The sequence below is a fragment of the Hypanus sabinus genome, chromosome 5 (assembly GCF_030144855.1).
Source record: "Hypanus sabinus isolate sHypSab1 chromosome 5, sHypSab1.hap1, whole genome shotgun sequence".
NCBI classification, from domain to species: Eukaryota; Metazoa; Chordata; class Chondrichthyes; order Myliobatiformes; family Dasyatidae; genus Hypanus; species Hypanus sabinus.
The window spans coordinates 179,298,922-179,370,618 of record NC_082710.1 but is presented as its reverse complement, the minus strand read 5'-3'; the positions used below and the strand labels follow the sequence as shown (position 1 = coordinate 179,370,618).

At 47.7% G+C, this 71,697-nt stretch overlaps 2 protein-coding genes across 2 annotated transcripts in view; both read left to right on the top strand.

The window, feature by feature from the left end:
- The first annotated feature begins 18,904 nt into the window (after positions 1-18,904).
- Positions 18,905-36,763, top strand: LOC132394680 (nuclear factor 7, brain-like). Its single transcript, XM_059971050.1, has 6 exons — positions 18,905-20,628; positions 20,706-20,801; positions 26,849-27,082; positions 28,104-28,126; positions 28,223-28,341; positions 36,123-36,763. Exons 1-6 carry the CDS (start codon positions 20,218-20,220, stop codon positions 36,653-36,655), a joined length of 1,416 nt encoding a protein of 471 aa, XP_059827033.1. The 5' UTR covers positions 18,905-20,217; the 3' UTR covers positions 36,656-36,763.
- Positions 36,764-62,173: 25,410 nt separating this feature from the next.
- LOC132394679 (nuclear factor 7, brain-like) overlaps positions 62,174-71,697 on the top strand; it is an 18,838-nt gene continuing 9,314 nt past the window's right edge. Inside the window, exons 1-5 of the mRNA XM_059971049.1 lie at positions 62,174-63,879; positions 63,958-64,053; positions 70,126-70,359; positions 71,387-71,409; positions 71,506-71,624. Of these exons, the coding sequence (XP_059827032.1) occupies positions 63,469-63,879; positions 63,958-64,053; positions 70,126-70,359; positions 71,387-71,409; positions 71,506-71,624 (883 nt within the window). The 5' untranslated portion in view covers positions 62,174-63,468. The remainder of the gene's footprint in view (positions 63,880-63,957; positions 64,054-70,125; positions 70,360-71,386; positions 71,410-71,505; positions 71,625-71,697) is intronic.

The following is a 71,697-nucleotide window of genomic DNA, read 5'->3' as shown; positions in this document are numbered from 1 at the left end:
CCTCCCTCTGGTGCTCCTCCCACTTTTCTTCCATGGCCTCCTGTTCTCTCCTATAGAACTCACCCTTCTCCAGTCCTGTGTCTCTTTCACCCAATCAACTTCCCAGCTTCCGGTTTCACCCATCACCTCGTGTTTCTCCCCCCCCCCCCCCCCCACCTTTTGACTGCGATTCCTCATGTTTTTTTCTCCAGTCCTGCTGAAGAGTCTCGGCCCGAAATGTCGACTGTACTTTTTTCCGTAGATGCTGCCTGCCCTGCTGAGTTTCTCCAGCATTTTGTGTGTGTTGCTCGGACTGAATTGAATTGACTTTATTTCTTACATCCTTCACATACACGTGGAGTAAAAATCTTCACATTACCTCTCCGTCTAAATGTGCAATCATAGTAATTTATAATAAACAGAACAGTCAGTGTGATGTTTGATGGCCGGATGGAAGAAGCTGCACTGGAGCCTGTTGGTCCTGGGGTTTACGTTGCGGTACCGCTTCCCGGATGGTAGCAGCTGGATTAGATTATGGTCAGGGTGATTTGTGTCCCCAGTGATCCTTCGGGTCCTTTTGACACACCTGTCCTTGTAAATGTCCTGAATCATGGGAAGTTCACAAGTACGGATGTGCTGGGCTGTCGGCACCACTCTCTGCCGAATCCTGCGATGAAGAGAGGTACAGTTCCCATATACCAGTCAGGATGCTCTCAATTGTGCCCCTATAGAAAGTTCTTAGGATTTGGGGACCCATACCGAACTTCCTCAACCGTCTGAGGTGAAAGAGGCGCTGTTGTGTACAGACTACGTGAGGTCCTCGGTGACGTGGATGCTGAAGAACTTGAAGCTGTTTACCCTCTCAACCCCAGATCCAGTGATTCAATAGGGGTTAGCCGGTCTCCATCCCTCCTGTAATCCACGACCAGCTCCTTTGTTTTTGTGACATTGAGGGAGAGGTTGTTTTCTTGACACCACTGTGTCAGAGAGATGACTTCTTCCCTGTAGGCCACCTCGCTATTGTTTGAGATTAGGCCAATCAATGTAGTGTCGTCAGCAAATTTAATCAGCAGATTGGAGCTGTGGGTGTCGACACAGCCCTGAGGAGCTCGTGTGTTGAGAATCGGAGGGGTGGAGGTGAGGGAGCCCACTCTCAACACCTGCTGGCCATCTGACAGGAAGTCCAGGATCCAGATGCACAAGGCAGAGGTTTCTGAGCTGTCTGTCGAGCCTGGAGGGAATTGTGTTGAATGCTGTGGTCCAAGAACATCATTCTGACATAAGCACCATTCTTCCCCAGATATGTAAGGACGGTATGTCGAGCAGTGGCTATTGCATCATCTGTTGATCGGTTGTGAATTGCAGGGGTCCGGTGTGGGTGGCTCGTTCCATACAACTACCACTCTCTGAGTAAAGAAATTCCCCCTCGTGTTACCCTTAAACTTTTGTCCCCTAATTCTCAGCTCATGTCCTCTTGTTTCAATCTCCCCTACTCTCAATGGAAAAAGCCTATCCCCATCAACTCTATCTATCCCCCTCATAATTTTAAATTCCTCTATCAAGTCCCCCCTCAACCTTCTACACACCAAAGAATAAAGAACTGACTTGATCAGCCTTTCCCTGTAACTTAGGTGCTGAAACCCAGGTAACATTCTAGTAAATCTTCTCTGTACTCTCTCTATTTTGTTGATATCTTTCCTATAATTCGGTGACCAGAACTGTACACAATACTCCAAATTCAGCCTTACCACTGCCTTGTACAATTTTAAAATTATATCCCAACTCCTATACTCAATGCTCTGATTTACAAAGGCCAGCATAACAAAAGCTTTCATCACCACCCTATCCACATGAGATTCCACCTTCAGGGAACTATGCACCATTATTCCTAGATCACTCTGTTCTACTGCATTCTTCAATGCCCTACCATTTACAATGTATGTCCTATTTGGATTATTCCGACCAAAATGTAGCACCTCACACTTATCAGCATTAAACTCCATCTGCCATCGTTCAGCCCACTCTTCTAACTGGCCTAAATCTCTCTGCAAGCTTTGAAACACTGCTTCATTATCCACAACTCCACCTATCTTAGTATCATCTGCATACTTACTAATCCACTTTACCACCCCATCATCCAGATCATTAATGTATATGACAAACAATATTGGACCCAGTACAGATCCCTGAGGCACACCACTAGTCACCGGCCTCCAACCTGACAAACAGTTATCCACCACTACTTTCTGGCATCACCCATCCAGCCACTGTTGAATCCATTTTGCTACTTCAATTTTAATACCTAACGATTAAACCTTCCTAAATAACCTTCCGTGTGGCACCTTGTCAAAGGCCTTACTGAAGTCCATATAGACAACATCCATTGCTTTACCCTCATCAACTTTCTTCGTAACCTCTTCAAAAATTTCAATAAGATTAGTCAAACATGACCTTCCCTGCACAAATCCATGCTGGCTATTCCTAATCAGACCCTGTCTATCCAGATAATATTGACTAGATTAAAAATTATGCAAAAGCAATTATATTAAAAAGTTGAGGTGGTGTTCACAGGGTCAGTGTCCATTTAGGAATCGAATGGGAGAGGGGCAGAAACTGTTCCTGAATCACTGAGTGTGTGCCCTCATGCTTCCGGACCTCCTTCCTGATGGTAACAAGGAGAAGAGGACACGTCCTGGGTGATGGGGGTCCGTAATGATAGACACTGCCTTTCTGAGGCACCGCTCCTTGAAAATGTTTTGAATACTATGGAGCCAAGATGGAGCTGACTAATTCTACAACTTTATGTAGCTGCTTTTGATCCCGTGCAGTCACACCGTCCCCAAACCAGACAGTGATGTGGCCTGTCAGAATGCTCTCTGTGGTACATCTATAGAAGTTTTCAACTGGTTTAGGTGACAAACCAAATCTCCTCAAAATCCCAATGAAAAATAGCTCCTGTTCTGGTTAGACCAGATTAGATCTTCAGAGATCTTGACACCCAGGAATCAATTGCTCACTCTCTCCACTTCTGATCCCTCTATGAGGATTGGTTCATGTTCCCTCGTCCTACCCTTTCTGAAGTACACAATCAGTTCTTTGGTCTTACTGATGTTGAGTGCGAGGTTGTTGCTATAACTCCACTCAACTGGCTGGAATATCTCACTCCTGTACTCCCTCTCGTCACCACCTGAGATCCTACCAACAATGGTTCTATCATCAGCAAATTCACAGATGGCATTTGAGCTTTACCCAGCCACACAGAGAAAGTAGAGCTGTGGGTTGAGCACACATCCCTGTTGTGTGCCAGCGTTGATCGTCAGCGAGGTGGAGATATTATTACCAATCCACACATATTGTGGTCTTACAGTTTGGAAGTCAATGATCCAGATGCAGAGGGAGATACAGAGACTCAGGTTCCATAGCTTATTGATCAGGACTGTAGGAATGATGGTGTTAAACACTGAGCTACAGTGAATGAACAGCATCCTGACGGAGGTATTTGTATTGTCCTGGTGATCCAAGGCCATGTGGAGAGCCATTGAGATTGTGTGTGCTGTAGACCTATTGTGGCGATAGGCAAATTACAGCGGGTCCAGGTCCTTGCTGAGGCAGGAGTTGAATCTAGCCACGACCAACCACTCAGTCACTGTCGATGTGAGTCATTAAGGCAGCTCACACTACTCTTCTTGGGCACTGGTATAATTGTTGCCCTTTTGAAGCAGGTGGAAACTTCGCACCATAGCAACGAGAGGTTGAAAATGTACCTGCCAGTTGGTTGGCACAAGATTTCAGAGCATGACCAGGTAGTCCAACAGGGCCTGCTGCCTGGCGAGGGTTCTCCCTCCGGAAAGCCAGCCTGACATCGGCCTCCGAGACAGAGATCACAGAGTCACCAGGTGCAGCATGGGTCTTCACAATTGTGGTTCTATTCTCCCTTTCAAAGCGGGCATAGAAGGCATTGAGCTCATCTGGTAGTGAAGCATCGGTGCCAGTCATACTACGGGGTTTCGCTTTGCAGGAAGTAATGTCCTGCGGACCCTGCCAGAGTTGCCATGCATCCGATGTTGCCGACAACTTTGCTGGGAATTGTTTGGTCACTCTTGAAACAGCCCTCCACAAGTCTGCCTGGCTTTCTGGTTCAGACCTGGGTTGCCAAGACTCAAATACCACAGATCCAGCCCTCAGCAGACGACATAGCTCCTGGTTCATCCACGGCTTTTGGTTTGGAAATGTACGGCAAATTTTAATAGGCACACACTCATCCACACAGGTTTTAATGAAGCCGGCATTAAACAACTGCGGCATACTCATCTGGATTCGAAGATGGATCCCTGAATACAGTCCAGTCCATCGATTCAAAGCAGTCCTGTAGGCGCTCCTGTGCTTCCCTTGTCCAAACCTTCTTGGTCCTCACTGCTGGTGATCCAGTCTTCAGTCTCTGCCTATACTCCAGGAGTAGAAGTACAGACAGGTGATCAGACTTCCCGAAGTCAGGTTCTGCTGTTTCGTGTTTAGCACAGAATTCATTTCCTTCACTTCCACCATTCCCCCCACCCCATTAAACTGTTTACTGCCTGGTCTTCTGTTCAACTGTCCTCTGTTAAACCGTTCATGATGTGAAACTCCTCCGTTCACTCTCCCCTCGTCCTTTCTAGCTCATTTCCTTCACTGCTTTGTAAACCTGATGCAGAATTTAAGTTTTCTGCCATTGTCTGTGCCTGTATTGCTGCTGAAAGTGTTTCATTGCAACACATGAGCTGCTGGAGATGGTGGGGTGTCTGATTCCTCAGCGGGGTTAGGGGTCAGGCAGCATCTATGGAGGGAGATGGACAGTCATCATTTCCCCTCGAGACCCTTCCTCTGAACAGAACTGGACTGCCTGTTTCCCTCCACAGATACCCCCTGGCCCACTGACACTCCTCCAGCATTTTGTGTGTTTCTCTGGATTCCAGCATCTGCAGCCTGTCGTGTCTCCAGACCGTAACGATGCCTTGTACACACCACAATCAATTCAGCAGGACTTCACCTGATCTCTCTTTGCTTGGAGGACAGCTCTCTTCCCTCCTCCCCAGTCTTTTTGCACAATCAAAATCCCTCACTCAAGTAAACTTTCACACATGTCCTGTAGGGAGCATTCATTCCAGTCACAGACCGACAGTGTGAGGTACCATTGCACGGGATCGGAAACCATCACAAAGGTTTGAAAGCTCAGCCGCCTCCATCGTGGCACGAGCCTCCCCACCATTCTGGATATCTTCAAATGAGGCTGCCTCAAGAGTGTGGAGTCCATCATTAAAATCCTCACCATCCAGGACAAGTTCTCTGATGCCATCAGGGGAAGGTACAGGAGCCTGAAGACACATTTGATGTTTTCGGGACACTTTGTTCTTCCCGCCATCACATTTCTGAATGGACCATCAGCAGTCTCACTACTCTGCACCACGGATTTATTTCTTATTGTAACGTACAGTAAAATTATTTACTGCGCTCTCCTGCTGTCACAGACCAATAAATTTCACAGCATATGTCAGCGATAATAAACCTGATTCTGATTCTAGTTCTTGACCCACACTGGGAAATCCTGTCTTCCTAAAGTGCAGTGAGCAGAATTGGAACCAAGTCTCTATCGCTCAGCTGCGGAGACGTTCCCATTGTTTGTCATTTCCCTGCCAGAGTTTCTGTTCACAGCTTTTGCAATAGAGGAGGCCATGGATAACCTGGCATTCTATTTGTTAATCATTGCAGCGCCTTGTGTGGGTTAAGTCTGGTAACACACGACTGAAATTCTATCCCGTTGCCTTCTCATTCTGAAACTTGACTTCCTCCAAAACCTGTTGACCTAAATTTGCTCTTCACTCTGACAGCCAGTTTCAAGTCAGCTGCTTTTCAAAGTGTCTTACTGTTGTACTCCAGGGACGATCGGTTCCCTTCCCTGGCCCATTTTGTCCCTCATCCTTCACTCCTGGGTCGGGTGGCTTGACGATCAGCTTAGCAGGGGAAAATCTGGGACGGTGATATTGCCAAGAATCTGAAGTCTTGTCCAGTCCAGAGGGGGTAAGGAAGGCAGCTGTCCTCTCTGAACAGCATTTGTGAATTTAAATTGGCTTTGCCTGTCACACTGAAACATACAGTGAAATGGGTCGTTTGTGTCGGTCACCAACACATTGTGAGACTGTGCTACGGGTGAGAGTCACCACTCTTCTGGCCCCAAAACAGCACGTCCACAACTTACTGACCCCAGCCTATACATCGTTGGGATGTGGGAGGAAACCGGAGCATCCGGAGGAAACACACGGTCACAGGAAGAATCTACTGACCTGCTGAGTTCCTCCATTTTGTGAGTGTTACTCTGGATTTCCAGGCTCCCTCTGGACCTTCAGTCCTTGGCGTTGGACAGGCTCCCTCTGGGCCTTCAGTCCTTGGCTCTGTCAGGCTCCCTCTAGGCCTTCAGTCCTTGGCGTTGTACAGGCTCCCTCTGGGCCTTCAGTCCTTGACTCTGTCAGGCTGCCTCTAGGCCTTCAGTCCTTGGCTCTGTCAGGCTCCCTCTAGGCCTTCAGTCCTTGACTCTGTCAGGCTGCCTCTAGGCCTTCAGTCCTTGGCTCTGTCAGGCTCCCTCTAGGCCTTCAGTCCTTGGCTCTGTCAGGCTCCCTCTAGGCCTTCAGTCCTTGGCTCTGTCAGGCTCCCTCTAGGCCTTCAGTCCTTGACTCTGTCAGGCTCCCTCTAGGCCTTCAGTCCTTGACTCTGTCAGGCTGCCTCTAGGCCTTCAGTCCTTGGCTCTGTCAGGCTCCCTCTAGGCCTTCAGTCCTTGGCTCTGTCAGGCTCCCTCTAGGCCTTCAGTCCTTGGCTCTGTCAGGCTCCCTCTAGGCCTTCAGTCCTTGACTCTGTCAGGCTCCCTCTAGGCCTTCAGTCCTTGCGTTGGACAGGCTTCCTCTAGGCCAAACACAGGACAGGCGGCCGCTAGGCCTTCAGTCCTTGACTACAACCTCACATCCTGGCTCAGACTCGCAGACAACAGACCTCTGACTCCGGACAATCTAACCCATCGGACCTCTGTACTTTCTTCTTTATTCCTTTTTATTACACTGTATCTACTTTTGTAGTTTATAGTGTTTCTGTATCATCACATTTTACCCTTTTCTCGCTGCTGCCATCAGGCAGAAGGTACAAGTGTCACGACTGGCCACTCCACCACATTCAAAACAGCTCCTACCCCTCAACCATCAGTTTCTTTTACAAAAGGGAATAAATACACTCATTCTGCTTCTGGTGTTTGTGCTGTCTTTACGACAGTTATTTAGTTTATAATATTTTCGCTTAGTAATTCATTCGATAGTGTTTTCTAGTTAGAATTAGAAGTGTTTAAAGTATATTCATTGCATGTAAAATATATCGGCATGTGATGACGTCACATCCGGTTTCACCGCGTCTTGTGGGAAAATACCGGTTTGAAATTAGCGCGAGGTTAGCAGAAGTTGTTTTGCAGGCATGAGAAATCACAGTGAGAGCAACGCTGTCAGTTAATAGATAATCGATATATTGAACTAAGATGTTAATGCCGATCCTGTTAGAAGTAACGACGGTAGATAATGTTTATGCTTTCGTTAGTTAAAGAGTCGCGGATAGTTTGCATGGAAGTGTATTTAAAGTAGTCAATGGAGCAGGTAAACTCTCCCTGTATACTGCACCTTAGTGTAATGTAGTTATAGTCACCTTTGCAAGTATTTACACTTGAAATGTGATATTAAGGAAGGAACAAATACTGTTCTTGTACTGTTTTATCAACAGTTTTCACCATATGTTAATGTGAAGAGTGAACAGTAAATGGTTAATCTTACTGCGATCTGGTTCGTATTGACTGTGGTTTATCTCGACGTTTAATTCGGCGTTTCGTTACACGCGAAGGAGAACTTTACAGTGTTCCCACAGCCAATTGTCTCATTTTACAAACTCTTTATGTTGTTATTCCATGATCATTATTTATTGCCAGTTATTTATATTTGCGTTGTTGGTTTGTTGTCCGTTGATCCTGTTTACATACTGTTCTATAGATTTGCTCAGTATGCCCACAGAAGAAGAATCTCGGGGTTGTGTGTGGAGACGTGTCTGTACTCTGATCAGAAAGTTTACTTTCACTTTGAACTTTGCTGCTGCAAAACAGCACATGTAAGTGGTGATGATGAATCTGTGACCCTGAGGATTGGATTCAGTCCTGGGGAGGAGGGCCACAGTTCAGGAAAATGTGCAGGATGTAGGGAGAGTGCAGAAATGTTTGACCGGAATTAGTCCAGGGATGAGAGATGGTCGTTCCATGCATAGTCTGGAGACCCTGGGGTTATTCCACACGGAGCAGAAGAGGATCTGATAGGTAAGACCATGAGGGATCGCGGGAAGGGTTTGGAGAGGATGTGGAAGAGGTTTACCAGGGTACTGCCTGGATTACACAACACGATGACAGGAGGCTGGGTTGTTTTCCCAGGAGCAGTGGAGTCTGAGGGGAGATCTGATAGAGATTATGAGAGGAACAGATAGAGTAGACAGACAGTATCTGTTGTCTAGGGTTGAAATCTCTAATACCAGAGGGCATGCAGTTAAGATGAGGGGGGTATTTTCAAAGGAGATGTGAGGGGTTAAGTTTTTTCTTACAGAGTGCTGGGTGCCTGGGGTAGTGTGGGTACATCTGGAGCTTTTAAAATATGTTCAGATAGGCTAATTTCTTTTCATTTCAAGATGGCTGGGGTCCTGTCAGTGGTCTACAGTTGCAGTTCAGACTATGGTTCTCCACGGGCAGTGGGTTCTCATCGTGTGGTCCCGCGTTTTAGTATCTCCAGGTGTGGCCTGGAAGACGCGCGCCATTGGACACGGCCCTGTGGGCCATCCGGTCCCTCGCTGATGTCACCGACTGCAGCGTTGCAGGAGACTGAAACAGAGGGACGGTGGGCAGTGTGCACTGCTGTCGGAATGAAGAAAAATTACTTGTAAAGAGTTGTTGAAGGTGAGTCTAGGGTGTGGGATCGGTTCAGAGTTGTGGTGAGTGAGTTGTCCACGCCGGTTCAAGAGCCTGATGGTTGTAGGGTAACAGCTGTCCACGAACTTGGCAGTGTGGGACCTAAGGGTTCTGAACGTCCTGTTCGATGGGAGTGGAGAGAAGAGAGCATGGTGTGGATGGTTGGAGTCCGTGATGACGGTTGCTGCTTTCTTGTGGCAGGGCTCCGTTGAAATGGTCTGATTGCTGAAGATTAGAACATTTGCTGATGATACCAAGATTGGGGGTGTAGTGGACAGCAAGGAGGACTATCAGAGCTTGCAGTGGGATCTGGTCCAGCTGGAAATCGGACTGGAAAATGGCAGATGGAATCTAGTGGGACAACTGCAAAATATTGCACTTTGGTAGGGCCTACCTGAGTGAGGAGTGCAGCAGAACCAAGAGATCTGGGAATACAGGTCAAGTATTTTCAGTTTATTTTGAGTTATTTGAGCATCTGATTCAAATAAACAAACAAGCAAACAACAACAAATGGATCTGACAGACGAGAGTCTGCAAACACTGGAAATCCTGAGCAACACAAAATGCTGGAGGAACTCAGTGGGAACGGCTGCATTTATGGAAGAAATGAACAGACGATGTTTCGCTTCATCGGGACTGGGAAGGTGGGGGTTAAAGTCGGAATAAGACGGAGGAGCAGGTGGGGATGTTCACCGTCAAACTGATCCTGGTTGGAAGCGGTACCGCCATGAACTGAACGTCCAAACATTTATCAGCTGGATTTTTTTTCCCCCGGCACCCCCTGCAGTACCGGTGCCCAGCAGCAGGTGGGGATGTTCACCGTCAAACTGATCCTCGGACAGCTCACTATCCCCATCTCCTGGTTGAAAGCGGTACCGCCATGAACTGAACGTCCAGACGTTTTTCAGCTGGATTGGCGGAATCCTGAGTTCAGAGGATGAACGCGACGTCTGAGTGGGTTTCTTTCTGCCCCTCCTTCACTCACTGTTCCATTGCCCCCTTCGGCCCATCCATCACTCAGCCTCGCTCACATGATCATTTGTCACCCAAGCAAGGACTGTGTCACCCACCTGGGTGGGAAGGAGAGCCCAACACAGAGGTCACAGGAAGGTAGCACAGGGTGCAGCAATCGGAGGGGTGGGGAAGTGTTGGAGGCATGAGGTTTGAGGAAGGGTGCACAGAAGGAAAGGGGCAGGAGAAATCCTGAGGACAAGAGGGATCAAAGTTGAGGGAGGTTCAGATGAAACTGGGTGTAAGTGTAAATGGAGACGAGCCTGTGGGTAAAGGTAAATGTCTGAGCTCACGTGTGCGTGTGTGTGTGTCTCACTCTCTCTGTCAGAGGCGGAGAAAGCGAGAGAGAGAGAGCCTGAGACATCTTCTCTGCTTTCCAGGTAGATACAGGCTCTGCACTGGTCCAATTTTCCCATAACTATTTCAAAACAAATAGAAAGATGCTCACTGGGGCAAAGTGACACATTAACCACTTGGTCCCAGCCTCACTGACTGGGAGGCGGTCATCTGCACTCCCTTCTCTAGTCGAACTATCTACATATATCTTGCCAAAACATTATTCCCTCTGGGTAGCCTCCAACCTGATGGAATGAACATCAATTACTCGAACTTCCGGTAATGGCCATACCCTCACCATTCCCCATTCCCATTTTGCTCTCTCACCTTTCCTCCCTTCCTGCCCATCACCTCCCTCTGCTGCTCCTCCACCCTCCCTTTCTTCCAAGGCCTTCGCTCCTCTCCTATCAGATTCCCCCCTTCTCCAGCCCTTTATCGATTTCACCAATCTCTTTCCCAGCTCTTTACTTCACCACTCCCCCTCTCCCGGTTTCACCGGTCACCTACAAACTTATGTTTCCTCTTTCCCTCCCCTCACCTTCTCACTCTGACTTCTCATCAGCTCGGGAGGGGAGTGGTCTGAAATCAATATTTCCCATCTCTGTTTCCCAGGGAAAACATCATGGAATCCATGGAATGAAGGAAAATGAACATTAACATCTTGGAAAATTTCACATTACAAGAGAGTAGGTGTGGATGGTCATAAAGCCAATTAAGGTGGATAAATCCCCAGAGCCTGATCAGGGGCATGCAAAGACATCAGGACCAGGTCAAAATCGCAGGGGTCTTGGCAGAGAAATTTACTTCGTACTTAGCCACAGGTGAGGGGCCAGACGACTGGAGGGTGGCTGAAGGACAGAAATTGAGGAGGGCAGGAAGGACAATCCAGGGAACTCCAGGCTGCTGAGCCGAACATCTGTGATGGGAAAATTTCTGAGAGACAGGATCGAACTGAGTTTGAGCAGAAGACCATAGAACATAGGAGCAGAATTACGCCATTCGGCCCATCAAGTCTATGCTGTCAACCCACCATGGCTGACTTATTTACCCTCTCAATCCTATTCTCCTGCCTTCTCTCAACAATTTGACGGCCTTACTAATCAAGAACCCATCAACCTCAACTTCAAATATACTCAATGACTTGTCCCCCACATCTCTCTGTGACAATGAATTCCAGTTTCACAATCTTCTGGCTAAAGAAATTCTCCATCACCACTGTACAAAAGGGATGTATTTGTATTATGGGTCTGTGCGCCTTGGTCCTAGACTCTCCCACTGTTGGAGACATCCCCTCCAACTCCACTCTCTGTAGGCATCCAATATTTGATTGGTCACAATGAGATAACTCCTTATTTTTCTAAACTCCTGCAAGTGCAGGCACAGAACCATCAAATACTTCTTCTCACTACCCCGTTCTTTACCAGGATCATTTTTCTGAACCACCTCTGGACCCTCTCCAATGTCACCACATCCTTTCTGATACGAGGAGCCAAAACTGCTCTCAATACTCCAGATGGAGTCTGACCAATGCCTTATCAAGGCTCAGTATTACATCTTTTACATTCTTGTTCCCTCAAAATTAATGCTAACATTGCATTTGCCTTCCTGACTACTGACTCAGCCTGCATGTTAAGCTTTCGATAAAACTGCACCAGGATTCCCAAGACTCTCTGCTCCTCCGATTTCTGAATTTGCTGCATGTTTAATAGTCGATACCTTTATTCCCTCTACCAACGTGCATGACCATGGACTTCCCTACACTATATTCCAGCTGCCACTTCTTTGCCATTCTGGAATCTAAGGCCTGCGTCCTCAACACTCCCTACCCCTCCAGCTATCTTTGTATTATCCACAAAACCAGCAATTCTGCCACCCGTATCACTGACTGATCAAATGAAATGAAGTGGTCCCAACACCAGCCCCTGCGGACACCACTCGTCACCAACACCAGTAAGGGACCTCTTTATTCCCCTCTTTGCCTCCTGAGAATCAGTCTATCTTCTATCCGTGCTAGTATCTTTCCTGTAATTCCATGGACTCTCACCTTGTTTCGCAGCCTCATGCGTGGCTCCTTGTCAAATGTCTTTTGAACATCCCAGTAAACAACATCTACTAACTCTCCTTTGTCTATCCTTCCTGTTAGTTCCTCACAGAATGCAACAGATTGGTCAGGCAAGATTTCTCCACAGGGAAACCATGCTGATTTCAACCCATCATGTCCTTCAATTACTCTGAAACCTCATCCTTAATAACAGACACTCGCCAACCAGTGAAGTCAGAAGTCACCTATAATTTCCTGTCATTTGCCTCCCTTTCTTTTTAAAGAGTGGAGTGACATTTACAATTTCCAGTCCCCCAAAACCCCCAGTGAAAACTGAACGATCAGCACTAATGTCTCCACAATCACTTCAGCTGCTTCTTTAAGAACCTCTGGGTCTCACTCATCTGCTCCGGGTGACTTGTCTACTTTCAGATCTTTCTGCTCTCCACGGTCCTTCTCCATAGTGAGTGACAACACTCACTTCTGTGCCCGGCCACTCTCAAAATTCTGCCACACTGCTGGTGTCTTCCACAATGAAGACTGACACAATGTACTTCATGACTTTGTCCACCATTTCCAATGTAACTTTCTAGCGGACCGATATTCACTCTCACCCCTCCTTTATTCTTATATATCGGATAAAACTTTTGATATCCTCCTTTATATTACTGACCAGCTCATCTTCATATTTCATCTTTGTTAACCTGTCTTTTAGTTGCCTTTATTAGTTTTTAATACCCTCCCAATCCTCTGGCTCCAAACAGAGGGCTTGTTCCCTTCCTGTTTCTCACTTCCACCCACACTGACTCAGCAGACAATCCCTCCACCACGTTCTCCATTGAGTCATTCAGCACGGGAACAGCTGCTGGAAGACCATCAGCTCAGTGAGAGACTCTCTTTGTTCTGCCCGAAACCTGTTGGACTCCCAGCACAGCCAGATGTCCGTCAGGGAATGCTGTCGACAGGCACAGTCCAGGCTGCAGGAGGACGTGCTGAGGGACACAGAGGATCTCGGGGCAGACAGTGCAAAGTTTCTGGGGGGAGGACCACTGTCGAGGCTCCTTCTGTACCTCACATAGAGGGCCTGGGTCAGGTGGGGAAGCCCCACAAACACTGAAATGTTGTAACATCCCTGAGACGATCTGAATGGCAATGGTTTAAACAGTGTTAACACTACCGAATGTATTGACCATATGACATTAAGAATGTCAAATATCATTGGAACTGTTTAAATCTCTTGCAGATATTTTATTATAAATAAAGTTTAATTTCTTAAAACGTAAGTTTACCTTTGCAGCACACACAAAATGCTGGAGGAATTCAGCCGGCCCAGGCAGCATCAAAGGAAAAGAGTACAGTTGACGTTTCAGGCCGAGACCCTTCATCAAGACCAGAGAGAAACAGAAGAGGATTCAGGGGGGAGGGAGGGAGAAACACAGGGTGAGAGGTCAAACCGGGAAGGAGGAGGGGTGAAGTAAAGAGCTGGGAAGTTGATTGGTGAAAGAGATACAGGGCTGGAGAAGGGGAAATCCAATAGGGGAGGACAGAGGGCCGTGGGAAAGAGGAAAGGGGGAGGAGCACCAGAGGGAGGCGATGGGCAGGCAAGGAGATAAATTGAGAGAGGGAGAAGGGGACAGGGAATGGTGAAGGAGGGGGTGAGAAATTGATGTTCATGCCATCATGTCAGACGATTCCCAAGTAGAATATAAGGTGTTGCTCCTCCAAACTGAGTGAGGCCTCATCGCGACAGTAGAGGAGGCCATGGATTGACATGGGGGAATGGGAATGGGAAGTGGAATTAAAATGGGTGGCCACTAGGCGATCCTGCTTTTTCTGGCAAATGGAGCATAGGTGTTTGGCGAAGCAGTCTGCCAATCTATGTCAGGTCTCACTGATGTACAGGAGGCCACACCAGGAGCACCGGACACAGTATACGACCCCAACATGAATATGAGTTCAGGGGCAGGAACAAGCTGAAACAATGGGTCTGCCTGAAGAGGCAGGTTTGTGGATCTTGGGTAGAAAGGGGAGGTACGGGAACTATGAGGTTGGAGGCAGTGGATGGGAGATCCCCAGAGCTTATAAAGTCGGTGATGGTGTGGGAGAGAGTGGCCTGCTTCTCCTCTGTGAGGTCCTGTTCGAGGGGTAAGTAAGTAGGGGGTGTCTGAGAATTGTCGCTGGGCCTCAGCGGTGGAGGTCAGTACGCCAGACTACTACAGCACCTCACATATCCGCGGGTTTGAGGGTGAGGTGAGGAATAGTGCTGAGGGAGTGGAGAGCAGGGCGTTCGGAACGAGTGAGGTTGGAATTGGAGGGAGGAGTGGGGAAGTGGAGACGGTCGATGTCTCGTCGGCAGTTTGCAATGAAAAGATCCAGAGCGGGGTGACCAGGGAGAGGAGGGGGGTTGAGGACGGCAGAACGGGTCATCGGTGCTTGTCCTCCCTCGCCCTTCAGTCTGTCGGATTGCACGGGAGAGAGGTGAGAGCACCAGAGATCCATCAGCAGCTCCGGTCTCCCAGCAGCAGGAGGCGGGTTCCCCGATCCCCGGCGGGGAAAGACCGGTCACCCTCAGGCAGCTGCGGACAACAGGCCCCGATCCCCGGTGAGCAAAGGCCGGTCACCCTCAGGCAGCTGCGGACAACAGGCCCCGATCCCCGGTGAGGAGAGGCCGGTCACCCTCAGGCAGCTGTGGACAACAGGCCCCGATCCCCGGTGAGGAAAGGCCGGTCACCCTCAGGCAGCTGCGGACAACAGGCCCCGATCCCCGGTGAGGAAAGGCCGGTCACCCTCAGGCAGCTGCGGACAACAGGCCCCGATCCCCGGCGGGGAAAGGCCGGTCACCCTCAGGCAGCTGCGGACAACAGGCCCCGATCCCCGGTGAGGAGAGGCCGGTCACCCTCAGGCAGCTGTGGACAACAGGCCCCGATCCCCGGCGAGGAAAGGCCGGTCACCCTCAGGCAGCTGCGGACAACAGGCCCCGATCCCCGGTGAGGAAAGGCCAGTCACCCTCAGGCAGCTGCGGACAACAGGCCCCGATCCCCGGTGAGGAAAGGCCGGTCACCCTCAGGCAGCTGCGGACAACAGGCCCCGATCCCCGGTGAGGAAAGGCCGGTCACCCTCAGGCAGCTGCGGACAACAGGCCCCGATCCCCAGTGTGGAAAGGCCGGTCACCCTCAGGCAGCTGCAGACAACAGGCCCCGATCCCCGGTGAGGAAAGGCCGGTCACCCTCAGGCAGCTGTGGACAACAGGCCCCGATCCCCGGCGGGGAAAGGCCGGTCACCCTCAGGCAGCTGCGGACAACAGGCCCCGATCCCCGGCGGGGAAAGGCCGGTCACCCTCAGGCAGCTGCGGACAACAGGCCCCGATCCCCGGTGAGGAAAGACCGGTCACCCTCAGGCAGCTGTGGACAACAGGCCCCGATCCCCGGCGGGGAAGCTCCTGCCAGTTACTTTGTTTATCGCCTGTGCCTGTGAACTTTGCGTTAATGAACTTGGGCACAGGTCCTCCAGACTAACACCACTGACCACAAGTCACCAGGAAGGACTCGATGTACACGGTGAACACACACAAAATGCTGGAGGAACTCAGCGGGCCAGGCAGCCTCTATGGAAAAAAAGTACAATTGGCACTTCGGACCGAAATGTTTCGGCAGGTCTGGGGGGGAAAAAGGCTGAGGAGATTTAAAAGGTGGGGAGTGGAGAAAGAAACACTCAGTTAGAGGTGAAGTAAAGAGCTGGGAAGTTGATTGGTGAAAGAGGTATCAGGCTTGAGAAGGGGGAGTCTGACAGAAGAGGACAGAAAGCCATGGAAGGAAAAAAGAGGGGAGGTGCACCGTAGGGAGGTGATGGGCGGCGAGGAGATAAGGTGGGAGAGGGAAAAGAGGGATGGGGAATGGTGAAGGAGAGGGATTGGGGGCGTTACCAGAAGTTCGAGGGATCCAAGGAGACCTTGCTTTTTGGCTTGACCACAGGGGGCAAAGAGTGGTTGTAGATGGTTCCTATCTGTATGGAAGATGGTGACCAGTGGTTTTCCGCAGGGATCTGTTCTGGGATCCCTCCTCTTTGTGATTTTAATTATTGACCTGGATGAGGAAGCAGAAGGACGGGTTGGTAAATTTGCTGAGGACACAAAGGTTGGGGTGTTGTGGAAAGTCTGAAGGGTTGTCAGAGGTTACAGCAGACATCGATAGGATGCAGAACTGGGCTGAGAAGTGGCAGATGGACTTCAACTGAGGTAAGTGTGAGGTGGTTCATTTTGGTGGGTCAAATTTGAAGACAGAATGTAATATGAATGGTAAGAATATTGGCAGTGTGGAGGATCAGCGAGACCTTGTCCACGGGACACTCAAATCTGCTGCGCAGGTTGACAGTATGGTTAAGAAGGCGTATGTTGTGTTGGCCTTCATCAACTGTGGGATTCAGTTTAAGAGCCGTGGGGTAATGTTACAGGTATATAAGACCTTGGTCAGACCCCACTTGGAGGACTGTGTTCATTTCTGGTCACCTCACTACAGGAAGATTGTGGATACTATAGAGAGAGTGCAGAGGAGATTTACAAAGATGTTGCCTGGATTGGAGGGTGTACCTTATGAGACAAGTTGAGTAAACTTGGCCTTGAAGTGACGGAGGATGAGAGGAGACATGATAGAGGTGTATAAGATGATGCGAGGCATTGATCGTGTGGATGGCCAGTGGCTTTTACCCAGGGCTGAAATGGCTAACATGAGGGGGCATAGTTTTAAGGTGCTTGGAAGGAGGTACAAGGGGATGTCAGAGGTAAATTTTTCACACAAAGAGTGGTGGGTGCATTGAATGCAAAGTGAAGGTGGTAGAGCCAGATACAATAAAGGCTTTTTAGAGATATGTACATGGAGCTTAGGCAAATAGAGGGCTGTGTGGTTGGGAAATTCTCGGCAGCTTCTGGAGCAGGATTCATGGCTGGCTCATCATTGTGGGCGGAAGGGCCTATAATGTGCCGTGGATTTTCCATGTTCTATGCTGGAGGAACCGGTCAGACAGCATCTATGGAAATGGGATTTCGGGCCGAGATCCTTCTTCAGAACTGGAAAGGAAGTGAGAAGTCCCCAGAATAGAAAGGTGGGGGACGGGAGGGAGGATAGCTGGAAAGGGATAGGTGAAGCCAGGTAAGTTGGAAAGGTAAAGGGTTGGAGAAGAAGGAATCTGATACGAGAGCAGAATGGCCCATAGGGGAAATGGAAGGAGGAGGGTTCGCACGGGGAGATGACAGTCAGGAAGGTGAAGGTAAGGGGCCAGAGTGGGGGATAGAAGAAGAAGGGAGAGGGAGGGAATTTTTTTTTCGGCGAGGAGAAATCAATATTTATGCCATCTATTTGGAGGCTTCCCAAATATACTACACGGTGTTTTTCCTTCGGCCTGAGGGTAGCTCCGTCGTGGCACAAGAGAAGGCCATGGAATGTCAGATCAGAATGGGAATGAGAATTGGAAGTAAAATGTTCCATCTTTGGCAGATGGAGCAGAGGTGCTTGATGAAGCAGATCCCCAGTTTACAACAGGTCTCACCAATGTCGAGGAGGCTGCATTGGGAGCGGCAGAGCAAATAAATGACCCAGCAGATGAAGTGTTGCCTCACCTGGAAGGACATTTTGGGTCCTCGAATGGAGGTGAGGGAGGAGGTGAATAGGTACTTTGGCCACTTGCAGGGTTAATTATCAGGAGTGAGACTAGTGGGGAGAGTGAATGGACAAGGGAGTCATGGAGGGAGTGATCCCTGAGGAAAGTAGAGAAGGGAAGAGGTAAAGATGTGTTTGGTGATCGGATACCATGACCATGTGGCTAGGCACAGCTCAAATACCATCTATATACCTGCTGATGATACAACTATTGTTGGCAGAATCTCAGGTGGTGACGAGAGGGCGTACAGGAGTGAGATATACCAACTAGTGGAGTGGTGTCGCAGCAACAACCTGGCACTCAATGTCAGTAAGACGAAAGAGCTGATTGTGGACTTCAGGAAGGGTAAGACGAAGGAACACATAGAGTGAGCAGTTTGAAGTTCCTGAGTGTGAAGATCACTGACGACCTAACCTGGTCCCAACATATTGATGCAGTTATAAAGAAGGCAAGACAGTGATTATACTTCATGGCAACAAAAACATCTATAGATGTACCGTGGAGAACATTCTGACAGGCTGCATCACTGTCTGGCTTGGGCTGCTACTGCACAGGACCGAAAAAAGCTGCAGAGGGTCATAAATTTAGTTGGCTCTCTCTTGGGTACCAGCCTACAAAGTATCCAAGACATCTTCAAGGAGCGATGTCTCTGAGGCAGCGTCCTTTATTGAGGACCCGCAGCACCTAGGACATGCCCTTTTCTCACTGTTACCATCAGGGAGGAGGTACAGAAGCCTGAAGGCACATACTCTGCAATTCAGGAACAGCTTCTTCCCCTCTGCATCCGATTCCTAAATGGCCATTGAACCCATGAACACTACCACATGTTGTTTATATATATATATGTTTTTAATCTATTCAATATACATATACTGTAATTGATTTACATATATATATAGATAGATATTGTACTTCTATATTATGTATTGCATTGAACTGTTGCTGCTACGTTAACACAATACAGGACATGACACATGACACCTGCCGGTGAGAATAAACCTGATTCTGATTCTGAGATGGTGGAGGTTTATGGAGGATGAGGTGATGGATGTGGACACTTGTGCGCTGGTAGGTTAGGACAAGAGGAACTCTATCACTGTTGAGGCAGAGGGAAGATGAGGTGAGCACAGATGTTCGGGAAATGGAGGAGATGCAGGTAAGGGCAACATCAATAGCGGAGGAAAGGAAACCGTTCTTTACAGAGAACATACCTGATGTTCTGGAGGGGAAACTGCATTCTGGGAACAGATTCAGTGGAAATGAAGGAGTTTAGAAAAGTTACAGGATACTGGGTGGGAAGAGGTATCGTCAAGGTACCTGTGGGAATCAGTAGCTTTATAAAATATGTCAGTTGACAGTTTGTTTCCAGAGATGGAGGCAGAGAGAGGGGCAAAGGGGAGGGAAGTGTTTGAAATGGACCAAGTGAATTCAAGTGCAGGGTGGAAGTTAGTGGCAAAGTTGATGAAATTGATAAACTCAGCATGGGTGCATGAAGCAGCACCAATGCAGTCATTAATGTTTCTCAGGAAGATTTGGGAGCATTACTGGGGAAGGCCTGGAACATGGACTGTTCTACGTAACCAACAGAGACAGTCATTACTGGGGCTCATGCAGACACCCATGGATAGCCCTCGAGTCTGGAGAAGGTGGGAGGAGCGGAAGGAAAATTGGTGAGGGTGAGCACCAGTCCTTCCAGCTGGAGGGGAACTGGTTTGTTCTTTTATTGAGAAAGAAACAGAGAGCTGTAAGGCCTTCTTGATGGGGGATAGAAGTTATAACTGGACATTCATGGTGAAGATGAGGCGGTCAGTGTCTGGGAATTGAAAATTGCTGAGGAGATTGAGGGCATGAGAAGTGTCGCGGATGTGGGTTGGGAGGGATTGACCTGAAGGGTTTAGAATGGAGACAATGCATGATGACAAGTTCAGTGGGGCTGGAGCAGGAATTCCCTTTCAGTTGTACTTTACACTGAACCAGGCTCCGCGCTCCGGGTTCATTTATATTCAGACCTCTCTAATGTGTTTCTGATCCCACCCTGACGTGGAAATTGCCGCGATTCCTGCCCAGAGAACACTTGGAGCAACGTTGTTCATTCCCGAGTCTGCAGCGCCCCTAGTGGACATTCCAGGTACCGCAGGGTTCAGCAGCTCCCGAAAGTGAAAGGATCCTGAACCGGGAAGTACCGGGAGTTAACATGGCTTCGGAAGGACAGGTCGAGAGTTTAACCGAGGAGGTAATTTGTCCCATCTGCCTGGATTTCTTCACCGATCCGGTGTCACTGGAGTGTGGACACAACTTCTGCCGCACCTGTATCACACGGTGTTGGGAAAGGGAGGAAAGAAACTCCTGCCCGGAATGTAGAGAGGAGTTTGCAGACCGCACCCTCAGGGTCAGTCGGGTGTTAGCAAGACTGGCTGAAAAAGCTCGAAAACTGCACCTGAAGCCGAAAGGGAAGGAAAGTAAACGTTTCTGCGAGGAACATGAGGAAGAACTGAAGCTGTTTTGTGAGACGGACAAGACACTGATCTGCCTGATCTGTAGAGATGCGCGGGAACACAAGTCTCACAACTTCATGCCGGTTAACGAAGCCGTTAACATTTACCAGGTAAAAATAACCCGCTTTCGATCGTCTGTTTATGTTGTGTCTTTTTTTGTCTGATCCATTCCTCCTTTAATTCCCAGGATCGGGTTAAATCTTCCTTGGACTCTCTCACAAAAAGACAAGCAGACTTCCAGGAAATGGAGCAGGAACAGAAAGAGAAGATTTCTGGAGTTCGGGTGAGGCTCCTGAGCAGAATTTCCAATATTGTTGTGCAGTCTTGTTCCCTTTAATGAAGAATAGCAGAGTATCGCAGCTCCAGTAACCTGGGATGATCTTCTTCTCTTCGGCGGTTGGCACCCAGCTTAATGGTGCATTACCGCCACCTTCTGCTCCGGAGTGCGGATCAGACGATAGACTTAACATATGAAATGCCTTCTCCCGTACACATACACATACACACACATACCCTAAACTACACTTTATCTTTCCTTCTTTGGCCATCCCAGTACCATAATCCTGCTTATTCATCATAATCCTATAAAAAAAAACCTGTATCCCTTAAGAAAGCTAAAAGTACCCAGACCTGTACCCTCTCACCCATGCCCAGTAACCCTTTTAATGTGAATTCCTGCACCCCCAATTACCTTAGATTAATTGTCATCATCTCTCTCTGTATCCTAAACTTCCTGCAACTCAGAATTACATGTTCTACTGGCTCCTCTTCCTGACCTTCCTCACACAAACCTGTCTGGTGTGTCCCTATCATTTACAATACTTTGTTTAGTGCACAGTGCCCCAACCTTAACCTAGTCCACACAGTTTCCTCTCTTCTGTATCCACTCTCTACCCTAGTACCTGTAACACTCTTTTGTATTTGATATAAATGCCTCCCTTTCCCCTCTCTGTCTCATCTTTCTTGCCACATTTGGATGATTTTTTCCCAGATTACACACTTAGCCTCTGATTTGCTGATACTAAAGTGCATTTCTATATTTTCTTTCTTTAATGCTCTCTTTGCCAACTCATCCACCCTCTCATTCCCCTTCACCCCTACATGAGCTGGAACCCGTAGAAATTTTACCTGCCCTCCCTGATCTGTAACTCTTGTGACTGACTGAAGGACTTCATAACGTACATTTTGCCGGATGTTTGAGTGAGAAGACTTTAAACTTGCTGGAACCGAGGATGAATCTGAACATATCAGTTTGGGCTTTGGCTTTGGCTCAATCAGGGTTCGGCGAGAACAGGCAGAGGGGAGGTTGAACAGGGCACGACTGCGCAAGCACGTGAAGTACGGCCTCTGAGATCAGCGGGGGAATTTAAAAAGCGAGCAGAGGCTGAGTACGAGCTTCACTCCAGGTGAGGAAAGGCCGGGTAAGCTCCTTTAATTACTCTAATTAGCTGAGGAGTAGGTAATGGAGGCAGCAGTTAGGGCAGTTGAGTGCTTCGTTTACAGTATGTGGGAAGTCAGGGCGAGCACAGCTGTCCCTGATGACTACACCTGTGAAAGGTGCATCCAACTGCAGCTCCTGACAAACCGAGTTAATGAACTGGTGCTGGATGAACTTCGGATCATTTGGCAGAAAAAAATCAGGAGTTACAGGGAGATAGTCAACCCTAAGAGTCAGGAGACAGGTAGCTGAGTGACTGTCAGGAGAGGGAAGGGGATTAGACAGGAAGAGCAGAGCACCCCTGTGGCCGTTCCCATCAACAATAAGTATACTGTTTTGGATACTGTTGGTGGGGATGACCTAACAGGGACAAGTTGCAGTCGTTGCATCTCTGACACCGAGACTGGACCCTCAGCTCAGAAGGGAGGGAGGGAAAAGAGGAGAGCAGTGGTGTTAGGGTATTCATTAGTTAGGGGGACAGATTGGAGGTTCTGTGGAAGATATCGAGAATCCCGTATGGTCTGTTGCCTCCCTGGTGCCTTGGATCGACTTCTCAATATTCTCAAGAGGGAGGTTGAACAGCCGGATGTCGTCGGCCATGTAGGGACCAATGATGTGGGTAGGAAGAGTGAGGAGCTCCTGAAAGGTGAGTTTAGGGAGCTAGGTGCCAAGTTAAAGGTCAGGAACTCCAGGAGAGCAATCTCAGGATTTCTACCAGTGCCACGTGCAGGTGGGTTTAGAAATAGTAAGATAGTGCAGATCAACAGGTGGCTGAAGACATGGTGCAGGAGGGAGGGCTTCAGATTTATAGATAATTGGGCAGTTTTCCAGGGAAGGGGTGACAGTTAACATCTGAACTGGAGGGGGAACAAATATTCTTGCAGGTAGGTTTGCTAGAGAGGCTCCAGTGGATTTAAACTAGATACAGAGGGTGGGGGGGGGGGGGGACCAGACTGTAGGAACAGATGTATGGGAGAAGGAAGAAAAAGAAGATAGTAAAGTTATTTGCACTGTCAGAGATAACTAGAGAGGAAGAGGAGGAGAATTTCTTAAATGCATTTACTTTAATGCTAGGAGCATTGTAAGAAAGGAGGATGAGCTTAGAGCATGAATTGATACCTGGAAATATGATGTTGTAGCTATTAGTGAAACATGGTGTCAGGAGGGGAGTGATTGGCAACTAAATATTCCTGGATTTCGTTGCTTCAGGTGTGATAGAATAGGAGGGACAAGAGGGGGAGGTGATGTATTGCCTGTAAGTAAAAATATTACAGCGGTGCTCTGGCAGGATAGATTAGAGGGCTCGTCTAGGGAGACCATTTGGTGAAATTGAGGAATGGGAAAGGTGTAGTACCACTTATAGGGGTGTATTATAGACCACCTAATGGGGAGTGAGAATTGGAGGAGCAAATTTGCAAGGAGATAGCAGATATTTGTAGTAAGCACTGGGTTGTGATTGTGGGAGATTTTAATTTTCCACACATAGACTGGGAAGCCCATACTGTAAAAGGGCTGGATGGTTTGGAGTTTGTAAAATGTGTGCAGGATAGTTTTTTGCAGCAGTACATAGAGGTACCGACTAGAGAAGGGGCAGTATTGGATCTCCTGTTAGGGAATGAGATAGGTGAGGTGACGGAGATATGTGTTGGGGAGCACTTCGGGTCCAGTGATCACAATGCCATTAGTTTCAATATAATTATGGAGAAGGATAGGACTGGACCCAGGGTTGAGATATTTGATTGGAGTAAGGGTAACTTTGAGGAGATGCGAAAGGATTTAGAAGGAGTGGATTGGGACAATTTGTTTTATGGGAAAGATGTAATAGAGAAATGGAGGTCATCTGAAGGTGAAATTTTGAGGGTACAGAATCTTTAAGTTCCTGTTTGGTTGAAAGGAGAGGTTAGAAGTTTGAGAGAGCCATGGTTTTCAAGGGATATTGGAAACTTGGTTTGGAAAAAGAGAGAGATCTACAATAAATATAGGCAGCATGGAGTAAATGAGGTGCTCGAGGAATATAAAGAATGTAAAAAGAATCTTAAGAAAGAAATTAGAAAAGCTAAAAGAAGATTTGAGGTTGCTTTGGTGAAAGTAAATCTAAAGGGTTTCTACAGCTATATTAATAGCAAAAGGATAGTGAGGGTTAAAATTGGTCCCTTAGAGAATCTGAGTGGACAGCTATGTGTGGAGCCAAAAGAGATGGGGGAGATTTTGAACAATTTCTTTTCTTCGGTATTCACAAAGGAGAAGGATATTGAATTGCATAACGTAAGGGAAATAAGCAGGGAAGCTATGGAAACTATGACAATTAAAGAGAAGGAAGTGCTGACGCTTTTAAGGAATATAAAAGTGGATAAATCTCTGGGTCCTAACAGGATATTCCCTAGGACCTTGAGGGAAGTTAGTGTAGAAATAGCAGGGGCTCTGACAGAAATATTTTGTCATTAGAAACGGGAATGGTGCCGGAGGATTGGTGTATTGCTCATGTTGTTCCATTGTTTAAAAAGGGTTCTCAGGGTAAACCTAGGCCTGTAAGTTTGACGTCAGTGGTGGGTAAGTTAATGGAAAGTATTCTTAGAGATGGTATATATAATTATCTGTATAGACAGGGTCTGATTAGGAACAGTCAACATGGATTTGTGCATGGAAGGTCATGTTTGACAAATCTTATTAAAGTTTTTGAAGAGGTTACGAGGAAAATTGACTGGGGTAAAGCAGTGGACGTTGCCTATATGGACTTCAGTAAGGCCTTTGACAAGGTTCCGCATGGAAGGTTAGTTAGGAAGATTCAATCTTTAGGTGTTAATATTGAAGTAGTAAAATGGATTCAACAGTGGCTGGATGGGAGATGCCAGAGGGTAGTGGTGGATAACTGTTTGTCAGGTTGGAGGCCGGTGACTAGTGGTGTACCTCGGGGATCTGTACTGGGTCCAATGTTGTTTGTCATATACATTAATGATCTGCATGATGGGGTGGTAAATTGGATTAGTAAGTGTGCAGATGATATGGTGTTGTGGATAATGAAGTAGATTTTCAAAGGTTGCAGAGAAATTTAGGCCAGTTAAAAGAGTAGGCTGTACAATGGCAGATGGAGTTTAATGCTGATAAGTGTGAGGTGCTACATTTTGGTAGGAATAATCAAAATAGGACATACATGGTGAATGTTAGGGCATTGAAGAATGCAGTAGAACAGAGTTCCCTGAAGGTGGAATCTCATGTGGATAGGGTGGGGAAGAAAGTTTTTGGTGTGCTGGCCTTTATAAATCAGAGCATTGAGTATAGGAGTTGGGATGTAATGTTAAAATTGTACAAGGCATTGGTAAGGCTGAATTTGGAGTATTGTGTACAGTTCTGGTCACCGAATTATAGGAAAGATATCAACTAAATGAGTGAGTACAGAGAAGATTTACTAGAATGTTACCTGGGTTTCAACACCTATGGTGCAGAGAAAGGTTGACCAAGGTAGGACTTTATTCTTTGGAATGTAGAAGGTTGAGGGGGGACTTGATAGAGGTATTTAAAATTATGAGGGGACTAGATAGAGTTGAATTGATGTTGAATTTTTTCCATTGAGAATAGGGGAGATTCATACAAGAGGACGTGAGTTGAGAGTTAGGGGGCAACCTCAATCATAACTCCACTCCACCATGTCATCAATTGTTCCTTGTAGCTTCCTGATTATATGCTCCATGTTCCTACCTCTTTTCCACAAGGCCCCATCATCCGCAAACAGTGACCTACCTATCTCCACTGGTACCTCTCTGAAGACATAATGATGAAAAGTATCAGACTAATCACACTACCCTGAGGTGTGCCTATGTTATGCTAAAAAAGATCTAGGCTAAGGAGCGCTCTTGAAGTTGCTGCATCTTTACAACGGATTGTGGGAGGAGGTAAGATTACCAAGTGCGTGGAAAGAAGCAGTAGTCATTCCAATAAGGAAACCTGGCAAAGACCCGTCAAAACACACCAGCTACAGGCCAATAGCATTAACGTCAAATATATGCAAGATCTTGGAAAATATGATAACAGAAAAGTTATCATATCAGCTTGAGAAGAGAGGAATGCTGGTAAGTTATCAGAGTGGTTTTAGGAAAGGAAGGAATTCCATAGACTCAGTGATAAGGTTAGAGACTGAAATAAGAAAGGCTCGGGCAAATAGAGTCAGCAGTTGCAGTGTATTTTGACATAGAAAAAGCCCATGACATGATGCACAAACTGCACAAGATGGGGGGTTGGTGGAAGAGTTTTTAATTGGATAAAAGATTTTTTGTTCGGCAGGAAAATTCCAGTTCAGATTGGGTCAGAATGATCAAATCAGTAACCTGGGATCGATCCTGACCTCCAGTGCTGTCTGCGTGGAGTTTGCACGCTCTCTCAGTAACCAGTACCTTCTTTTAGCCGACAATCCACTGGTGTTTGGGACAGCAATGAAGGTCCTCCATCTCCGGCAGTGTTCATGTCTTCATTCAACATGTCAGTAGCTACTTCTCGGTTTTCACTACTGTCAGTCAGGCAGGTCCTGAGTGGAGACTCGGGAATAACATGGCACTCAGATGTAGAAAGACTCTGCATTGTTTCTGTAACAATTTTGTTTTACCAGTCATTATTGTTAGCCCTGAGCTGAATCCATGAACCTGGAGGACCAGTGGACCACTCTTACTCTGGCCTCTACCCTTTGACCTGTTTGGCATGGGTGACCCCACCAAGGGTCAAAGCATAAAGCCCACATTCCAACCAACAGAGTTCTTTGGGTCATTGAGGCACACAAGCCTCCAAACCCAACGGCAAGGTTGTGGTCCTCTTGGATGATAGTGGACTGGACAGACCCTTCCATATCATAAGGAAATACATCAGGGCCAAATAATAAACCAGCCTCTCCTTTCATTCGACAGGAGCAGTCACAAAGTGTTCAGTCCCAGATCACATCCCAGTTTGATGAACTGCGCCGGATTATCACCGAGAAAGAGCAGCGTGCACTCCGAGATATCAGGGAAGAAGAGGAGAGGATTCTAAATCCAATGGAGAAAAATCTTCAAGTAATTCAAGAGAATTTAAATGCCATCTACAAGGAAATTTCAAAGTTACAGGAACAGATGGATCAACAAGACAATATCATATTCCTCATGGTGAGAGATTTCAGTTTGGTCCTGTAAAAGTACATAGTCACAAAATGATGTATTTTAACTCAGTGTGGGATTTACCGATACTGGAGTTGTAAACTGATTGAAACCAGATGGATGTTTTGACTATTCAGGGTTGTTGTCTCCAAACCAGCCTCTCACAACATCTGTACATCGCTGGACAGTCTGCATCCTTCTCGGGAATGTTTACTCTGATCATAGCACTGAGCCAGTGATCACTTCTGTGATTCCCACGTATAATATCCCCTAAGACTCAGAGTAACATCCTATTGCAGTCACAGACTGTGAGTGTGTCTGGTGCAGTGGGTGTGAGGGTCTCTCTGTTGATCAGTGGGAACTGAAGTTGAATTCCAGAATGGGACCTACACATCGGATTTACCATCTATATCTGGTTTGTATCAGGTTCATTGTTTTGGAGAATTTTGCCCTGTCTTTTGTTTTTCAGAAATATTCTTCATCAGATTATATTTTCATCAGAGACAAGACTTTCTGTCCATTCTCTCCTATCAGTTTCCCTGGTGCACAAGCCTCCTCCCACCTACTCACCACACCCAGTAACAGTGTCCCCAAATCCATGGTCCCTCATGTGTTTATCCAGCTTCCCCATTACAATCAATCTCTGCTGTTCCACTTCAGCCACTCCTGTAGCAGTGAGTTCACATTCTCTTCACAACATTTCTTGTGGGATTTATTAACGACCATCTGATGTTTTTATCTTTGACTTATTGTCTCCACACAAGCAGAAATATTTTCGATCAAATACATTCAGAATCTTAAAACCTGTCCAGTCTCTCCTGTGAGTTCCTTCTCTCAGTTATCGTATAATTCTCATAAATATTCCTTGTACTTTCTCCCATGGTTCAATGTCCCTCTTTCTCCATTCATGTTAGTGGGAATGAGTTAAGTGAGAATTTTCAGCAGTTTTTAATAACTTGTCTCGGATTCCTGCTGTTCGGATGCCGACAGTTTTCTCAGTCAATTGAGATCTGTGTTTGATTTATTTCAGGAGGAAGCTCGTCGGAAGAGGAGGTAGGACATGGTCTTTACTGAAACTCTGTATGGATTTGTAAAACAGTTCAAATATCACTGATGCTCAGTTTATAACTAGATGTATAATATTTACAGGATTAGTGATAATTTCCAGACATTGTCAGTGACAGACGGTGCCCTATTGGTTGGAAAATTCGATCACCCCTATTTGCTCGACATAGCATCGGAAGAAGTGATTGGCGGCATTAAACATGGTAAAACATAAGATTCATTTGTGATTGTTTATGAGACACTACTAAGTCATAATTAGATGCCAAATATGGCTTGTCAATGACCTTCTGAAAATCCAAGTACACAACATCAACTGGTTCTCTTGTTTATCTGGCTTGTTATTTCTTCAAAGAATTCCAGCTGATTTGTCAGGCAGGATTTTCCCTTGAGGAAACCATGACCTATTTTATCATGTGCCTCCAAGTTCCCTGATAACTCCTCCTTAATAATCAACTTCACCATCTTCCCAGCCACTGAGGTCAGACTAACTGGCCTAGAGTTTCCTTTATTCCCTCTCTCTTCTTGAACAGTGGAGTGACATTTTCATATTTCCATTCTTCCAGAACCATTGAAGAATCTAGTGATCCTTGAAGGATCGTTACAAATGCCTCCATGATCTCTTCAGACACCTCCTTCTGAACTCTGGCATGGACACTATCTAGTCCAGGTGACAGCTACCTAAAGATCTTCCCGTTTCCCAAGTAATGTTCTCTAGTAATGCTAACTTCACGCCCGGCATGTTGCCTGACACTTGGAACTTCCAGCATACTGCTAGTGTCTTCCACAGTGAAGACTGATGCAAAATACGTCTTCAGTTCATCCACGCTTTCATTGTCCCCCATTACTACCTCTCCAGCATTGTTTTCCAGCAGTCCGATATCCACTCTTGCCTCTCTCTAATCCAGAAATTAGGACCTCCTGGGTACTAATTTCTGGATTGCTGCCTGTGCCACGTGCCAGTGAGGGTAGAAACAGGGTGATCTGTCAGGTAAATGTGTGGCTGAGAAGCTGGTGCAGGGGGCAGGCTTCAGGTTCTTGGATCATTGGGATCTCTTCTGGGGGAGGTATGACCTGATCAGAAGTGATGGGTTGCACCTGAACCCGAGGGGGACCAATATTCTTGCGGGCAGGTTTGTTAGAGCTGTTGGGGAGGGTTTAAACTAATTTTGTAGGGGGGTGGGAACTGGAGTGAAGGGACTCGGGATAGGACGGATGGTAAAAATGGTAATGATAGCCTGCAGTCAGACTGTCAGGAAGGACAGACAGGTGATGGAACTCAGTTGCAGCCAACAGGCTGAGTATCAAAACTTTAGGAATGCAGAATCAGAAAGGATAACAAATACGATACTCAAGCTGTTGTCTCTAAATGCATGTAGTATAAGAAATAAAGTGGATGATCTTGTTGCACGATTACCGATTGCCAGGTATGATGTTGTAGCCATCACTGAATTGTGGCTGAAGGATGGTTGTAGTTGGGATCTGAATGTCCAAGGTTATACAATATATTGGAGTGATAGGAAGGTAGGCAGAGGGGGTGGTGTGGCTCCACTGGTAAAGAATGGCATCAAATCAGTAGAACGATGTGACATTGGATCGGAAGATATTGAATACTTGTGGGTTGAGTTCAGAAACAGCAAGGTTAAAAAGACCTTGATGGCAGTTATATACAGGCCTCCAACAGAGCTGGGTGGTGGACCACAGATTACAACAGGAGATAGAAAAGCTGTGTCAAAAGGGCAATGTTCTGGTAGTCATGGGAGATTTTAACATGCAGGTCCATTGGGAAAATCAGGTTGGTAATGGATCTCAAGAGTGAGTCTGTTGAATCCCTAAGAGATGGCATTTAAAGCAGTTTGTCATTGAGCCCACGAGGGGATCAGCTATACTGGATTGGCTGTTATGTAATGAACCAGAGGCGATTAGGGAGCTGAAGGTAAAAAACCCTGAGGAACCAGTGATCACAGTATGATTGAGTTTAACTTGAAATTTGATAGGGAGAAAGTAAAGTAGCGGTCGATCTTTGGGACTTGCCCAGTAGATCCCGAAAAAAATTCAAAAATAAATACACAAATACTGTTGAGAGATTGTTTCCGGGTTGCGGGGTTTTGTTCCGTTCTTTCTGCCCAGTGCGCGTGTGTGTAGCTCCCCCGCATTACACAGTGTAATTCAACACGTACAAACACGCTGGATGAACTCAGCAGGTCGGGCAGCATCCGTTGAAACGAGCAGTCAACCTGCTGACTGCTGAGTTCATCCAGCTTGTTTGTACGTGTTGATTTGACCACAGCATCTGTAGTGTACTTTGTGTTTACACAGTGTAATTCAGTGGTCCCCAGCCACCGGGCCGCGAGGAAACGATATGAGTCAGCTGCACCTTTCCTCACTCCCTGTCACGCCCACTGTTGAACTTGAACCCACGCGAGGTCATCAGATGCCTAAACTCAGTGATACCCTCGCGCCAGGAATCACTGGTTCGCCTCACGCGGCCGGTGAGAAGTGCCGTTGGTACTGGCCTGGAGCACGGAGAGGTGGGCGCCGCCTCTAAACCTGTTCACCACACCGAATGTTCGTGGGGAACCCGGTGCTAAAACATTCACAGACGATCTAATTCGGGCTCAGGGTTCCGTAAGTAGCAGAGCAGCTACCTCGCTGCGATCTGCTGATACAAACTTTTGTCGGCCGATAGATCCTACAAGGGGGGGCAGGCACCCTGTCACACTCCCCGCTCTGTCGCTTTCTCCAGACTGGAACCGGCAACTGGAACCTTGTCCTCTCACCCCACCCATGAGGCAGGGGAAATAATAACAGGGGACAAGGAGATGGGGGATGAACTAAATGACTATTTTCCATCAGTCTTCACTGTGGAAGACACTAACAGTATGCCTGATGTTGTGTGTGAAGGAAGAGAAGTGGGTGCAGTTACTATTACAAGAGAGAAGGTGCTCAAAAAGCTGAAAGACCTAAAGGTACATAAGTCACCTGGACCACAGGAACTGCACCCTAGGGTTCTGAAAGATGTAGCATTAGAGATTATGGTGGCATTAGAAATGACCTTTCAAAAATTATTGGAGTCTGGCATGGTGTCAAAGGAGTGGAAAATTCTTTAAGAAAGGAGGAAGGCAGCGGAAAGGAAATTATAGACCAGTTAGCCTGACCTCAGTGGCTGAGATGTTTGAGTCAGTTGTTAAGGATGAGGTGATGGAGCACATGGTGACACAGGACAAGATGGTATAAAGTCAGCATGGTTTCCTTCAGAGAAAATCCTGCCTGACGAACCTGGTGGAATTCTTTGAGCAGATTACAAGTAGGATAGATAAAGGGGATGTAATGGATGTTGTATATTTGGACTTTCTGAAGGCCTTTGATAAGGTGCCACACATGAGGCTGTTTCCCAAGTTAAGAGCCTGTGGTATTATAGGGAAGTTGCTGACATGGTTAGACAATTGGAGGCACGGCTTCAGGGAGCCTAGATGCAGCACACGTAATTGTTAACAAGTACTGATGACCAGCTGCAGTTTTTGGCAATAGACCTACACAATCCACTATGACCCTGGAAAATGGTTCACCAAACGCAGGTATCGGCCGAAGTGGTGCCTTAGGGATGGCCTGATTAGGTTTTCCCACCACCTGGCACGTATGACACCCTCTACAGTAATTAACAATATCTTTCCTCACGTTACACCAATACAATACCCCCATCATCCTGTGCACTGTTTCCTTTACTCCGAAATGTCCACCTAAAGGCATCTTATGGGCCAGGTTTAAAACTTAAGCCCTGTAAACTTTTGGAACCACTACCTGATGCACAATAGCCCAATCCTCACTTGCAGGCACAGTGGCTGATCTCCACTTCCTCATCAACACCCCATCTTTAAGGTAATATCCCACTGACTCTTTCTGAATTTCATCCTCAGAGAGAGCTCTCTCTTTTAAAGCCACAATTTCAGGATCTTTATTTAGTTCTTCTATAAATTCCCTCCTCAGTAAAGACGTCTTTCTCATCCTCCTTACTCTCCTCAGCCTTACTACCCTCTAAGTCCTGTTGGTTTAGGGACAGTAGGAAAGTCTAGATAAATCAATATTAGCATCAGCAGCCTTTTCCGACATGCTTCTAGTGACCACGCAGGCGGGATACACATCAGCAACTATGGGCGGGCCCTCAGCAGCAGCAGGCTCACTGGCTAGCTGAACTGCTGGGTAAACATCCCCACCTGCAAGGTCATTTCCGAGTACGAGATCAACATTGTCTATCGGTAGTTCAGACCGCACCCCAATTGTGACTGGTCCAGATACCAAGTCGCATTTCAGAATTATCTTATGCAAAGGCACAGTCTCAGTCTCCTTTCCAATACCTTTGATAATATTCACCACCATATAACCATATAACAATTACAGCACGGAAACAGGCCATCTCGGCCCTTCCAGTCCATGCTGAACACTTCCTCTCAACGCCCCTGACTCTCAAATCTCCATCTCAGCACCGAACTCCAAAACACTCTTTAATATCAGTGACTGAAAAGCTCCAGTATCTCTCCAGATTCTCACTGGAACCGGAGTTGATCCCTCCTTCACAGACACAAACCCATTTGAAATAAATCTCTCAGGTCCCTCTTGAACTAGGTCAGACCCCTCCTTCTTCAGCGGTGTTTTAACCGTCTGAACGCAGGCATTTGGGGTTTTCTCTCTCTCTGTCCCTTTTTCCCTTTTCATAGCAAAACAATTGGATGCCGCATGACCAGGCTTCCCACAAAAGTAACAAAAGGGGTTGCTGGGTGGTGGTGTCATTGTAACTTGTCCCATGGTCAGGCTCGGATTAAATCGGGTTTCTGGGTGGTGGGGGTCAAAGGGCCGGAAGGGCCTATTCCGTACTGTATCTCAATAAATAAATTACTGCTGATGAAAGTGCAGTAGATGTCGTCTCCATGGAGTTTAGCGAGGGATTTGATAAGGTAGCAGAGAGTTAGATCACATGGGATACAGTACGATCTGGAATAGGATGCAGAGTTGTCTGGGTGGAGTCCCGTGACCAGTGGTTGTTCTGCAGGGATCGGTGCTGGGTCCACTGTTTTTCATCATCCATATGAATGATTTGGAGAGAATGTAGGTGACGTGTTTAGTGGGTTTGTGAAGGACTCTAAAATTGGTGGTTTCATGGACAGTGAAGAGGTTATTTATTTATTTAGAGACAGTGTGAAACAGGCAGTCCCAGACCAATGACCCGTTCCACCCAGCACCCCAACTATTTAAAACCAGCCTAATCACGGGGCAATATACAATGACCATTTAACCTACAAACCGTTATCTCTTTGTACGAGCGTCACAGAGTGATAGAAACTAACAGCACAGGCCCTTCAGCCCATCTGGTCTGTACCGAAGCATTTAAACTACCTGCTCCCATCGACCTGCGCCGGGACCATGGTCCTCCAACTCCGACCGTCCATGTACCATCCAAACTTCTCTTAAATGTTTAAATCAAACTGGCATGTACCACTTGGGCTGGCAGCTGGTTCCACACTCTCACAACCCTCTGAATGAAGCAGTTTCCCCTCATGTTCCCCTTAAACTTTTCATCTTTAACCTTTAACCCATGACCTCTGGTTGTAATCCCACACACCCTCTGTGGAAAAAGTCTGCTTGCATTTACCCTATCTATACCCCTCATAATTTTGTATACTATCAAATCTCCCCTCAGTCTTCTAAGTTACAGGAATAAAGTCCTAAACTATTCATTCTTTCCTCATGACTCAGGTCCTCCAGTCCCAGCTACATCCCTGGAAATTTCTCCGTGCTCTTTCAAACTTGTTTATATCCTTCCTGTAGGTAGGTGACCAAAACTGTACACAATATCCCAAATTAGACGGCCCCAGGTCTCATACTACTTCAACATAACATCCATCTACCTGTAACACCACTTTCGGTGTATTCTGGACCTGTGTTCCCAGATCTGCTGTAGAACAGAGTCCTCAGTGCCCGACCATTCACTGTGAAAGACCGACACTGGGGTCCTACCGAAGAGCAACAGCTCACACTTGTCTGCATTAAATTCCAGCTGACACTTTTCAGCCCATTTTCCCAGCTGCCCCAGATCCCACTGCAAGTAATGATGGTCTTCCTCTCTGTCCACTCCTCCCCAATGTGAGGGATGAATCGGGAGCACCCGGAGGAAATGCACAAGGTCCCGGGGAGAAAGTACAAATTCTTTACAGATGGTGTTGGAATTGAACTCTGAACTCCGGAATGCCCCAAGGTGCAACAGTATTGTGTTATCCACTACATAACCCTCTTGCTCATCGGTTATCCAAGATTACAACGAGATCCTGATTAATTGGGTCTCTGGGCCATTGGATGGAAACTGATTTTAATTCAGAGAGATGAGGGTGTTGCATTTTGGAAGGTGAACCAGGACAGGATTTACACAGCAATCGGGGGCCCTGGAGAGTGTTGTGGAACAGAGAGACCAAGAGGTGATTGTCTTCATCAGTCAGAATACTGAGTACAGGATCTGGGACGTCACGTTATGAGTGTACAAGACATTGGGAAGGCCACATTTGGAGCAGAGTAACACACACAAACTGCTGGAGGAACTCAGCAGGTCAGGCAGCATCTATGGATTTGAATAAACAGTTGATGATTTGGGCCAGGGTTTTGTGTGTGTTGCTTTGGTTTTCCAGCATCTGCAGACTTTCTTGTCTTTATGATTTTGATCACCCTGTACAGTTCTGGTTATCTTTCTACAGGAAGGATGACATTAAACTGAGAGGGTATAAAACAGATTTACAAGGATGTTACTGGGACTGGAGAGTTTGGGTTATAAGGAGAGGCTGAATATTCTTGGTCTTTTTCCTGGAGCTCAGGAGGTTGCTAAAGGAAAATGTAGAGGTGGATACAGTTACAGTGATTTAAAAGACATCTGGACAGGTACGTGGGTGGGAAAGGGTTAAAGGAATAATAGGCAAATACAGGTAAATGTAACTAGTTCATTGAAGCCAGTTGGTCGGCACGAATGAATTCTGCCCCTTTAAATGCCTCCAGTGTTTACTCACCCCATCCTCATCTGGATCCAGTTGTTGCTCCACCCCTTCCTCACACCCGTTTCCACTGCTATCTCCCGTCTTTCTTTCCGTTCGTGAGGTAATGTCTTGGCTTGACACACCGACTGGACATCTCCCTTATCACACGCTGCTTGACCGCTGAGATCCTCCAGAATTTTGTGTTTGTTGATCCTCCAGGTCGAGGAAAAACCTCGGGAAGATGCCGGTTGTCCATCCGCTGCGTTTGGAAAAAAACCCCGGAAAGGGTCCTGTCGCCACCGATCCCCCACGATCCCGGGGCCGCGCTGCCCGAGTCATTCCCCCCCCCCACCGATCCCCGGGGCCGCGCTGCCCGAGTCTCCCCCCCCGATCCCGGGGCCGCGCTGTCCGAGTCATCCCCCCCCCCCCGATCCCCGGGGCCGCCCTGCCCGAGTCTCCCCCCGGTCCCGGGGCCGCACTGCCCGAGTCTCCCCCCCGATCCCCGGGGCCGCGCTGCCCGAGTCTCCCCCCGATCCCGGGGCCGCGCTGCCCGAGTCTCCCCCGATCCCCGGGGCCGCGCTGCCCGAGTCTCCCCCCCGATCCCCGGGGCCGCGCTGTCCGAGTCTCCCCCCGATCCCGGGGCCGCGCTGCCCGAGTCTCCCCCCGATCCCCGGGGCCGCGCTGCCCGAGTCTCCCCCCGATCCCGGGGCCGCGCTGCCCGAGTCTCCCCCCCGGTAACCGGGGCCGCGCTGCCCGAGTCTCCCCCGATTACGGGGCCGCGCTGCCCGAGTCTCCCCCCCGATCCCCTGGGACGCGCTGCCCGAGTCTCCCCCCGATCCCCGAGGCCGCGCTGCCCGAGTCTCCCCCCGGTCCCGGGGCCGCGCTGCCCGAGTCTCCCCCCGATCCCGGGGCCGCGCTGTCCGAGTCTCCCCCCGATCTCCGGGGACTCTCTAATTCTCTGCTTCTCCCCCCAGTCTCTGTCACCCTGGATGTGGAAACGGCGAATCCGTGGCTCGAGGTGTCTGAGGATCGGAAGAGTGTGAGATTGACCGGGACCTGGAGGAATCTCCCTGACACCGGGAAGAGGTTCACATACTGGGCTTGTGTGCTGGGATCGGAGGGATTCACATCGGGGAGACATTACTGGGAGGTGGAGGTGACGGGGAATCAGAGCTGGAGTCTGGGAGTCGCCGCAGAGTCTGTGGAGAGGAAGGGAGCGGTCACACTGAGTCCGGAGACCGGATGCTGGACCATCGGGCGGTTTAATGACGGGATGTGGGTTTACACCTCCCCTGTGTCCCGTCTCCCTGCCGGTCCCATCCCCGGGAGGGTGGGAGTTTATCTCAGTTACGAGTCCGGGACAGTTTCATTTTACAACGCGGAGACCAAGTCCCATCTCTACACCTTCACTGGGAATAAAGTCACGGAGAAACTTTATCCTTACTTCGGGTTTGGATATAAAAACCAGTGGCTGAGAATCTGTTCCGGTTCCGCTGCGGGTCTGTAAACGGGTCGGGTCCCGGGACCGGTGTCAGGAGTCAGTCAGTGTAAATATAAATGTGCGGAGAGTGAAATAAACACGATGTGAGAATTATCGATCCATTAATTTTAACTGGTTTACCGCATCCGTCAACGGAACAGAAACACTGCGGATTCAGCAGCAGCCGCGGGCGGCGTGTCCTGAGCTCCCCGGCTCCTCCGGGTGCTAAAGCCCACCGGGACTGACAGGGTAACTGGGGCAAGTGGGGGTGATACTGACTGGGAGAGGGAGGGCAGGGTGAAACTTGGTAACACGGGACTCCCAGAGCCTGGGTCTCCCAGCGTGTCCGGTAACATTTATGGAGGGAAATGGGCAGGTGAGGGGTAATAGCTGAGGGAGGGGTGACAGATGAGGGACGGGTGGAAATGTGTCAGAAATTGGGAGGTGAGAGGTGTCAGTAACAAAGGGCAGAAGATTTTGGAATCTGACAGGAGGGGAAAGTGACCCCAGAGTAAAGGGAGGGAGGTGGGGAGGAGTGTGTGGGTGATGGGCAGATGGAGAGGGTGGGGAGGAGTGTGTGGGTGATGGGCAGATGGAGAGGGTGGGAAGGAGTGTGTGGGTGATGGGTAGATGGAGAGGGTGGGGAGGAGTTTGTGGGTGATGGGCAGATGGAGAGGGTGGGGGAGGAGTGTGTGGGTGATGGGCAGATGGAGAGGGTGGGGAGGAGTGTGTGGGTGATGGTCAGATGGAGAGGGTGGGGAGGAGTGTGTGGGTGAGGGGCAGATGGAGAGGGTGGGGAGGAGTGTGTGGGTGATGTGCAGATGGAGAGGGTGGTTCCGGAGTGTGTGGGTGATGGGCAGATGGAGAGGTGGGGAGGAGTGTGAGGGTGATGGGCAGATGGAGAGAGTGGGTAAGAGTGTGTGGGTGATGGGCAGATGGAGAGGGTGGGGAGGAGTGTGTGGGTGATGGGCAGATGGAGAGGGTGGGAAGGAGTGTGTGGGTGATGGGTAGATGGAGAGGGTGGGGAGGAGTTTGTGGGTGATGGGCAGATGGAGAGGGTGGGGAGGAGTGTATGGGTGATGGTCAGATGGAGAGGGTGGGGAGGAGTGTGTGGGTGATGGGCAGATGGAGAGGGTGGGGAGGAGTGTATGGGTGATGGTCAGATGGAGAGGGTGGGGAGGAGTGTGTGGGTGATGGGCAGATGGAGAGGGTGGGGAGGAGTGTGTGGGTGATGTGCAGATGGAGAGGGTGGTTCCGGAGTGTGTGGGTGATGTGCAGATGGAGAGGGTGGTTCCGGAGTGTGAGGGTGATGGGCAGATGGAGAGAGTGGGGAGGAGTGTGTGGGTGATGGGCAGATGGAGAGGGTGGGGAGGAGTGTGTGGGTGATGGGCAGATGGAGAGGGTGGGGAGGAGTGTGTGGGTGATGGGCAGATGGAGAGGGTGGGGAGGAGAGTGTGGGTGATGGGCAGATGGAGAGGGTGGGGAGGCGTGTCTGGGTGATGGGCAGATGGAGATGGTGGGGAGGAGTGTGTGGGTGATGGGCAGATGGAGAGGGTGGGAAGGAGTGTGTGGGTGATATGCAGATGGAGAGGGTGGGGAGGAGTGTGTGGGTGATGGTCAGATGGAGAGGGTGGGGAGGAGTGTGTGGGTGATGGGCAGATGGAGAGGGTGGGGAGGAGTGTGTGGGTGATGGGCAGATGGAGAGGTGGGGAGGAGTGTGAGGGTGATGGGCAGATGGAGAGAGTGGGGAAGAGTGTGTGGGTGATGGGCAGATGGAGAGGGTGGGGAGGAGTGTGTGGGTGATGGGCAGATGGAGAGGGTGGGGAGGAGAGTGTGGGTGATGGGCAGATGGAGAGGGTGGGGAGGAGTGTCTGGGTGATGGGCAGATGGAGATGGTGGGGAGGAGTGTGTGGGTGATGGGCAGATGGAGAGGGTGGGAAGGAGTGTGTGGGTGATGGGCAGATGGAGAGGGTGGGGAGGAGTGTGTGGGTTATGGTCAGATGGAGAGGGTGGGGAGGAGTGTGTGGGTGATGGGCAGATGGAGAGGGTGGGGAGGAGTGTGTGGGTGATGGGCAGATGGAGAGGGTGGGGAGGAGTGTGTGGGTGATGGTCAGATGGAGAGGGTGGGGAGGAGTGTGTGGGTGATGGGCAGATGGAGAGGGTGGGGAGGAGTGTGTGGGTGATGGGCAGATGGAGGGTGGGGAGGAGTGTGTGGGTGATGGGCAGATGGAGAGGGTGGGGAGGAGTGTGTGGGTGATGGACATGGAGAGGGTGGGGTGGTGTGTGTGGGTGATGGACATGGAGAGGGTGGGGAGGAGTGTGTGGGTGATGGACATGGAGAGGGTGGGGAGGAGTGTGTGGGTGATGGGCAGATGGAGAGGGTGGGGAGGAGTGTGTGGGTGATGAGAAGATGGAGAGGGTGGAGAGGAGTGTGTGGGTGATGGGCAGATGGAGAGGGTGGTTCAGGAATGTGCGGGGGATGGGCAGAAGGAGAGGATGGGGAAGGAGGGGAAAGAGAGAGGGCGATGGGGCTGGTGGATCAGGAGGAGAGAGACAATTAAACAGGAAAATTGACAGGGAACGATTTCCAGAAGTTTGAAAGTTCGATGTTGATGCTGCCAGGTTGCCGATCACTCTGACGGAAAATGGGGAGCTGTTCCTCTAACTTACGAGGCAAATAGAGTTGGGATCTCTACTTTGAATCAGATATTGAGTTTTGGACCCAGTTTATATGCAGGAAATGTGGTGAAAAACACAACAGGTTGGTCATGATCTGTGGAGAGAGGAACAGGCTTCATGTTCCACGTTGGTGACCTTTCCTGGAATTGATTCAAACACTGCCTGCTCTGTTGTGGGTTTCAAGTAATTTTTGTTTTGTTTTAGTTCTTCCAGCATCTGATTGAAGAAAAAATGGGAGTGCAGTGTAATTTCCTCCGGAAAGGGGTATAAAGAAGGAGGAATGTGAGAGGAGAGGGGAGTGGACCATCAGAGAAACTGATGCTCAGGTTGGATCTACCCGGAGAGGTACAGTGAAGGTGAGAGAGACGGGGACATGATATTTTGGAGCCGGAAGTGTGGCAACACAAGCCGGCTGATCGCAGCACAATCCTCGGGCAGACTGTGTTGGTCATGACGCAATGGAGAAATGTAAATGGTGAAGCCCCCTGTGTGTATTTGTGTATGGCAGAGACAGAGAGAGAGTCTGAGATTTACTCCAGGCTCCCCAGGTAGATGCAGGGATGAAGTTTCTGGTAACGGGAGTGTCAGGATGAGGAGACACAGTGAGGGGACGACCATTCAGAGGTGAATAAATGTATTTACACAGCTCACAATCTAACAGGGCTCTGCACATTTACACATTAACTATGTTGAGGAGAGATGTGGATAGAGTTTTGGATACAAAGTGAATCAGTAGAAACAGCATGAGCACAGGGAAGTGGTATAGATCATGTCTAATGGGAGAGCAGGTGTGAGGGGCTGAATGGCCTCCCTGCTTCTGTTTCTGATGTTCTTCAGAGACTGACCAGAGGGAGGATTGAAGGTCTGGGGAATAAATAGTGTAAAGCAGGAGGCTGAAAAGGTGATTAAATATCAATTATTTATATTTTCAGGCAAATATCTTTGACACTGAAATGTGGGATCTTGATGTAAAGAAGATTGTGAGGTGTTGGATACACTGGGATTACTCAAACATGGATGCAGGAAAACTTCCTGACTTCCCCCCTGTACAGCCCTTCTCTGATGTGAGGTCCCACTCTTCCAAATGAGACTAATGGAGGTGACAGCACACAGACCGGCCCTTCGACGTAACATGTCCCTGACAACCAAGCTGGCTTCCTCAGCACGTCCCATTTGACAGCATTTGGCCAGCATTCCTCTAAACGTTTTCAATCCAAATGTCCTAAAAATGTGGTCTCCCCAATGTCTTGTACAGCTGTAACACGACAAACCATCTCATGTACTTAATCCCCGATCGATGAAGGCCAGCGTACCAGACCCCTTCTTCACTACACTGTCTACCTGTGTCTCTACTCTCAGGAACTGTGTACTTGTTCCCCTGGGTATTTCTATTCTTTAACACACCTCAAGCCCTGACATTCACTGTGTACATTCTGTCCTGGTTTTAACTTTACAAAATGCGTCACTTTGCCCATTTCTATTTTGAATTCTTTCTGCCATTCCTTTGCCCATATTCCCAGTTGATTGAGGTCCTGTTGTAACTTTAGACAAACTTGACAGTCCACATCAGAAATTTCAGTTTCTGTGCCTGTTCCTGTGCTGTACTGTTGTATGTTCTCAGAGAACATAACATTCTCCTGTTTAGAAGAATGAGAGGAGATCTCGGGGAAGCGCAAAATCGTTCAGGGCTCAACAGACAGGATGCAGGGAGGATGTTTCTCCTGTCTGAGGAGTTGAGTGTCGGGATCACTGTCACAGGATGGAGTGAACCCTCAGTGACTTCACACACTCTGGATCTTTCAATGATTTCACGTTCCCTGGCCCCGAGCATCTTATTTTCACTGTGGATGTCCAGTCCCTGTATACCTTCATCCACCAGCAGGAAGGCCTCAGAGCTCTCTCTTTCTTTCTGGACACCCGTCCCAACCTGTTCCCTTCCACCACCACTCTCCTCCATCTAGCGGAACCTGTCCTCACTCTTAAAAATTTCTGTAATTTCCACCGTCTCCAACAGGATCCCACCACCAAGCACATCTTTCCCTCTCCCCCACTTTCTGCTTTCAGCAGGGATCACTCCCTACACGACTCGTGTACATTCGTCCCTTCCCACTGAACTCCCTCCTGGCACTTCCAGGTGAGGCGACACTTCACCTGTGTGTCAGGTGGGGTCATACACTGTGTTTGGTGCCTCTGGTGTGGCCTGTACATCGGTGAGATCCGACATAGATTGGGAGTCTGCTTCACCAGTAAATGCAGGATCTCCCAGTAGCCGCCCATTTTAATTCCACTGCCTATTCCCACATGTCCACCGAGGGCCTCCTCTACTGTCGCGATGAGGCCACACTCAGTTGGAGGAGCAATATCTCATATTCCGTCTGGGTAGCCTCCAACCTGATGGCATGAACATCGATTTATCAAACTTCCAGTAATGGCCACCCCTCCTTCACCATTCCCCGTGCCCATCTTCCCTCCTTCACCATTCCCCGTGCCCATTTTCCCTCCTTCACTGTTCCCCGTGCCCATTTTCCCTCTTTCACCGTTCCCCGTGCCCATTTTCCCTCCCTCACTGCATCTCCTTGCCTGCCCATCGCCTCCCTCTGGTGCTCCTCCCACTTTTCTTCCATGGCCTCCTGTTCTCTCCTATAGAACTCACCCTTCTCCAGTCCTGTGTCTTTTTCACCCAATCAACTTCCCAGCTTCCGGTTTCACCCATCACCTCGTGTTTCTCCCCCCCCCCCCCCCCCACCTTTTGACTGCGATTCCTCATGCTTTTTTCTCCAGTCCTGCTGAAGAGTCTCGGCCCGAAATGTCGACTATACTTTTTTCCGTAGATGCTGCCTGCCCTGCTGAGTTTCTCCAGCATTTTGTGTGTGTTGCTCGGACTGAATTGAATTGACTTTATTTCTTACATCCTTCACATACACGTGGAGTAAAAATCTTCACGTTACCTCTCCGTCTAAATGTGCAATCAAAGTAATTTATAATAAACAGAACAGTCAGTGTGATGTTTGATGGCCGGATGGAAGAAGCTGCACTGGAGCCTGTTGGTCCTGGGGTTTATGCTGCGGTACCGCTTCCCGAATGGTGGCAGCTGGATTAGATTGTGGTCAGGGTGACTTGTGTCCCCAGTGATCCTACGGGCCCTTTTGACACACCTGTCCTTGTAAATGTCCTGAATCATGGGAAGTTCACAAGTACGGATGTGCTGGGCTGTCGGCACCACTCTCTGCCGAATCCTGCGATGAAGAGAGGTACAGTTCCCATATACCAGTCAGGATGCTCTCAATTGTGCCCCTATAGAAAGTTCTTAGGATTTGGGGACCCCTACCGAACTTCCTCAACCATCTGAGGTGAAAGAGGCGCTGTTGTGTACAGACAACGTGAGGTCCTCGGTGACGTGGATGCTGAAGAACTTGAAGCTGTTTACCCTCTCAACCCCAGATCCAGTGATTCAATAGGGGTTAGCCCGTCTCCATCCCTCCTGTAATCCACGACCAGTTCCTTTGTTTTTCTGACATTGAGGGAGAGGTTGTTTTCTTGACACCATTGTATCAGAGAGATGACTTCTTCCCTGTCGTCCACCTCGCTATTGTTTGAGATTAGGCCAATCAATGTAGTGTCGTCAGCAAATTTAATCAGCAGATTGGAGCTGTGGGTGTCGACACAGCCCTGAGGAGCTCGTGTGTTGAGAGTCGGAGGGGTGGAGGTGAGGGAGCCCACTCTCAACACCTGCTGGCATTCTGACAGGAAGTCCAGGATCCAGATGCACAAAGGAGAGGTTTCTGAGCTGCCTGTCGAGCCTGGAGGGAATTGTGTTGAATGCTGTAGTCCAAGAACATCATTCTGACATAAGCACCATTCTTCCCCAGATATGTAAGGACGGTATGTCGAGCAGTGGCTATTGCATCATCTGTTGATCGGTTGTGAATTGCAGGGGGTCCGGTGTGGGTGGCTCGTTCCATACAACTACCACTCTCTGAGTAAAGAAATTCCCCCTCGTGTTACCCTTAAACTTTTGTCCCCTAATTCTCAGCTCATGTCCTCTTGTTTCAATCTCCCCTACTCTCAATGGAAAAAGCCTATCCCCATCAACTCTATCTATCCCCCTCATAATTTTAAATTCCTCTATCAAGTCCCCCCTCAACCTTCTACACTCCAAAGAATAAAGAACTGACTTGATCAGCCTTTCCCTGTAACTTAGGTGCTGAAACCCAGGTAACATTCTAGTAAATCTTCTCTGTACTCTCTCTATTTTGTTGATATCTTTCCTATAATTCGGTGATCAGAACAGTACACAATACTCCAAATTCAGCCTTACCACTGCCTTGTACAATTTTAAAATTATATCCCAACTCCTATACTCAATGCTCTGATTTACAAAGGCCAGCATACCAAAAGCTTTCTTCACCACCCTATCCACATGAGATTCCACCTTCAGGGAACTATGCACCATTATTCCTAGATCACTCTGTTCTACTGCATTCTTCAATGCCCTACCATTTACAATGTATGTCCTATTTGGATTATTCCTACCAAAATGTAGCACCTCACACTTATCAGCATTAAACTCCATCTGCCATCATTCAGCCCACTCTTCTAACTGGCCTAAATCTCTCTGCAACCTTTGAAACACTACTTCATTATCCACAACTCCACAACTCCACCTATCTTAGTATCATCTGCATACTTACTAATCCACTTTACCACCCCATCATCGAGATCATTAATGTATATGACAAACAATATTGGACCCAGTACAGATCCCTGAGGCACACCACTAGTCACCGGCCTCCAACCTGACAAACAGTTATCCACCACTACTCTCTGGCATCACTCATCCAGCCACTGTTGAATCCATTTTGCCACTTCAATTTTAATACCTAATGATTGAACCTTCCTAAATAACCTTCCGTGTGGAACCTTGTCAAAGGCCTTACTGAAGTCCATATAGACAACATCCACAGCTTTAGCCTCGTCAACTTTCTTCGTAACCTCTTCAAAAATTTCAATAAGATTAGTCAAACATGACCTTCCCCGGACAAATCCATGCTGACTATTCCTAATCAGACCCTGTCTATCCAGATAATATTGACTAGATTAAAAATTGTGCAAAAGGAATTATATTAAAAAGTTGAGTTAGTGTTCACAGGTTCAGTGTCCATTTAGGAATCGAATGGGAGAGGGGCAGAAACTGTTCCTGAATCACTGAATGTGTGCCCTCATGCTTCCATACCTCCTTCCTGATGGTAACAAGGAGAAGAGGACATGTCCTGGGTGATGGGGGTCCGTAATGATAGACGCTGCCTTTCTTAGGCACCGCTCCTTGAAAATGTTTTGAATACCATGGAGCCAAGATGGAGCTGACTAATTCTACAACTTTATGTAGCTGCTTTTGATCCCATGCAGTCACACCGTCCCCAAACCAGACAGTGATGTGGCCTGTCAGAATGCTCTCTGTGGTACATCTATAGAAGTTTTCAACTGATTTAGGTGACAAACCAAGTCTCCTCAAAATCCCAATGAAAAATAGCTCCTGTTCCGGTTAGACCAGATTAGATCTTCAGAGATCTCGACACCCAGGAATCAATTGCTCACTCTCTCCACTTCTGATCCCTCTATGAGGATTGGTTCATGTTCCCTCGTCCTACCCTTTCTGAAGTCCACAATCAGTTCTTTGGTCTTACAGACGTTGAGTGCAAGGTTGTTGCTATAACTCCACTCAACTAGCTGGAATATCTCGCTCCTGTACTCCCTCTCGTCACCGCCTGAGATCCTACCAACAATGGTTCTATCATCAGCAAATTTACAGATGGCATTTGAGCTTTACCCAGCCACACAGAGAAAGCAGAGTTGTGGGTTGAGCACACATCCCTGGTGTGTGCCAGCGTTGATCGTCAGCGAGGTGGAGATATTATTACCAATCCGCACATATTGTGGTCTTCCAGTTTGGAAGTCAATGATCCAGATGCAGAGGGAGATACAGACACTCAGGTTCCATAGCTTATTGATCAGGACCGTAGGAATGATGGTGTTAAACGCTGAGCTACAGTGAATGAACAGCATCCTGACGGAGGTATTTGTATTGTCCTGGTGATCCAAGGCCGTGTGGAGAGCCATTGAGATTGTGTGTGCTGTAGACCTATTGTGGCGATAGGCAAATTACAGCAGGTCCAGGTCCTTGCTAAGGCAGGAGCTGAATCTAGCCTCGACCAACCACTCAGTCACTGTCGATGTGAGTGCTTCTGGACGATAGTCATTAAGGCAGCTCACACTACTTTTCTTGGGCACTGGTATAATTGTTGCCCTTTTGAAACTTCGCACCATAGCAACGAGAGGTTGAAAATGTACCTGCCAGTTGGTTGGCACAAGATTTCAGAGCATGACCAGGTAGTCCAACAGGGCCTGCTGCCTGGCGAGGGTTCTCCCTCCGGAAAGCCAGCCTGACATCGGCCTCCGAGACAGAGATCACAGAGTCACCAGGTGCAGCATGGGTCTTCACAATTGTGGTTCTATTCTCCCTTTCAAAGCGGGCATAGAAGGCGTTGAGCTCATCTGGTAGTGAAGCATCGGTGCCAGTCATACTACGGGGTTTCGCTTTGCAGGAAGTAATGTCCTGCGAACCCTGCCAGAGTTCCCATGCATCCGATGTTGCCGACAACTTTGCTGGGAATTGTTTGGTCACTCTTGAAACAGCCCTCCACAAGTCTGACTGGCTTTCTGGTTCAGACCTGGGTTGCCAAGACTCAAATACCACAGATCCAGCCCTCAGCAGACGACATAGCTCCTGGTTCATCCACGGCTCTTGGTTTGGAAATGTACGGCAAATTTTAATAGGCACACACTCATCCACACAGGTTTTAATGAAGCCGGCATTAAACAACTGCGGCATACTCATCTGGATTCGAAGATGGATCCCTGAATACAGTCCAGTCCACCGATTCAAAGCAGTCCTGTAGGCGCTCCTGTGCTTCCCTTGTCCAAACCTTCTTGGTCCTCACTGCTGGTGCTGCAGTCTTCAGTCTCTGCCTATACTCCAGGAGTAGAAGTACAGACAGGTGATCAGACTTCCCGAAGTGAGGTTCTGCTGTTTCGTGTTTAGCACAGAATTCATTTCCTTCACTTCCACCATTCCCCCCACCCCACATTAAACTGTTTACTGCCTGGTCTTCTCTTCAACTATCCTCTGTTAAACCGTTCATGATGTGAACCGTTCAGTTCTTGGCGTTAGACAGGCTGCCTCTATGCCTTCAGTCCTTGGCTCTGTCAGGCTCCATCTAGGCCTTCAGTCCTTGGCGTTGGACAGGCTGCCTCTAGGCCAAACACAGGACAGGCTCCATCTAGGCCTTCAGTCCTTGGCGTTGGACAGGCTGCCTCTGGGCCAAACACAGGACAGGCTGCCTCTAGGCCAAACACAGGACAGGCCGCCGCTAGGCCTTCAGTCCTTGACTACAACCTCACATCCTGGCTCAGACTCGCAGACAACAGACCTCTGACTCCGGACAATCTAACCCATCGGACCTCTGTACTTCCTTCTTTATTCCTTTTTATTACACTGTATTTACTTTTGTAGTTTATAGTGTTTCTGTATCATCACATTTTATCCTTTTCTTGCTGCTGCCAACAGGCAGAAGGTACAAGTGTCACGACTGGCCACTCCACCACATTCAAAACAGCTCCTACCCCTCAACCATCATATGGAGCTTTTAAAACATAGGAAGTATTTCCCAGGTCAGCAATCGCTAAAACGAGGGGGCATCATTTGAAGAAGAATGGAGGAAGGTCTGGGGGGTTGTCAGAGGTACATTTTTACACAGAGATTGGTGGTTGCGTGGAACGCTCTGAAAAGGTGGTGGTGGTGGAGGCAGATACATTCGGGGCATTTAAGATACTCAGACAAGCACGAGGATGAAAGAAAAGTGGAGAGCTGTGTGGAAGGAAGGGTTATGTTTATGGTAGAGCAGGCTAAAATGTCAGCACTCCATCATTAGCCGAAGCACCTGTACTGTGTTGTATTTATGGAGAGAAATAAATAGTCGATATTTTGGGCCGAGACCCTTCATCAGTATCTCAAATCATCGCACACTGACGAATGGTCTCGGCCTGAGAAGCCGACTCTTAATTTGGCTCCAAAGATGCTGCCTGACCGGCTGAGTTCCTCCTGTTACGTACCCCGTCACTGGGCTAACAAACCTGCAGAAATGGAATGGTATGTTGGAGTCTGGTGGTACTGTATCTAAAGGTAAACTAAGTAATAGTAAACTAGTAAATTAGTAAACTAAGTAATACTGTATCAAAAATGCAAATATACATATAAAACAGGCTAGCAATAATAAATACAGAAGTGTAGGAATAAGAATCAAAACCAAGTATCATTGTCCAGGGGTAAATGAAGAGTCTTAAGCTAATGCAGAGTTCAGTTCAGTTCAGTTTGGTTTGAGGTAGTTGCTGTTGTGACGTTGGAGAGAGGGAGAGAGATAGAGAGAGGGAGAGAGAGAGAGATTTGAGCAGCTGCAGCAGGCAAACCTTCCGTTGTCTTCTTGTTCCGTTGTACCGTTGTGGTCATTCGGTTATGACCCCTCCGTTCTCAGCCAGACCGTTCTTCTGTGGTGGACTCGTCACTCTGGCATGAGTGGACACACACACAAGCCCCCACCGGTCCTGCCGTCACACTGTGAGCTTTGTGACTGATCTCCCGATTCGGTTTTCTAAGCCCCCACCTTCCTGTGGGTGCACAACACTCTTGCAGTGCCTCGTGGCGTGTCTGCCCATGTATCAGCAGACCCGTCTTTTATCTCCCCTGAAGGGGTACCAGCCATCCATCAACTCCATGACCATCCAACTGGCCATTCCCCGCTGTCTCCGCAGGAATGTTAACGAGCAAAGCAGTGTCCTTGCAGCAAAAGGTAAATAATCAGTGAAGAAGCCATAATACTAAATCATGTGTGGCTCTCTCTCTTATCTGTATCAGATGCCTCTCCCTCTGTTCTTCATCTCTCTCTCTCTCATTAACAGCATAGTTCACAGGGGAGGGGGTCAACTCTGGACCCTATCTCCATCTGGTTTTCTCATCACACAGAACTCCATTTTGTGAGTGTTACTCTGGATTTCCAGTTTCTGCAGAATCTTGTGTGTTCATGCATAACAAGCTGAAAACATCCAAAATGGCTCTTTAGTTTGGTGTTTGTGTGATAAACACTGTCCAGGATGTTGGGGTTGGCTCTGTGTTGCCCTCAGTTCCAGCACTCAAAGTTCAGTAACATTCATTGTCAAAGTACCTGTACGTTACCGTATACCACCTTGAAATTAATTTTCATGTCGGCATTTACAGAAAAATAAAGAAAACAATAAAATTTCTGTTGTAGTATTTTGTGTGTGAGTTGTTGTGAATTTCCAGCGTCTCCAGAATCTCTTCTGTCACTGATTGCCCAAGACCTCTTGGAGAAGATGTACAGAACCCTGAGGATCCACACTCAATGATTCAGAAACAGCTTCTTCCCCTCCTCCATCAGATCTTCGAACGGTCCTATATGAACACAATCCCCGTGAGCCCATGAACGATTCAGATTCCGATTCTTTTTATCACACCTATATCAAAACGTACAGAGACATGTGTCCTTTGTGTTAAAAACTAACACAGGCAAGGATTTGCTGAGGCAGCTCGAAAGTATCAGCACACATTCTGCTATAGGGTGCCCAGAACGGTCAGAACAACAACACAACAAAAACAAGACCACAACACCCTCTCTCTCACATACACTTCCAACCACAGGACAGGGCACCTCTAGGCCTTCAGTCCTTGGCTCTGTCAGGCTCCCTCTAGGCCTTTGGTCCTTTGCGTTGGACAGGCTGCCTCTAGGCCAAACACAGGACAGTCTGCCTCTAGGCCTTCAGTCCTTGGCTCTCAGGCTCCCTCTAGGCCTTCGGTCCTTGGCGTTGTACAGGCCGCCTCTAGGCCTTCAGTCCTTGACGTTGGACAGGCTGCCTCTGGGCCAAACACAGGACAGGCCACCTCTAGGCCTTCAGTCCTTGACATTGGACAGGCTGTGTCTAGGCCTTCAGTCCTTGGCTCTGTCAGGATCCCTCTAGGCCTTCAGTCCTTGGCGTTGGACAGGCCACCTCTAGGCCTTCAGTCCTTGGATCTGTCAGGATCCCTCTGGGCCTTCAGTCCTTGACTCTGTCAGGCTCCCTCTAGGCCTTCAGTCCTTGACTCTGTCAGGCTCCCTCTAGGCCTTCAGTCCTTGACTCTGACAGGCTCCCTCTAGGCCTTCAGTCCTTGACTCTGTCAGGCTCCCTCTAGGCCTTCAGTCCTTGACTCTGTCAGGCTCCCTCTAGGCCTTCAGTCCTTGGCGTTGGACAGGCTGTCTCTAGGCCTTCAGTCCTTGACTCTGTCAGGCTCCCTCTAGGCCTTCGGTCCTTGGCGTTGGACAGGCTGTCTCTAGGCCTTCAGTCCTTGGCGTTGGACAGGCTCCCTCTAGGCCTTCAGTCCTTGGCGTTGGACAGGCTGTCTCTGGGCCAAACACAGGACAGGTCACTGCTAGGCCTTCAGTCCTTGACGTCCTCACATACTGGCTCAGACTCGCAGACAACAGACCTCTGACTCCGGACAATCTAACCCATCAGACCTCTGTATTTTCTTCTTTATTTCTTTTTATTACACTGTATTTACTTTTGTAGTTTATAGTGTTTCTATGTTATCACATTTCACTCTTTTCTCGCTGCTGCCATCAGGCAGAAGGTACAAGTGTCACGACTGGCCACTCCACCACATTCAAAACAGCTCCTACCCCTCAACCATCAGTTTCTTTTACAAAAGGGGATAAATACACTCATTCTGCTTCTGGTGTTCCCACAGCCAATTGTCTCATTTTACAAACTCTTTATGTTGTTATTCCATGATCATTATTTATTGCTAGTTATTTATATTTGCGTTGTTGGTTTGTTGTCCGTTGATCCTGTTTACATACTGTTCTATAGATTTGCTCAGTATGCCCACAGAAGAAGAATCTCAGGGTTGTGTGTGGAGACGTGTCTGCACTCTGATCAGAAAGTTTACTTTCACTTTGAACTTTGCTGCTGCAAAACAGCACATGTAAGCGGTGATGATGAATCTGTGACCCTGAGGATTGGATTCATAGAAACAGAGAAAATAGGTGCAGGAGTAGGCCATTCGGCCCTTCAAGCCTGTGCCGCCATTCAGTATGATCATGGCTGATCATCCAACTCAGAACCCTGTACCTGTTTTCTCTCCATACTCCCTGATCTCTTTAGCCACAAAGGACATATCTAACTTCCTCTTAAATATAGCCAATGAACCAGCCTCAACTGTTTCCTGTGGCAGGGAATTCCACAGATTCACCACTCTCTGTGTGAAGAAGTTTTTCCTCATCTCGGTCCTAAAAGGCTTCCCCTTTATCCTTAAACTGTGACCCCTCATTCTGGACTTCCCCAATATCGAAAACAATCTTCCTGCATCTAGCCTGTCCAATCCCTTATACATTTCAGTAAGATCCCCTCTCAATCTTCTAAATTCCAGTGAGTATAAGCCTAGTCAATCCAGTCTTTCTTCATATGAAAGTCCTGCCATCCCAGGAATCAATCTGGTGAACCTTCTCTGTACTCCCTCTATGGCAAGAATGTCTTTCCTCAGATTAGGGGACCAAAACTACACACAATATTCTAGGTGCGGTCTCACCGAGGCCTTGTACAACTGCAGTAGAACCTCCCTGCTCCTGTACTCAAATCCTTTTGCTATGAATGCCAACATACCATTTGCCTTTTTCACTGCCTGCTGTACCTGCATGCCCACTTTCAATGACTGGTGTACAATGACACCCAGGTCTCGTTGCATCTCCGCTTTCCTGTTCTTGCAACCAAAGTGAATAACCTCACATTTCTCCACATTAAATTGCATCTGCCATGAATTTGCCCACTCACTTAACCTATCCAAGTCACCCTGCATCCTCTTAACATCCTCCTCACATCTAACACCGCCGCCCAGCTTCGTGTCATCCGCAAACTTGGAGATGCTGCATTTAATTCCCTTGTCAAAATTATTAATATATATTGTAAACAACTGGGGTCCCAGCACTGAGCCTTGCGGTACCCCACTAGTCACTGCCTGCCATTCTGAAAAGGTCCCGTTTACTCCCACTCTTTGCTTCCTGTCTACCAACCAATTCTCTATCCACATCAATACCATACCCCCAATACCGTGTGCTTTAAGTTTGCAAACTAATCTCCTGTGTGGGACCTTGTCAAAAGCCTTTTGAAAATCTAAATATACCACATCCACTGGCTCTCCCCTATCCACTCTACTAGTTACATGTACAAAAAATTCTATAAGATTCATCAGACATGATTTTCCTTTCACAAATCCATGCTGACTTTGTCTGATGATTTCACCTCTTTCCAAATGTGCTGTTATCACATCTTTGCTAACCGACTCTAGCATTTTCCCTACCACTTATGTCAGACTAACTGGTCTATAATTCCCCGGTTTCTCTCTCCCTCCTTTTTTAAAAAGTGGGGTTACATTTGCCACCCTCCAATCCTCAGGAACTAATCCAGAATCTAAGGAGTTTTGAAAAATTATCACTAATGCATCCACTATTTCTTGGGCTACTTCCTTAAGCATTCTGGGATGCAGACCATCTGGCCCTGGGATTAATCCCTTCAATTTACCTAACACCACTTCCCTACTAACATGTATTTCCCTAAGTTCCTCCATCTGACTAAACCCTTGGTCCCTTACTATTTCTAGAAGATTATTTATGTCCTCCTTAGTGAAGACAGAACCAAAGTAGTTATTCAATTGGTCTGTCATGTCTTTGTTCCCTATGATCTATTCACCTGTTTCTGACTGTAAGGGACCTACATTTGTCTTGATCAATCTTTTTCTTTTCACGTATCTATAAAAGCTTTTACAGTCAGTTTTTATGTTCCCTTCCAGCTTTCTCTCATAATCTTTTTTCCCTTTCCTAATTAAGCCCTTTGTCCTCCTCTGCTGGTCTCTGAATTTCTCCCAGTCCTCAGGTGTGCCGCTTTTTTTTGCTACTTTATATGTTTCTTCTTTGGACTTGATACTATCCGTAATTTCCCTTGTCAGCCACGGGTGCACTATCTTCCCTAGTTTATTCTTTTGCCAAACTGGGATGAACAATTGTTGTAGTCCTTCCATGCGATCTTTAAATGCTTGCCTTTGCATATCCACCGTTAACCCTTTAAATATCATTTGCCAGTCTATCTTAGCTAATTCACGTCTCATACCTTCAAAGTTACCCTTCTTTAAGTTCAGAATCTTTGTTTCTGAATTAACTATGTCACTCTCCATCTTAACGAAGAATTCTACCATATTATGGTCACTCTTACCCAAGGGGCCTTGCACGACAAGATTGCTAACTAACCCTTCCTCATTGCTCAATACCCAATCTAGAATGGCCTGCTCTCAAGTTGGTTCTTCAACACGTTGGTTCAGAAAACCATCCCGCATACATTCCAAGAAATCCTCTTCCTCAGCACCCTTACCAATTTGGTTCACCCAATCTATATGTAGATTGAAGTCACCCATTATAACTACTGATCCTTTATTGCACACATTTCTAATTTCCTGTTTAATGCCATCCCCAACCTCACTACTACTGTTAGGTGGCCTGTACACAACTCCCACCAGCGTTTTCTGCCCCTTAGTGTTATGCAACTCTACCCATATCGACTCCACATCCTCCAGGCTAATGTCCTTCCTTTCTATTGCATTAATCTCCTCTCTAACCAGCAATGCTACCCCACCTCCTTTTCTTTCCTGTCTATCCCTCCTGAATATTGAATATCCCTGGATGTTGAGCTCCCATCCTTGGTCACCCTGGAGCCATGTCTCTGTGATCCCAACTATATCATATTCATTAATAACTATCTGCACATTCAATTCATCCACCTTGTTACAAATGCTCCTCGCATTGACACACAGATTCAGTCCTGGAGAGGAGGGCCATGCTTCAGGGAAAATGTGCAGGATATAGAGGGAGTGCAGAAATGTTTGACCGGAATTAGTCCAGGGATGAGAGATGGTCGTTCCATGCATAGTCTGGAGACCCTGGGGTTTTTCCACACGGAGCAGAAGAGGATCTGATAGGTAAGACCATGAGGGACCGCGGGAAGGGCTTGGAGAGGATGCGGAAGAGGTTTACCAGGGTACTGCCTGGATTACACAACACGATAACAGGAGGCTGGGTTGTTTTCCCAGGAGCAGTGGAGTCTGAGGGGAGATCTGATAGAGATTATGAGAGGAACAGATAGAGTAGACAGACAGTATCTGTTGTCTAGGGTTGAAATCTCCAATACCAGAGGGCATGCAGTAAAGATGAGGGGGGTATTTTCAAAGGAGATGTGAGGGGTTAAGTTTTTTCTTACACAGGGAGTGCTGGGTGCCTGGGGTGGTGTGGGTACATATGGAGCTTTTAAAATATGTCCATATAGGCTAATTTCTTTTCATTTCAAGATGGCTGGGGTTGTGTCAGTGGTCTACAGTTGCAGTTCAGACTATGGTTCTCCACGGGCAGTGGGTTCTCATCGTGTGGTCCCGCGTTTCAGTATCTCCAGGTGTGGCCTGGAAGACGCGCGCCATTGGACACGGCCCTGTGGGCCACCCGGTCCCTCGCTGATGTCACCGACTGCGGCGTTGCAGGATACTGAAACAGAGGGACGGTGGGCAGTGTGCACTGCTGTCGGAATGAAGAAAAATTACTTGTAAAGAGTTGTTGAAGGTGAGTCTAGGGTGTGGGATCGGTTCAGAGTTGTGGTGAGTGAGTTGTCCACGCCGGTTCAAGAGCCTGATGGTTGTAGGGTAACAGCTGTCCACGAACTTGGCAGTGTGGGACCTAAGGGATCTGAACGTCCTGTTCGATGGGAGTGGAGAGAAGAGAGCATGGTGTGGATGGTTGGAGTCCATGATGACGGTTGCTGCTTTCTTGTGGCAGGGCTCCGTGTAAATGGGCTCATTGCTGAAGATTAGAAAATTTGGACTGGAGATGGAATCTAGTGGGACAACTGCAAAATGTTGCACTTTGGTGGGGCCTACCTGAGTGAGGAGTGCAGCAGAACCAAGAGATCTGGGAATACAGGTCAAGTATTTTCAGTTTATTTTGAGTTATTTGAGCATCTGATTCAAATAAACAAACAAGCAAACAGCAACAAATGGATCTGACAGACGAGAGTCTGCAGACACTGGAAATCCCGAGCAACACAAAATGCTGGAGGAACTCAGCGGGAACGGCTGCATTTATGGAAGAAATGAACAGACGATGTTTCGCTTCATCGGGACTGGGAAGGTGGGGGTTAAAGTCGGAATAAGACGGAGGAGGGTAAGGAGTACAAATGACATGTGATAGATACACCAGGTGAGTCGGGGGTGGGAAGAGGTGAAGGGCTGAAGAGAATCTGATTTTTTTCCCCCGGCACCCCCTGCAGTACCGGTGCCCAGCAGCAGGTGGGGATGTTCACCGTCAAACTGATCCTCGGACAGCTCACTATCCCCCTCTCCTGGTTGAATGCGGTACTGCCATGAACTGAACGTCCAAACGTTAGGTCGCACAGGGAGGGGTGGGGAAGTGTTGGAGGCATGAGGTCTGAGGAAGGGTGCACAGAAGGTAAGGGGCAGGCGAAATCCTGAGGGAGAGGACAAGACGGATCAAAGTTGAGGGAGATTCAGAATAAACTGGGTGTTAGTGTAAATGAAGACGAGCCTGTGGGTAAAGGTAAATGTCTGAGCTCACGTGTGCGTGTGTGTGTGTGTCTCACTCTCTCTGTCAGAGGCAGAGAAAGCGAGAGAGAGAGCCTGAGACATCTTCGCTGCTTTCCAGGTAGATGCAGGCTCTGCACTGGTCCAATTTTCCCATAACTATTTCAAAACAAATAGAAAGATGCTCACTGGGGCAAAGTGACACATTAACCACTTGGTCCCAGCCTCACTGACTGGGAGGCGGTCATCTGCACTCCCTTCTCTAGTCGAACTATCTACATACATCTTGTCAAAACATTATTCCCTCTGGGTAGCCTCCAATCTGATGGAAGGAACATCAATTACTCGAACTTCCGGTAATGGCCACACCCTCACCATTCCCCATTCCCATTCTGCACTCTCACCTTGTCTCCTTTCCTGCCCATCACCTCCCTCTGCTGCTCCTCCACTCCCCCTTTCTTCCAAGGCCTTCGCTCCTCTCCTATCAGATTCCCCCTTCTCCAGCATTATATCTTTTACATTCTTGTCCCCTCAAAATTAATGCTAACATTGCATTTGCCTTCCTGACCACTGACTCAGCCTGCATGTTAAGCTTTAGATAAAACTGCACCAGGATTCCCAAGTTTCTCTGCTCCTCCGATTTCTGAATTTGCTGCATGTTTAATAGTCGATACCTTTATTCCCTCTACCAACGTGCATGACCATGGACTTCCCTACACTATATTCCAGCTGCCAATTTTTTGCCATTCTGGAATCTAAGGCCTGCTGCAGACTCCCTGCGTCCTCAACACTCCCTACCCCTCCAGCTATCTTTGTATTATCCACAAAACCAGCAATTCTGCCACCCGTATCACTGACTGATCAAATGAAATGAAGTGGTCCCAACACCAGCCCCTGCGGACACCACTCGTCACCAACACCAGTAAGGGACCTCTTTGTTCCCCTCTTTGCCTCCTGAGAATCAGTCTATCTTCTATCCGTGCTAGTATCTTTCCTGTAATTCCATGGACTCTCACCTTGTTTCGCAGCCTCATGCGTGGCTCCTTGTCAAATGTCTTTTGAACATCCCAGTAAACAACATCTACAAACTCTCCTTTGTCTATCCTTCCTGTTAGTTCCTCACAGAATGCAACAGATTGGTCAGGCAAGATTTCTCCACAGGGAAACCATGCTGATTTCAACCCATCATGTCCTTCAATTACTCTGAAACCTCATCCTTAATAACAGACACTCGCCAACCAGTGAGGTCAGAAGTCACCTATAATTTCCTGTCTTTTGCCTCCCCTTCATTTAAAGAGTGGAGTGACATTTACAATTTTCCAGTCCCCCAAAACCCCCAGTGAAAACTGAACGATCAGCACTAATGTCTCCACAATCACTTCAGCTGCTTCTTTAAGAACCTCTGGGTCTCACTCATCTGCTCCGGGTGACTTGTCTACTTTCAGATCTTTCTGCTTTCCACGGTCCTTCTCCATAGTGAGTGACAACACTCACTTCTGTGACCTGACACTCTCAAAATTCTGCCACACTGCTGGTGTCTTCCACAATGAAGACTGACACAATGTACTTCATGACTTTGTCCACCATTTCCAATGTAACTTTCTAGCGGACCGATATTCACTCTCACCCCTCCTTTACTCTTATATATCGGATAAAACTTTTGATATCCTCCTTTATATTACTGACCAGCTCATCTTCATATTTCATCTTTGTTAACCTGTCTTTTAGTTGCCTTTATTAGTTTTTAATACCCTCCCAATCCTCTGGCTCCAAACAGAGGGCTTGTTCCCTTCCTGTTTCTCACTTCCACCCACACTGACTCAGCAGACAATCCCTCCACCACGTTCTCCATTGAGTCATTCAGCACGGGAACAGCTGCTGGAAGACCATCAGCTCAGTGAGAGACTCTCTTTGTTCTGCCCGAAACCTGTTGGACTCCCAGCACAGCCAGATGTCCGTCAGGGAATGCTGTCGACAGGCACAGTCCAGGCTGCAGGAGGACGTGCTGAGGGACACAGAGGATCTCGGGGCAGACAGTGCAAAGTTTCTGGGGGGAGGACCACTGTCGAGGCTCCTTCTGTACCTCACATAGAGGGCCTGGGTCAGGTGGGGAAGCACCACAAACACTGAAATGTTGTAACATCCCCGAGACGATCTGAATGGCAATGGTTTAAACAGTGTCAACACTACCGAATGTATTGACCATATGACATTAAGAATGTTAAATATCTTTGGAACTGTTTACATCTCTTGCAGATATTTCATTATAAATAAAGTTTAATTTCTTAAAACGTAAGATTACCTTTGCAGCACACACAAAATGCTGGAGGAATTCAGCCGGCCCAGGCAGCATCAAAGGAAAACAGTACAGTCGACGTTTCGGGCCGAGACCCTTCATCAAGACCAGAGAGAAACAGAAGAGGATTCAGGGTTAAACGGTGGGGGAGGGAGGGAGAAACACAGGGTGAGAGGTCAAACCGGGAAGGAGGAGGGGTGAAGTAAAGAGCTGGGAAGTTGATTGGTGAAAGAGATACAGGGCTGGAGAAGGGGAAATCCAATAGGGGAGGACAGAGGGCCGTGGGAAAGAGGAAAGGGGGAGGAGCACCAGAGGGAGGCGATGGGCAGGCAAGGAGATAAATTGAGAGAGGGAGAAGGGGACAGGGAATGGTGAAGGAGGGGGTGAGAAATTGATGTTCATGCCATCATGTCAGACGATTCCCAAGTAGAATATAAGGTGTTGCTCCTCCAAACTGAGTGAGGCCTCATCGCGACAGTAGAGGAGGCCATGGATTGACATGGGGGAATGGGAATGGGAAGTGGAATTAAAATGGGTGGCCACTAGGCGATCCTGCTTTTTCTGGCAAATGGAGCATAGGTGTTTGGCGAAGCAGTCTGCCAATCTATGTCAGGTCTCACTGATGTACAGGAGGCCACACCGGGAGCACCGGACACAGTATTCGACCCCAACATGAATATGAGTTCAGGGGCAGGAACAAGCTGAAACAATGGGTCTGCCTGAAGAGGCAGGTTTGTGGATCTTGGGTAGAAAGGGGAGGTATGGGAACTATGAGGTTGGAGGCAGTGGATGGGAGATCCCCAGAGCTTATAAAGTCGGTGATGGTGTGGGAGAGAGTGGCCTGGTTCTCCTCTGTGAGGTCCTGTTTGAGGGGTAAGTAAGTAGGAGGTGTCTGAGAATTGTCGCTGGGCCTCAGCGGTGGAGGTCAGTATGCCAGACTACTACAGCACCTCACATATCCACGGGTTTGAGGGTGAGGTGAGGAATAGTGCTGAGGGAGTGGAGAGCAGGGCGTTCGGAACGAGTGAGGTTGGAATTGGAGGGAGGAGTGGGGAAGTGGAGACGGTCGATGTCTCGTCGGCAGTTTGCAATGAAACGATCCAGAGCGGGGTGACCAGGGAGAGGAGGGGGGTTGAGGACGGCAGAACAGGTCATCGGTGCTTGTCCTCCCTCGCCCTTCAGTCTGTCGGATTGCACGGGAGAGAGGTGAGAGCACCAGAGATCCATCAGCAGCTCCGGTCTCCCAGCAGCAGGAGGCGGGCTTCGGAGGCAGCTGCGGACAACAGGCCCCGATCCCCGGTGAGGACAGGCCGGTCACCCTCAGGCAGTTGTGGACAACAGGCCCCGATCCCCAGCGGGGAAAGGCCGGCCACCCTCAGGCAGTTGTGGACAACAGGCCCCGATCCCCAGTGAGGAAAGGCCGGTCACCCTCAGGCAGCTGCGGACAACAGGCCCCGATCCCCAGTGAGGACAGGCCGGTCACCCTCAGGCAGTTGTGGACAACAGGCCCCGATCCCCGGTGAGGAAAGGCCGGCCACCCTCAGGCAGCTGCGGACAACAGGCCCCGATCCCCGGTGAGGAAAGACCGGTCACCCTCAGGCAGCTGCGGACAACAGGCCCCGATCCCCGGTGGGGAAAGGCCGGTCACCCTCAGGCAGCTGCAGACAACAGGCCCCGATCCCCGGTGAGGAAAGGCCGGTCACCCTCAGGCAGCTGTGGACAACAGACCCCGATCCCCGGCAGGGAAGCTCCTGCCAGTTACTTTGTTTATCGCCTGTGCCTGTGAACTTTGCGTTAATGAACTTGGGCACAGGTCCTCCAGACTAACACCACTGACCACAAGTCACCAGGAAGGACTCGATGTACACGGTGAACACACACAAAATGCTGGAGGAACTCAGCGGGCCAGGCAGCCTCTATGGAAAAAAAGTACAATTGGCACTTCGGACCGAAATGTTTCGGCAGGTCTGGGGGGGAAAAAGGCTGAGGAGATTTAAAAGGTGGGGAGTGGAGAAAGAAACACTCAGTTAGAGGTGAAGTAAAGAGCTGGGAAGTTGATTGGTGAAAGAGGTATCAGGCTTGAGAAGGGGGAGTCTGACAGAAGAGGACAGAAAGCCATGGAAGGAAAAAAGAGGGGAGGAGCACCGTAGGGAGGCGATGGGCGGCGAGGAGATAAGGTGGGAGAGGGAAAAGAGGGATGGGGAATGGTGAAGGAGAGGGATTGGGGGCGTTACCAGAAGTTCGAGGGATCCAAGGAGACCTTGCTTTTTGGCTTGACCACAGGGGGCAAAGAGTGGTTGTAGATGGTTCCTATCTGTATGGAAGATGGTGACCAGTGGTTTTCCGCAGGGATCTGTTCTGGGATCCCTCCTCTTTGTGGTTTTAATTATTGACCTGGATGAGGAAGCAGAAGGACGGGTTGGTAAATTTGCTGAGGACACAAAGGTTGGGGTGTTGTGGATAGTCTGAAGGGTTGTCAGAGGTTACAGCAGACATCGATAGGATGCAGAACTGGGCTGAGAAGTGGCAGATGGACTTCAACTGAGGTAAGCGTGAGGTGGTTCATTTTGGTGGGTCAAATTTGAAGACAGAATGTAATATTAATGGTAAGAATATTGGCAGTGTGGAGGATCAGCGAGACCTTGTCCAGGGGACACTCAAATCTGCTGCGCAGGTTGACAGTATGGTTAAGAAGGCGTATGTTGTGTTGGCCTTCATCAACTGTGGGATTGAGTTTAAGAGCCGTGGGGTAATGTTACAGGTATATAAGACCTTGGTCAGACCCCACTTGGAGTACTGTGTTCAGTTCTAGTCACCTCACTACAGGAAGATTGTGGATACTATAGAGAGAGTGCAGAGGAGATTTACAAAGATGTTGCCTGGATTGGAGGGCGTACCTTATGAGACAAGTTGAGTAAACTTGGCCTTGAAGTGACGGAGGATGAGAGGAGACGTGATAGAGGTGTATAAGATGATGCGAGGCATTGATCGTGTGGATGGCCAGTGGCTTTTACCCAGGGCTGAAATGGCTAACATGAGGGGGCATAGTTTTAAGGTGCTTGGAAGGAGGTACAAGGGGATGTCAGAGGTGAATTTTTCACACAAAGAGTGGTGGGTGCATTGAATGCAAAGTGAAGGTGGTAGAGCCAGATACAATAAAGGCTTTTTAGAGATATGTACATGGAGCTTAGGCAAATAGAGGGCTGTGTGGTTGGGAAATTCTCGGCAGCTTCTGGAACAGGATTCATGGCTGGCTCATCATTGTGGGCGGAAGGGCCTATAATGTGCCGTGGATTTTCCATGTTCTATGCTGGAGGAACCGGTCAGACAGCATCTATGGAAATGGGATTTCGGGCCGAGATCCTTCTTCAGAACTGGAAAGGAAGTGGGAAGTCTCCAGAATAGAAAGGTGGGGGATGGGAGGGAGGATAGCTGGAAAGGGATAGGTGAAGCCAGGTAAGTTGGAAAGGTAAAGGGTTGGAGAAGAAGGAATCTGATACGAGAGCAGAATGGCCCATAGGGGAAATGGAAGGAGGAGGGTACGCACGGGGAGATGACAGTCAGGAAGGTGAAGGTAAGGGGCCAGAGTGGGGGATAGAAGAAGAAGGGAGAGGGAGGGAATTTTTTTTTCGGCGAGGAGAAATCAATATTTATGCCATCTATTTGGAGGCTTCCCAAATATACTACACGGTGTTTTTCCTTCGGCCTGAGGGTAGCTCCGTCGTGGCACAAGAGAAGGCCATGGAATGTCAGATCAGAATGGGAATGAGAATTGGAAGTAAAATGTTCCATCTTTGGCAGATGGAGCAGAGGTGCTTGATGAAGCAGAACCCCAGTTTACAACAGGTCTCACCAATGTCGAGGAGGCTGCATTGGGAGCGGCAGAGCAAATAAATGACCCAGCAGATGAAGTGTTGCCTCACCTGGAAGGACATTTTGGGTCCTCGAATGGAGGTGAGGGAGGAGGTGAATAGGTACTTTGGCCACTTGCAGGGTTAAGTATCAGGAGTGAGACTAGTGGGGAGAGTGAATGGACAAGGGAGTCATGGAGGGAGTGATCCCTGAGGAAAGTAGAGAAGGGAAGAGGTAAAGATGTGTTTGGTGATCAGATACCATGACCATGTGGCTAGGCACAGCTCAAATACCATCTATATACTTGCTGATGATACAACTATTGTTGGCAGAATCTCAGGTGGTGACGAGAGGGCGTACAGGAGTGAGATATACCAACTAGTGGAGTGGTGTCGCAGCAACAACCTGGCACTCAACGTCAGTAAGACGAAAGAGCTGATTGTGGACTTCAGGAAGGGTAAGACGAAGGAACACATAGAGTGAGCAGTTTGAAGTTCCTGAGTGTGAAGATCACTGATGACCTAACCTGGTCCCAACATATTGATGCAGTTATAAAGAAGGCAAGACAGCGATTATACTTCATGGCAACAAAAACATCTATAGATGTACCGTGGAGAACATTCTGACAGGCTGCATCACTGTCTGGCTTGGGCTGCTACTGCACAGGACCGAAAAAAGCTGCAGAGGGTCATAAATTTAGTTGGCTCTCTCTTGGGTACCAGCCTACAAAGTATCCAAGACATCTTCAAGGAGCGATGTCTCTGAGGCAGCGTCCTTTATTGAGGACCCGCAGCACCTAGGACATGCCCTTTTCTCACTGTTACCATCAGGGAGGAGGTACAGAAGCCTGAAGGCACACACTCTGCAAATCAGGACCAGCTTCTTCCCCTCTGCATCCGATTCCTAAATGGCCATTGAACCCATGAACACTACCACATGTTGTTTATATATATATGTTTTTAATCTATTCAATATACATATACTGTAATTGATTTACATATATATATAGATAGATATTGTACTTCTATATTATGTATTGCATTGAACTGTTGCTGCTACGTTAACACAATACAGGACATGACACATGACACCTGCCGGTGAGAATAAACCTGATTCTGATTCTGAGATGGTGGAGGTTTATGGAGGATGAGGTGATGGATGTGGACACTTGTGTGCTGGTAGGTTAGGACAAGAGGAACTCTGTCACTGTTGAGGCAGAGGGAAGATGAGGTGAGCACAGATGTTCGGGAAATGGAGGAGATGCAGGTAAGGCAACATCAATAGTGGAGGAAAGGAAACCCTGTTCTTTACAGAGGAGGACGTACCTGATGTTCTGGAAGGGGAAACTGCATTCTGGGAACAGATTCAGTGGAAGTGAAGGAGTTTAGAAAAGTTACAGGATACTGGGTGGGAAGAGGTATAGTCAAGGTACCTGTGGGAATCAGTAGCTTTATAAAGTATGTCAGTTGACAGTTTGTTTCCAAAAATATGGGCAAAGGGGAGGGAAGTGTTTGAAATGGACCAAGTGAATTCAAGTGCAGGGTGGAAGTTAGTGGCAAAGTTGATGAAATTGATAAACTCAGCATGGGTGCATGAAGCAGCACCAATGCAGTCATTAATGTTTCTGAGGAAGATTTGGGAGCATTACTGGGGAAGGCCTGGAACATGGACTGTTCTACGTAACCAACAGAGACAGTCATTACTGGGGCTCATGCAAACACCCATGGATAGCCCTCGCGTCTGGAGAAGGTGGGAGGGGCGGAAGGAAAATTGGTGAGGGTGAGCACCAGTCCTTCCAGCTGGAGGGGAACTGGTTTGTTCTTTTCTTGAGAAAGAAACTTGATGGGGGATAGAAGTTATAACTGGACATCCATGGTGAAGATGAGGCGGTCAGTGTCTGGGAATTGAAAATTGCTGAGGAGATTGAGGGCATGAGAAGTGTCGCGGATGTGGGTTGGGAGGGATTGACCTGAAGGGTTTAGAATGGAGACAATGTATGAGGACACGAGTTCAGTGGGGCTGGAGCAGGAATTCCCTTTCAGTTGTACTTTACACTGAACCAGGCTCCGCGCTCCGGGTTCATTTATATTCAGACCTCTTTAATGTGTTTCTGATCCCACCCTGACGTGGAAATTGCCGCGATTCCTGTCCAGAGAACACTTGGAGCAACGTTGTTCATTCCCGAGTCTGCAGCGCCCCTAGTGGACATGCCCGGTACTGCCGGGTTCTGCAGCGCCCGAAAGTGAAAGGACCCTGAACCAGGAAGTACCGGGAGATAACATGGCTTCGAAAGGACAGGTCGAGAGTTGGACCGAGGAGGTAATTTGTCCCATCTGCCTGGATTTCTTCACCGATCCGGTGTCACTGGAGTGTGGACACAACTTCTGCCGCACCTGTATCACACGGTGTTGGGAAAGGGAGGAGAGAAACTCCTGCCCAGAATGTAGAGAGGAGTTTGCAGACCGCACCCTCAAGGTCAATCGGGTGTTAGCAAGACTGGCTGAAAAAGCTCGAAAACTGCACCTGAAGCCGAAAGGGAAGGAAAGTAAACTTCACTGCGAGGAACATGAGGAAGAACTGAAGCTGTTTTGTGAGACGGACAAGACACTGATCTGCCTGATCTGTAGAGATGCGCGGGAACACAAGTCTCACAACTTCATGCCGGTTAAAGAAGCCGTTAACATTTACCAGGTAAAAATAACCCGCTTTCGATCGTCTGTTTATGTTGTCTTTTTGTTTTGTCTAATCCATTCCTCCTTTAATTCCCAGGATCGGGTTAAATCTTCCTTGGACTCTCTCACAAAAAGACAAGCAGACTTCCAGGAAATGGAGCAGCAACAGAAAGAGAAGATTTCTGGAGTTCGGGTGAGGCTCCTGAGCAGAATTTCCAATATTGTTGTGCAGTCTTGTTCCCTTTCATGAAGAATAGCAGAGTATCGCAGCTCCAGTAACCTGGGATGATCTTCTTCTCTTCGGCGGTTGGCACCCAGCTTAATGGTGCATTACCGCCACCTTCTGCTCCGGAGTGCGGATCAGACGATAGACTTAACATATGAAATGCCTTCTCCCGTACACATACACATACACACACATACCCTAAACTACACTTTATCTTTCCTTCTTTGGCCATCCTAGTACCATAATCCTGCTTATTCATCATAATCCTATAAAAAAAACCTGTATCCCTTAAGAAAGCTAAAAGTACCCAGACCTGTACCCTCTCACCCATGCCCAGTAACCCTTTTAATGTGAATTCCTGCACCCCCAATTACCTTAGATTAATTGTCATCATCTCTCTCTGTATCCTAAACTTCCTGCAACTCAGAATTACATGTTCTACTGGCTCCTCTTCCTGACATTCCTCACACAAACCTGTCTGGTGTGTCCCTATCATTTACAATGTTTTGTTTAGTGCACAGTGCCCCAACCTGAAACTAGTCCACACAGTTTCCTCTCTTCTGTATCCACTCTCTACCCTAGTACCTGTAACACTCTTTTGTATTTGATATACATGCCTCCCTTTCCCCTCTCTGTCCCATCTTTCTTGCCACATTTGGATGATTTTTTCCAGATTACACACTTAGCCTCTGCTTTGCTGATACTAATGTGCATTTCTATATTTTCTTTCTTGAATGCTCTCTTTGCCAACTCATCCACCCTCTCATTCCCCTTCACCCCTACATGAGCTGGAACCTGTAGAAATTTTACCTGACCTCCCTGATCTGTAACTCTTGTGACTGACTGAAGGACTTCATAACGTACATTTTGCCGGATGTTTGACTGAGAAGACTTTAATCTTGCTAGAACCGAGGATGAATCTGAACATATCAGTTTGGGCTTTGGCTTTGGCTCAATCAGGGTTCGGCGAGAACAGGCAGAGGGGAGGTTGAACAGGGCACGACTGCGCAAGCACGTGAAGTACGGCCTCTGAGATCAGCGGGGGAATTTAAAAAGCGAGCAGAGGCTGAGTACGAGCTTCACTCCAGGTGAGGAAAGGCCGGGTAAGCTCCTTTAATTACTCTAATTAGATTAGGAGTAGGTAATGGAGGCAGCAGTTAGGGCAGTTGAGTGCTTCGTTTGCAGTATGTGGGAAGTCAGGGCGAGCACAGCTGTCCCTGATGACTACACCTGTGAAAGGTGCATCCAGCTGCAGCTCCTGACAAACCGAGTTAATGAACTGGAGCTGGATGAACTTCGGATCATTTGGCAGAAAAAAACAGGAGTTACAGGGAGATAGTCAACCCTAAGAGTCAGGAGACAGGTAGCTGAGTGACTGTCAGGAGAGGGAAGGGGATTAGACAGGAAGAGCAGAGCACCCCTGTGGCCGTTCCCATCAACAATAAGTATACTGTTTTGGATACTGTTGGTGGGGATGACCTAACAGGGACAAGTTGCAGTCGTTGCGTCTCTGACACCGAGACTGGACCCTCAGCTCAGAAGGGAGGGAGGGAAAAGAGGAGAGCAGTGGTGTTAGGGGATTCATTAGTTAGGGGGACAGATTGGAGGTTCTGTGGAAGAGATCGAGAATCCCGGATGGTCTGTTGCCTCCCTGGTGCCAGGGTCCGTGATATCTTGGATCGACTTCTCAATATTCTCAAGAGGGAGGTTGAACAGCTGGATGTCGTCGGCCATGTAGGGACCAATGATGTGGGTAGGAAGAGTGAGGTGGTCCTGAGAGGTGAGTTTAGGGAGCTAGGTGCCAAGTTAAAGGACAGGAACTCCAGGAGAGCAATCTCAGGATTGCTACCAGTGCCACGTGCAGGTGAGTTTAGAAATAGTAAGATAGTGCAGATCAACACGTGGCTGAAGACATGGCGCAGGAGGGAGGGCTTCAGATTTATAGATAATTGGGCAGTTTTCCAGGGAAGGTGGGACAGCTTACATCTGAACTGGAGGGGGAACAAATATTCTTGCAGGTAGGTTTGCTAGAGAGGCTCCAGTGGATTTAAACTAGATACAGGGGGGGTGGGGAAACCAGACTGTAGGAACAGATGTATGGGAGAAGGAAGAAAAAGAAGATAGTAAAGTTATTTGCACTGTCAGAGATAACTAGAGAGGAAGAGGTGGAGAATTTCTTAAATGCATTTACTTTAATGCTAGGAGCATTGTAAGAAAGGAGGATGAGCTTAGAGCATGAATTGATACCTGGAAATATGATGTTGTAGCTATTAGTGGAACATGGTGTCAGGAGGGGAGTGATTGGCAACTAAATATTCCTGGATTTCGTTGCTTCAGGTGTGATAGAATAGGAGGGACAAGAGGGGGAGGTGATGTATTGCTTGTCAGTGAAAATATTACAGCGGTGGTCTGGCAGGATAGATTAGAGGGCTCGTCTAGGGAGACCATTTGGTGAAATTGAAGAATGGGAAAGGTGTAGTAACACTTATAGGGGTGTATTATAGACCACCTAATGGGGATCAAGAATTGGAGGAGCAAATTTGTAAGGAGATAGCAGATATTTGTAGTAAGCACTGGGTTGTGATTGTGGGAGATTTTAATTTTCCACACATAGACTGAGATGCCCTTACTGCAAAAGGGCTGGATGGTTTGGAGTTTGTAAAATGTGTGCAGGATAGTTTTTTGCAGCAGTACATAGAGGTACCGACTAGAGAAGGGGCAGTATTGGATCTCCTGTTAGGGAATGAGATAGGTGAGGTGACGGAGGTATGTGTTGGGGAGCACTTTGGGTCCAGTGATCACAAAGCCATTAGTTTCAATATAATTATGGAGAAGGATAGGACTGGACCCAGGGTTGAGATATTTGATTGGAGAAAGGGTAACTTTGAGGAGATGCGAAAGGATTTAGAAGGAGTGGATTGGGACAATTTGTTTTATGGGAAGGATGTAATAGAGAAATGGAGGTCATCTGAAGGTGAAAATTTGAGGATACAGAATCTTTATGTTCCTGTTTGGTTGAAAGGAAAGGTTAGAAGTTTGAGAGAGCCATGGTTTTCAAGGGATATTGGAAACTTGGTTCGGAAAAAGAGAGAGATCTACAATAAATATAGGCAGCATGGAGTAAATGAGGTGCTCGAGGAATATAAAGAATGTAAAAAGAATCTTAAGAAAGAAATTAGAAAAGCTGAAAGAAGATATGAGGTTGCTTTGGTGAAAGTAAATCTAAAGGGTTTCTACAGCTATATTAATAGCAAAAGGATAGTGAGGGATAAAATTGGTCCCTTAGAGAATCTGAGTGGACAGCTATGTGTGGAGCCAAAAGAGATGGGGGAGATTTTGAACAATTTCTTTTCTTCGGTATTCACAAAGGAGAAGGATATTGAATTGCATAAGGTAAGGGAAATAAGCAGGGAAGCTATGGAAACTATGACAATTAAAGAGAAGGAAGTGCTGACGCTTTTAAGGAATATAAAAGTGGATAAATCTCTGGGTCCTGTTAGGATATTCCCTAGGACCTTGAGGGAAGTTAGTGTAGAAATAGCAGGGGCTCTGACAGAAATATATTGTCATTAGAAACGGGAATGGTGCCGGAGGATTGGTGTATTGCTCATGTTGTTCCATTGTTTAAAAAGGGTTCTCAGGGTAAACCTAGGCCTGTAAGTTTGACGTCAGTGGTGGGTAAGTTAATGGAAAGTATTCTTAGAGATGGTATATATAATTATCTGTATAGACAGGGTCTGATTAGGAACAGTCAACATGGATTTGTGCGTGGAAGGTCATGTTTGACAAATCTTATTAAAGTTTTTGAAGAGGTTACGAGGAAAATTGACGGGGGTAAAGCAGTGGACATTGCCTATATGGACTTCAGTAAGGCCTTTGACAAGGTTCCGCACGGAAGGTTAGTTAGGAAGATTCAATCTTTAGGTGTTAATATTGAAGTAGTAAAATGGATTCAACAGTGGTGGATGGGAGATGCCAGAGGGTAGTGGTGGATAACTGTTTGTCAGGTTGGAGGCCGGTGACTAGTGGTGTACCTCGGGGATCTGTACTGGGTCCAATGTTGTTTGTCATATACATTAATGATCTGGATGATGGGGTGGTAAATTGGATTAGTAAGTGTGCAGATGATATGGTGTTGTGGATAATGAAGTAGATTTTCAAAGGTTGCAGAGAGATTTAGGCCAGTTAAAAGAGTAGGCTGTACAATGGCAGATGGAGTTTAATGCTGATAAGTGTGAGGTGCTACATTTTGGTAGGAATAATCAAAATAGGACATACATGGTGAATGTTAGGGCATTGAAGAATGCAGTAGAACAGAGTGATCTAGGAATAATGATGCATAGTTCCCTGAAGGTGGAATCTCATGTGGATAGGGTGGGGAAAAAAGTTTTTGGTGTGCTGGCCTTTATAAATCAGAGCATTGAGTCTAGGAGTTGGGATGTAATGTTAAAATTGTACAAGGCATTGGTGAGGCCAAATTTGGAGTATTGTGTACAGTTCTGGTCACCGAATTATAGGAAAGATATCAACTAAATAGAGTGAGTACAGAGAAGATTTACTAGAATGTTACCTGGGTTTCAACACCTATGTTGCAGAGAAAGGTTGACCAAGTTAGGACTTTATTCTTTGGAGTGTAGAAGGTTGAGGGGGGACTTGATAGAGGTATTTAAAATTATGAGGGGGCTAAATAGAGTTGATGTTGATAGGCTTTTTCCATTGAGAATAGGGGAGATTCATACAAGAGGACGTGAGTTGAGAGTTAGGGGGCAACCTCAATCATAACTCCACTCCACCATGTCATCAGTTGTTCCTTGTAGCTTCCTGATTATATGCTCCATGTTCCTACCTCTTTTCCTCAAGGCCCCATCATCCGCAAACAGTGACCTACCTATCTCCACTGGTACCTCTATGAAGACATAATGATGAAAAGTATCAGACTAATCACACTACCCTGAGGTGTGCCTATGTTATGCTAAAAAAGATCTAGGCTAAGGAGCGCTCTTGAAGTTGCTGCATCTTTACAACAGATTGTGGGAGGAGGTAAGATTACCAAGTGCGTGGAAAGAAGCAGTAGTCATTCCAATAAGGAAACCTGGCAAAGACCCGTCAAAACACACCAGCTACAGGCCAATAGCATTAACGTCAAATATATGCAAGATCATGGAAAATATGATAACAGAAAAGTTATCATATCAGCTTGAGAAGAGAGGAATGTTGGTAAGTTGTCAGAGTGGTTTTAGGAAAGGAAGGAATTCCATAGACTCAGTGATGTTGGAGACTGAAATAAGAAAGGCTTGGGCAAATAGAGTCAGTAGTTGCAGTGTATTTTGACATAGAAAAAGCCCATGACATGATGCACAAACTGCACAAGATGGGGGGTTGGTGGAAGAGTTTTTAATTGGATAAAAGATTTTTTGTTCGGCAGGAAAATTCCAGTTCAGATTGGGTCAGAATGATCAAATCAGTAACCTGGGATCGATCCTGACCTCCAGTGCTGTCTGCGTGGAGTTTGCACGTTCTCTCAGTAACCGGTACCTTCTTTTAGCCGACAATCCACTGGAGTTTGGGACAGCAATGAAGGTCCTCCATCTCCGGCAGTGTTCATGTCTTCATTCAACATGTCAGTAGCTACTTCTCGGTTTTCACTACTGTCGGTCATGCAGGTCCTGAGTGGAGACTCGGGAATAACATGGCACTCAGATGTAGAAAGACTCTGCAATGTTTCTGTAACAATTTTGTTTTACCAGTCATTATTGTTAGCCCTGAGCTGAACCCATGAACCTGGAGGACCAGCGGACCACTCTTACTCTAGCCTCTACCCTTTGACCTGTTTGGCATGGGTGACCCCACCAAGAGTCAAAGCATAAAGCCCACATTCCAGCCAACAGAGTTCTTTGGGCCATTGACGCACACAAGCCTCCAAACCCAACGGCAAGGTTGTGGTCCTCTTGGATGACAGTGGGCTGGACAGACCCTTCCATATCATAAGGAAATACATCAGGGCCAAATAATAAACCAGCCTCTCCTTTCCTTCGACAGGAACAGTCACAAAGAGTTCAGTCGCAGATCACATCCCAGTTTGATGAACTGCGCCGGATTATCACCGAAAAAGAGCAGCATGCACTCCGAGATATCAGGGAAGAAGAGGAGAGGATTCTAAATCCAATGGAGAAAAATCTTCAAGTAATTCAAAAGAATTTAAATGCCATCTACAAGGAAATCTCAAAGTTACAGGAACAGATGGATCAACAAGACAATATCATATTCCTCATGGTGAGAGATTTCAGTTTGGTCCTGTAAAAGTACAGAGTCACAAAATGATGTATTTTAACTCAGTGTGGGATTTACTGATACTGGAGTAGAAAACTGATTGAAACCAGATGGATGTTTTGACTATTCAGGGTTGTTGTCTCCAAACCGGCCTCTCACAACATCTGTACATCGCTGGACAGTCTGCATCCTTCTCGGGAATGTTTACTCTGATCGTAGCACTGAGCCAGTGATCACTTCTGTGATTCCCACGTATAATATCCCCTAAGACTCAGAGTAACATCCTATTGCAGTCACAGACTGTGAGTGTGTCTGGTGTGGTGGATGTGAGGGTCTCTTTGTTGATCAGTGGGAACTGAAGTTGAATTCCAGAATGTGACCTACACATCGGATTTACCATCTATATCTGGTTTGTATCAGGTTCATTGTTTTGGAGAATTTTGCCCTGTCTTTTGTTTTTCAGAAATATTCTTCATCAGATTATATCACATTTTCATCAGAGACAAGACTTTCTGTCCATTCTCTCCTATCAGTTTCCCTGGTGCACAAGCCTCCTCCCACCTACTCACCACACCCAGTAACAGTGTCCCCAAATCCATGGTCCCTCATGTGTTTATCCAGCTTCCCCATTACAATCAATCTCTGCTGTTCCACTTCAGCCACTCCTGTAGCAGTGAGTTCACATTCTCTTCACAACATTTCTTGTGGGATTTATTAACGACCATCTGATGTTTTTATCTTTGACTTATTGTCTCCACACAAGCAGAAATATTTTCGATCAAATACATTCAGAATCTTAAAACCTGTCCAGTCTCTCCTGTGAGTTCCTTCTCTCAGTTATCGTATAATTCTCATAAATATTCCTTGTACTTTCTCCCATGGTTCAATGTCCCTCTTTCTCCGTTCATGTTAGTGGGAATGAGCTAAGTGAGAATTTTCAGCAGTTTTTAATAACTTGTCTCAGATTCCTGCTGTTCAGATGCTGATGGTCAGTGTCAGTCAATTGAGATCTGTGTTTGATTTATTTCAGGAGGAAGCTCGTCGGAAGAGGAGGTAGGACATGGTCTTTACTGAAACTCTGTATGGATTTGTAAAACAGTTCAAATATCACTGATGCTCAGTTTATAACTAGATGTATAATATTTACAGGATTAGTGATAATTTCCAGACATTGTCAGTGACAGACGGTGCCCTATTGGTTGAAAAATTCGATCACCCCTATTTGCTCGACATAGCATCGGAAGAAGTGATTGGCGGCATTAAACATGGTAAAACATAAGATTCATTTGTGATTGTTTATGAGACACTACTAAGTCATAATTAGATGCCAAATACCTTCAA

What these genes read in the sequence shown, in the direction of transcription:
- LOC132394680 (XM_059971050.1), top strand. Translation starts at nt 20,218, where the DNA reads ATGGCTTCGGAAGGACAGGTCGAGAGTTTAACCGAGGAGGTAATTTGT. An exon ending in ACAATATCATATTCCTCATG is followed by an intron (nt 27,083 to 28,103) that starts GTGAGAGATTTC and finishes GATTTATTTCAG; the next exon opens with GAGGAAGCTCGTCGGAAGAG. An exon ending in GATTGGCGGCATTAAACATG is followed by an intron (nt 28,342 to 36,122) that starts GTAAAACATAAG and finishes TTCTCCCCCCAG; the next exon opens with TCTCTGTCACCCTGGATGTG.